We start from the raw sequence: 72,089 nt of genomic DNA, 5'->3' as shown, positions 1-72,089 counted from the left end.
TGCTTTACAATGTTGTGTTAGTTGCCACTGAATAGCGAAGTGAATCAGCTATATGTATACATACATATATATGTATGTATGTATGTGTTGCCTCTTTTTTCAATTTCCTTCCCATTTGGGTCACCACAGAGCACTGAGTAGGGTTCCCTGAACTATTCCTAGGCTCTCATTAGTTATCTATGTTATACACAGAATCAGTAGTGTATATATGTCAATCAATCTTAAGATCAAGATGACTTAATAAAGTACTTATATTGATGCTCTATTAGTTTAAGCCAGGCTGGAAGACTTAATTTCATACTAGGAAATTAATGTTAGGGGGAAGCAAGTGCCACAGAGCTAACTTAATAAAGCTCCTTTATTTGTGGGATCTTTCAGACACATCAAAATGTAATACTGAAATGGGATGGCTGTACATAGATCATTTTTTTTTAATTAATCTATTTTTATTGAAGGATAATTGCTTTACAGAATGTTGCTGTTTTCTGTCAAACCTCAACATGAATCAGCCATAGGTATACATATATCCCCTCCCTTTTGAAGCTTCCTCCCATCTCCTGCTCCATCCCACCCCTCTAGGTTAATACAGAGCCCCTGTTTGAGTTTCCTGAGCCATACAGCAAATTCCCGTTGGATCGACACCCTCTCTTCCTCACTCTGTGCTTTACAAATGATGACTGAGCACTTCCAGTCTGCCAAGTACCACCAAGCATTATTCTTACCTAATTGTATTCTCATCATAACCCTCCACACCAGTCAGGATAGTCTAGGCTATGCTGCAGTAACAGGCAACACTCAAATGTCACCGGTTATAAGAAGAGGTTTATTTCTTACTCTTGCTGTACATCTGTAATAGTCAGCTGGAGACTGCTACTCTGGAAATCAGGCAGAAGAGCAGGCACTCTCAGGAACACCACTGCTTGGCCTTGCAGAGAGAAGGGGAGTTTGGGAGCATCTCACTTTGCCAATTCAGTGCTCAAGACTAGAAATGCCACATGGGCCTTTAGCCCAAACTCACCTGCCAGAGCAGCATGAGAAAGGGAAAGAAATGAATTCTTTGCTCTAAGGCGAGTGTTAAAAACTTTCCTTTTATAAAGGAGGGAAGAGAAGCTAAGGAGCCTATCCAGGGTATATAGCTAGATAAAGTCACTCTTTCCTCTCTGATAAAGAAATGTAACAAAAAATAAGCAGAACACAGAGAACAAACTAGTGGTTACCAATAGGGAGAGGGAAGGGGGAAGGAATACTGGAGGCAGAGAAGATTAAGATATATAAACTATTAAGTATAAAATAAGCTATAAGGATCTATTGTACAACATGGGGATTATAGCCAATATTTTATAAAAACTGTAAATGGAATGTGGGGCTTCCCCAGTGGCTCAGCAGTAAAGAATCTGCCTGCCATGTAGGAACTACAGGAGACATGGGCCTGATCCCTAGGTTGGGAAGATCCCCTGGAGGAGGGTATGGCAACCCACTTCAGTATTTTTGTCTGGAAAATTCCATGGACAGAGGGGCCTGGTGGGCTACTGTCCACAGGGTCTCGAGAAGTCAGACACAACTGAAGTGACTTAACACCCACGCACGCATACATGGGATAAAACCTTCAAAAAGTGTGAATCACTATAGAGTACACTTGTGAGTTATATAATAGGGTACATCACCTATACTTCAATTTAAAAAAAGAAGTGTAAACAGATAAGTGTCATACAAAACAGATCGAGGCAACTGCAGTTTACGTGAAAAATCAAACCCAAAAGAATTGTAAGGGATGAATCATTCTAATTGGGAGGCAGACGAACTAAAAAAGAAGAGACAAAGCCTTGTGAAGGAGATGCGGCTTGAGTGGAATCTTGAGAGATGGAAACTTGCATTCCAGGTAGTACAGTCTAGAAGGAAGTAAATGCGTGGAGATGGAAGAGTAGATGATAAGGCAGGATATTTGAAGCAGTGTGGACAGAGTGTGAGGGGGGACTTTAGAGGAGACAAACAGAGAGGAAGCGGGAGATGAGGTATTTACAGGGCAAACTGGTGACAGACTATAGGTTTTGTTCTCCAAGCTGTAAGGATATGCCAACAGGGCATTATTCTAGAACAACTCATCTTCACAGATAGAAAAAAAAATCATTGACAATACAACCCACACGATAATGAGTCAAAAGCATTATCTTTTACAGAAGTATAGCATTTCTGGAGTTTTATATATGGCACATCACACTGGAGGTGTTTAATAAATATTTACTGGACATTGAATGATTTCCAGGAGAAGTCAATTTGAGGTTTAGAATCTGTCCTGAGGACAAAACAGAAAAAAACTACTAGAAATCTAGAGATAAAAAGAACACTGCAAGGCATTTTCTGGGTTGAATTTGTCGCCAAGGGACACAGAATACCACATGCTAGCAAATAGCCAAGGCAACAAGAAAGATGACACATGAGCACAAACTGTGCTGTCAAGGTTTAGCTAGCCTTGCAGTGAATGCGGCTGCCATATGGAATTGTTTTTATTTGCTGTGGGTAATTTTCTGTGGAAGAGCATCCTCCTAACCCAGCATAATAAAGTCAGTTATTCGTGCTCAGAATCACCAGCAAGGGGTGGGGGTGGGGGAAATGAGAGAAAGGCAGTCATCAAACACTTTTATCACTGAGCCACACCCTTGGTTGGATTCCATCACTGGGGATCCTCTTGGATGGGCCACCAAAAAGATGACAAAGGCTGGATTGTCAAGTACACTGACCAAGAGCTCAAAGCAATGAGGGGTTCCTTATCTCCAAATAAACACACCCTGAGTGGAGAAGGTCTCCTTGGGAGGCCTCTGTGATTGTCAGTCCTAAAGACAGATATCCAGTAGTCTTGTACGGATGTGAGAGTTGGACCGTAAAGAAGGCTGAGTAGCAAAGAATTGATGCTTTTGAACTCTGGGGCTGGAGAAGACTCTTGAGAGTCCCTGGGATGGCAAGGAGATCAAACCAGTCAGTTCTAAAGGAAATCAATACTGAATATTCATTGGAAGGACTGATGCTGAAGCTGAAGCTCCAATATTTGGCCACCTAATGCAAACAGCTGACTCGTTGGTAAGGACCCTGTTGCTGGGAAAGATTGAAGGCAGGAGGAGAAGGGGACGACAGAGGATGAGATGGTTGGATGACATCACCGACTCAATGGACATGAGTTTGAGCAAACTCGCGGAGATAGTGAAGGACAGGGAAGCCTGGAGTGCTGCAGTCCACGGGGTTGCAAAGAGTTGGACACGACTTAGCGACTGAACAACAACAACAAAAGAGATGTATTTGTTTCTGATGCTAGCTTCCTAAAGGTAACTCAATTTCCTGAGACTGCGTTCTCCTTTCCATTTCATGTCCAGGTGAATTCTGACCCCTAAGAAGAAATTCATGAGATCTAAAATTTGGACAATGCTCCCAGAAGAGAAGTAATTTTATTAATGGGGGACTCTGTTCCTGGATGTTGGGCTGACAGTCTTGGCACACATCCTGAGGATAATGGCGAGGATTCTGTACAAGGTGACACTTGAATTGTGGAAAGGTCACCATGCAGGTGAGTGAAGAATAAATGGAAGGAGACAGTGTTAGTCTTGTGGGGGGACGACCACATAAAGCTAACTGGGATAGACTAGGTGAGAAATGATGAAAAGATGGTGAACAGTTTCAGCTGTAGTTACGGGCTGTGATCTGAAACAAATAGACTGCTGATGTTTCTTCAGCAAAGATGAATTTCTTTGGGGATCAGCAGAGAATCGCAATTTTGGGTCCACGACCATGGGGAGTCACGCACAAGTCCCTACATGGCCAGAGAAGAAGAACTCTTTTATAGAGGTGAAAAGGAAGTCGGGAGGGCTGTAGTCACTGGCTGAGTCCTCACCAAGAAAGAAGTCTGTCTTCTTCCCATGGGTTGTGCTACTATATCGTGGCAGGGTGTGAGAGCGCCCCCTTCTGGTCTCCTAACTCTATTTAATTGAGATTTCTATTTATTAATTTTGTACAGAGCATATAGAGGAGATGACCTGTATTAGTTTTTCGGGCTGCTGCAACAAAGGACAGCAAATTGGGTTGCTTAAACTACAGGACTGTACTGTGCTACAGTTCTGGAGGCTAGAAATTCGAGATCAAGGTGTCAGATGTGAGTGTTTCCTGAAGGCTGTGAGGTCCGGAGAGTCCACTCTGTGCCTCACTCCTAGCTCATGATGGTTTGCTGGGAGCCTTTGGCATTCCCTAGTTTCTGTTACAACATCCAAATCGCTCCTTCCGTCTTCACATGCTCCTTCCCTGGGCTTGTCGTCTCTGTGTCCAAACTTTGCTTTACTCTAACGACACCAATCATAATAGGGGCCCACGATATTCCTGTATCACCTCATCTTAACTAATTACATCCGTGAAGTCTCAGTTTCCAAATAAAGTCTCATTTTGAGGTACTGATGTTAGTATTTCAACATATGGATATGGGGGGCAAGCAGACAACCCATGACAGAACACATTTCAAAGGTATTTTGGAGTTTTTGGAGTTGTAATTGATTTGATGACTAATTGAGTGTGTTTTTCTTATTTATAAATTAATATAAGTTTACAGATGAGGAAGATATTAACATATAATATACAACTTAGCAAGGGGCAAACATGAGTTGCAACATTCTTGTGTGGGGCTGAATTATTCCCCCTTCACCAAAATTCATATGTTTAAGCCCCCATAATCTCAGAATGCAACTATATTGGGGCCTTTAAAGAGATCATGAAGGTTAGATGAGGTCATTAGCACGGGCCTTTATCCAATGACTGGCATCCTTAAAAGAACAGATGATGAATATGTTAATTGGCTTGACTGTGGTAATCATTCACAATGTGTACATATATCAAAACATCATGCTGTATACCTTAAGTACATACAATTTTTACTTGTCAAGTGTACCCAGTAAGGCTGGAAAAAATAAGGAAGAAAGGAGAGAAGAAAACACACAGAAGAAACACGATGTGAAGATATTGGGAAAAGACAGCATCTGTAAGCCAAGGACAGAGGTCTCAAAAGAAATAAACCCGCAGGAGCTTTGATCTCAGACTTCCAGCATCTAGACCTGGAAGAAAATCAATTTCTGCTGTGTAAGTCATCCGGTTTGTGGTACTTTGTTATGGTAACCCTAGCAGACAGATATAGTCCTTAACAATCTAATGATGCTCCTTTAAGATGCCTGATCAGTAGAGCACATTACATGTGAAAGTGGGGAGCGCTGAGTCTTTCAGATTCTTAATCTGCCAAAGGACAAGATTAATGCTGCCTTTTTGCAAACTCCAGCAGGCCAGAAGCTTAGAGGAAGAAGCATTTATAGGACACCCACCTTAACAGAACCTGGTATCCTAGATTCCACCATGTTTTTACCTCTGGTCGCCATTACCATTGGGGTTTTTATTTAAAAAAATTTTTTTTTGGTTGTGCCCCTAGTTCCCTGACCAGGGACCAAACCCATGCCCTCCTCCATTGGAAGCATGGAGTCTTAACCATTGGACCACGAGGGCAGCCCCATCATTTGGGGTTTTAGATGAAAACTTTGTTCAGTGAGGATAAGCAGAATTTTACTTTATCTGTCATCGACTGAGGAAGGAAGTTGAACAGACCAGAGGATTAGAAAGAAAAGGGAGGAAGAAAGAATGGGAAATAAAAAACAAAATGGAAGAAGGGAGGAAAGGGAAGTAGAGGGAAGAGGAAGAGGAAATGACGATTGAGAGACAGATGCATGAACGTAGGGTTTCTCAGCTTCAGCGTGACTGACTTTGGGGGCTGGGTCACCCTCTGCTGTCCGGGGGTGTCCTGCCCGTTGTAGGATGTTCAACAGTATCATTCTACTCACTAGAAGTCACTTACATCCGCTGCCACCCCCACACCCTCAGTTGCGACAACCAAAAATTCTCTAGACATTGCCAAATGTTCCCTGGGGTAGAAATCGCCCATGGTGTGATTTCTCATAAGATACGTAAGCGGACATTTTGATTTTCTAGGATGAAGGGCAGAAGGTGGAGAAATGTATAAAGACACAAAAAGATAGGAAGACAGGGACTTGCTGAACCCCACGGTTTCAGAGTCTGAGATGGACGGGTGTGATGGGAGATCTGGCTTGTGATGTGCTGTGTTTATCAGACACGAATACCATTGTGACTTATCCCTCACTATTTAGACAGAGGAGTCCGTGTACTTGTTATGGTGACACATTGCTTCTAACAAAAACATCGTCCTCCCTACCCAGAGCACGGAGCGCCAAGTCAAGTACAGTTACAGATAGGGGCTTCACTTTGTTTTCCTAACTGGTTCCATGTGCATCCTACTTCTTGGATCTCATGCTTTTCCTCAGCTAAAAGGGAGAAAAGGGTACTGCAAGCCTTTGCCTTTGATCATTTTAATGCAATCAGCGGGAATCTAGGAGGCACAGTTATTGCTGAAAGCTAGGGCTCCGGTGGGTTACTTTGAGCAGGTTATTTTTCTAAGTCCTCACTTTCTTATTTATAAATGGGATAAAGGGACTTCCCTGGTGGTCTAGTAGTCAAGATTCCACACTTTCAGTGCAGGGGGCATGGGTTTGATCCCTGGTTGGGGAACTAAGATGTAACATGCTGAGAAGCTTGCCAGAACAACAACAACAATAGGGGCTTCCCTGGTGGTCCAGGGGCTAAGTCTCTGTGCTCCCAGTGCAGGGGGCTCAGCTTCAAACTCTGGCCAGGGAACTAGAATTCATATGCTTCAACTAAAGATCACTTATGCAGCTAAGACCTGGCACAGCCAAATAAATAAATAGGGTAAAAAGAACCTTTCAAAGGATTTGTCGTGAGGGTGGAGATAAGCCAAAAGTGCTTAGTACAGGCCCTGAAAGGGACTCAATGAACATTTAATTTTATTTTTATCAGCAAATGGTGATCAGAAAGATGAAGGAAATTGATATTAAGTTATATAAGGAGTGATTACAAGATGTTTTTCTTTATGAGGGAGAGTTACAATGGACATAAAGACTATCTTCAACTGTCTGATGGAATTCTGTAAAAAGAAGAGTTTTTCCAAAAGACAAAACCAGAGATAAGAGAAGTGTTACAGGAAGGTGTATTTAGGTTCCAGAAGTTTTCCAACAACTGCTCCCACATGGTTAACTATTAGAAAAGGAGGGAGATTCTCCTCATGAGGAATGCCTTGGGAAACCTCCTTCACTGGATAGGGGAAAACTCCTACACATCCGTCAAGATCCATCTCAGTTGTCCCTACTTGAGAAAGTCTGTGATCACCTTCATGGTCCATCCTGAATTCAGTGTCTTGAACTTGACCTCCCCAGATTTTACAGTCGTTACCTGTTAACCTGCCTCTTTCTGCGTCCATATGGAAAACTTCTTTTGTTCTCAGTTGTTTAGCTCTTTAGACACATTGCCCATCATAATACCTGGGACTGAGTAGAAACTCAGATGTCAAGGGGAAAAAGAATTGAATGGACAGAAGAGATTTCTGATTTAGGAGAGGAAACTGACATCAGTTGTGTATAAATTTTCATCCAACTGGAATATGCGATGTGTTCTTGGTTATATTTTCTAATATCCAACTTATTTTTACCAAGATCTTATCAGGCTGTATATCCAGCAACAAAACAACAGCTTGAAGCAAGAAAGGGTAAACAAACAAACCAAATGTATTTGGTTCCTCTAGCAATCCCACTTCTGGGCATATACTTGGAGAAAACCATAATTGGAAAAGATACATGTACCCCAATGTTCATTGCAGGACTATTTACAATAGCTAGAACATGGAAGCAACCTACGTGTCCATCCACAGAGGACTAGATAAAGAAGATGTGGCATATATATATATATATGTAATGGAATATTACTCAGCCATAAAAAAGAATAAAATAATGCTTTTTGCAGCACCATGGATGGACTGAGAGATTGTCATACTGGGTGAAGTAAGTCAGACAGAGAAAGACAAATATACAATGTTACTTATTTGTGGAATCTAAAAAAAAAAAAAAGGTACAGCTTTTTTGTTGCTGTTGTTTGTTTGGTTTTCCAACTCCAGGCCCATGGTCCATTTTCTAGTAAGCATGATTTCTTCCATGATCAATCTGAGAGTCAATGGACATAAACAACTGGTTTTGGACTCACTCAGCTTCCTGTGTTCCAACAGTGACTTTGTTGTCCTACCTGTTGAGGAATTCAGACTTGTAAGGACATACACACTCAATTCCAATAACAAAATTAAAATAACATGTCTTTAGGTTGTACCCAGGCTTGTAAAGTCTCATGTTATGAATTTCTTTCCCGCAGTCTCTGAAAGATGAAAAGCTGAACAACCAATTGAAGAAGCTGGTCAATCCATCCTAATTTCTCTTTTCTGTACTTCCAAGTTCAGAATATGAAGGACATCTATATTCTCTTTAAACATCTTAGAATAGATGCCATTTCCCTGTGCCAGTGGGCAGGTGACTATTTGCAAGGCTACAAAACAAACAAACAAAAACAGAAGCTGCAAATGTGGACTGGAAGGTGAGAATTATTTTCTAAGAGTCCTTATTGTAAGGGACTGAGAGAGGGGGGAAAAAAAAAACCTGGAAGCTAATGAGCTGTGAAATGATTGCAATGGAGGGTGACATTCTAAAATGCTCAAAAATTTGCATTTTTGCATTAGTCTCTAGGGTCATGATGAAATATTGATTCAAAAACTTGATAGAATTATAGTTTAAAATAGTGTATCCCTTAGTTTTTATTTGTTTTCTTTTGTTGTTTCCTTTTTAAGAAAAGCATTTCAACTCAACAAACAAATGTTGTGGACCTACTATGTGCAGAGCACAAAAGTAGGAAGACAGATGAATAAATACGAGGTGCTTTTTGTTTCACTATGTTATTAACATAGTGCTGGGAAAAGATGATTAAAATTGTGTATATTATCAGATCAGATCACATCAGATCAGTCGCTCAGTCATGTCTGACTCTTTGCGACCCCATGAATCGCAGCATGCCAGGCCTCCTTGTCCATCAGCAACTCCCAGAGTTCACTCAGACTCACGTCCATCGAGTCAGCGATGCCATCCAGCCATCTCATCCTCTGTCGTCCCCTTCTCCTCTTGCCCCCAATCCCTCCCAGCATCAGAGTCTTTTCCAATGAGTCAACTCTTCGCATGAGGTGGCCAAAGTACTGGAGTTTCAGCTTTAGCATCAGTCCTTCCAAAGAAATCCCAGGGCTGATCTCCTTCAGAATGGACTGGTTGGATCTCCTTGCAGTCCAAGGGACTCTTAGGAGTCTTCTCCAACACCACAGTTCAAAAGCATCAATTCTTCGGCACTCAGCCTTCTTCACAGTCCAACTCTCACATCCATACATGACCACAGGAAAAACCATAGCCTTGACTAGATGAACCTTTGTTGGCAAAATAATGTCTCTGCTTTTGAATATGCTATCTAGGTTGCTCATAACTTTCCTTCCAAGGAGTAAGTGTCTTTTAATTTCATGGCTGCAGTCACCAACTGTAGTGATTTTGGAGCCCAGAAAAATAAAGTCTGACACTGTTTCCCCATCTATTTCCCATGAAGTGGTGGGACCAGATGCCATGATCTTCGTTTTCTGAAGGTTGAGCTTTAAGCCAACTTTTTCACTCTCCACTTTCACTTTCATCAAGAGGCTTTTGAGTTCCTCTTCACTTTCTGCCATAAGGGTGGTGTCATCTGCCTATCTGAGGTTACTGATATTTCTCCCGGCAATCTTGATTCCAGTTTGTGTTTCTTCCAGACCAGCATTTCTCATGATGTACTCCGCATGTAAGTTAAATAAACAGGGTGACAATATACAGCCTTGATGAACTCCTCTTCCTATTTGGAACCAGTCTGTTGTTCCATGTCCAGTTCTAACTGTTGCTTCCTGACCTGCATACAAATTTCTCAAGAGACAGGTCAGGTGGTCTGGTATTCCCATCTCTTTCAGAATTTTCCACAGTTTATTGTGATCCACACAGTCAAAGGCTTTGGCATAGTCAATAAAGCAGAAATAGATGTTTTGTCAAATCACTTCAGCAGTGTCCAACTCTTTGTGACTCTATGGACTGTAGCCTGCCAGGCTCCCCTTGTCCATGGGATTCTCTAGGCAAGAATACTGGAGTGGGTTGTCATGCCCTCCTCCAAGGGATCTTCCCAACCCAGGGATCGAACTGCATGTGTCTTATGTCTCCTGTATTGGCAGGCAGGTTCTTTACCACTAGCTCCACATAGGAAGCCCATATTAATAGCTATCACTTATTAATTTTATGCCTACCATGTTTTTCTAGAAAAGTCAGTAGAATAGAGTAGTACAATCATGAAGACTAGAGGCAACATATCTCAATTCAAAACTCCATTTCACCACTTAACTCACTGTGTCACCTTGGGAGAGTTCCCTAAACCTCTCTGCATCTCAGTTTCTCATCTGAAATAACCAAAGTGCCTACTCTGTAGGGTTATTGTAAGGGATAATTGAGTTAATATACCTAAAGCACTCATAAAAATTCAGTTAGTTCTGTGTTCATTATAATTACTATTATCTCTGAGTGCATGTGGAGAAGGCAATGGCACCCCACTCCCGTACTCTTGCCTGGAAAATCCCATGGATGGAGGAGCCTGGTGGGCTGCAGTCCATGGGGTCACAGAAGCATGCTGCATTTATGATTTTTTTGGCCATACCCCATGGCTGGTGAGATCTTAGTTTCCTGACCAGGGATCAAACCCAGGCCTCCAGTGCTAGAAGCTCAGAGTCTGAACCACTGCATTTCCAGGGAATTCCCATGTGTATGATAGCTTGTAGAAATTTTTAATTATACCTATTTCACAGGTGAATAAACTGAGGTCCAGAGGGGTTGATTTCTATGCTCAAGGACACAGGGCAAGGAAAGATTAAAACTAGGATGCAAATCTCAATCTGACCATAAAATTCACATTCTGACCACCATGCTTCACAGCATCCAAGGTAACAATAATATAACACAAAAGGAAATCAGTGAAAATGAAGGTATTAGGTAAAATCTTTAGGAATGCAGGGGGTATAGATGAATGGGTTCATGAACGGAAACCATTTGAGCACAGCCTGGAGGATTTGCCCATCTAACTTAATCTCATATCCTTAGGATAGACAGATTATGTGTGCTTTGGTTCTAGATCATTTACTGTCTGCTTTTGTCAGCTTGGTGACATTTCTGTGATAGACAAGCTATGCCTGGTACACAGTATCTACTCAATGATTCTTGTTGGAATGAAGAATTAATTAAGTAAAAGGAGCTGGTGTTCCAGGTTTTTAGCAGAATTTTAGCTAAGTAATTCAGTAACATTCAATAACCTATTAACCATTCTTCCTATTACAAAGTAGTTGTATTCTGTTTTGACTGGGAAGAAATTGGTATTTTTCTGAATATACCATGAACAGAGAATGCCTTTAGGCTTCATTAATAATCCCTCTTTAAGACGAAAAATATACAAACACTGCAAATGTATTGCATGACAAGATCTCAGCCCTGTAGGTAATCTGTTCTTTTTCAAACATAATTTCTTCCCTGTTTACTTGATCCATTATGCTAATTAATGAAAACACCAGCTTCCAAGAATGTACCAAGGTTCTGTTTTTGTTTTGTGTAGTGAAACTTCTATTACTTTAACAATATGTATTGCCGGAGAGGATAGATACACACATTCTTTGAATCGTTTCTTCAGGAAATATAGGGAGATAACCCTATGTCATGAGTATTCAGAAGTACAAAGACTTCAAAGAAGTTTAGTGAGAATTCTCTCTACAGGAATCTGAAATGTGGTTGAAAAGAGAAGATAAATACACAACAATTGAATAACAAACCACTGGGCAAATGATGGTAAACTGTCTTCAGAAAAGGCAGTCAACTGCATAATTGAGCCCAGCTCAATGAAGAATGGTGTCTATTCCAAAGGGAATTCTTTTTTTTTTTTTTTTTTAACAATTTTATGTTCATTGGCATGTAACTGTGAAAAAGTAGTTTTCAATGAGCAGCTATCAATAATATACAGATTATCCAGACATTAAAAAAAATGATTTCTGGTGGACTCAACCATGATCAAAACCTGAGAGAAAAAATCAGTTCCTCCCATAGCTTCTGTTAGTTCAAGCAAAATGATTTCTTTTTAAACATTTGAATATTATCATTCCTCCTTAGGGCTGTGTGTATGAATATGGATTAAAAATAGTGAAATAAGGTGAGAGAGGTTCATTCAATGTTTTGTCCCCTGATCTGAATGTCAATTACATCTGGGTGTGCTCAGGGACAGGGGAGCCTGGTGGGCTGCCGTCTATGGGGTCGCACAGAGTCGGACACGACTGAAGCGACTTAGCAGCAGCAGCAGCAGTGCTCATGTTATAAAAGTTCATTTAAGATTCGTATCCTTGCCCATAGACATGTTATACTTCAATGCAGTAAGTCCCCTACATACAAACCCTCAAGTCTCGAACTTTCAAAGATGTGAACATGCATCTGATTCCAGCAAAGAACCAGGACCTGTGCCATCAATGTCAGACATGAGTGAAATTGCAGCCCACCCTCCGTCTCCTATTGCTGATGATCCTTCAGCTCTACCGTCTCCCACCTCCTATCCCTCCTCCAGACTGTAATTCCTCTTGCCTGTTCACTCGATGCCAGCCCTGTATGCCAGCTCTTGTACTGTACTAGATACTGTACTGTAAGATTAAAGTGTTTTCTTTATTTTGTGTGTGTTCATTTTTTTACATATTATTTCTGTGAAAAGTGTTATTAATCTACTACAGTCCAGTATGATACAGCCAATTGTGTTAGTTGGGTACCTAGGCTACCTTTGTTGGATTTATGAACAAATTTATCTTAACAAACATGTTCTTGGAACTGAACTTGTTCGTATGTAGAGGACTTACTGTACAAATTTTATATTTAAGAAAACAGAAGGGAATAAACTACTCAGGTAAGCAAGGACGCTTTAGAATTCTTTCCATTTTCTATTCCTGCTGGTTTCCACCGTCACCTTAAAACACAATGACCTTGTATTTCAGATAGACTTGAATTTTGCCTCATCCGTTTGTGTAGTTAATTGCTTTAGGACATCCTGTCTAATCCCCCATATCCTTGCTTAAAGCATTTTACAGCTCTGATGAAAATTTAGATTCCTTTTGGCCTGGAAGAATTAGATAGCTTTGGTTTTCAAAAGAGATTTTCAAGTTTTTGCTTAAGGAAAAAAAAAATGTCATGGAAACATCTACAGGGGCTGTTTGCCATGGTTACCATAAAGGCGATACAACTCCAGAAAAGATGGACATTAAAAGCTGGGACACCCTCCGGAGAAGACATTTCTAGGACAGTGATGGTCACTAATTACTCAGCACTTCATCTATTTCAGACTCAATTCTTTCCACTTTTAACATATGAATACACCCAATAGTGCAGCGAGGTCAATGCTACAAATATTTTGATTGCACAAATGGGAAAATGGAAGCAGAGAGAGGAGAAGCATTTTTCCTAAGGCTTCACAGCCGTTAAGTGGGGGAGCTGGGATGAAACCAGCTTGGTCCCAGGGGCCATGCATTCATTCTCCATTCTGTATGGCCTCCAGTACCACAAAGAACAAACAGGACATGGTGACTCCATTGGGAAGGTCCTGATGGGTTTCAATTCTCTCTCCTGTAAACTCCCCCTTGGTTTTTTCTTTTCTTTAAGAATTTTTTTTTTTCAAAATGTGGACCATTTTTAAAGTCTTTATTGAATTCATTACCGTATTGATTCTGTTTTACGTTTCAGTTTTTTGGCCACAAGGCATGTGGGAGCTTAGCTCTGGATCAGGGAGGGATCAGACCTGGACCCCTGCATTGGAAGGCAAAGTCTTAACCACTGGATCACCAGGGAAGTTCCTCTCCATTAGATTCTTGGAGATGATGTTTATCATATCACTAATAGTTACTAATATTGTTGCAGGAAGGGGGATACCTTCCAGGGCCCAAAACTGGGCTCTTGTCTAACACTCTGAAATGAATTGTCCGGGCAGACACATGTGCTGACAAAGCAAGAGATTTTATTGGGAAAGGGTGCCTGGGCGGAGAGCAGGAGGGTAAGGGAACCCAGAAGAACCACTCTGTCACATGGCTTGCAGTCTCGGGTTTTATGATGATGGGATTAGTTTCTGGGTTGTCTTTAGCCAATCATCTGACTCAGAGTCCTTCCTGGTGCTGCACGCCTTGTTCGGCCAAGATGAATGCCAGAGAGAAGGATTCTGGGAGGTGGTCGGACATGTGGTGTCTCCTTTTGACCTTTCCTGAACTCTTCCAGTTGGTGGTGGCTTATTAGGTTCATGTTCCTTACCAGGACCTCCTGTCATAAAACTCATGCAAATGGTTACTCTGGTGCCTGGACAGGGTGGGCAGTTTCAGTGTGCTTCCTCTAACAATATCAGCTTTGTGTTTTTAAGGTGATGCTTGACTTATAAGATAAGAGTGCCAAGGTCATAAATGTAAACATAGCAAAAACCACCAAGCCCTGAAAATTCCACTGATTGGCTTTCGGTCAAGACAAGTTGGAGTTTATATCACTTTTCTACCACTTAATTAGGGGTTTTCCTGGTGGCTCAGATGGTAAAGACTCTGTCCCCAGTGTGGGAGACCTAGGTTCAATCCCTGGGTCAGGAAGATCCCCTGGAGAAGGGAAACTGGAGCTATGCACTCCAGCATTCTTGCTTGGAAAAGTTCATGGACAGAGGAGCCTGGCAGGCTACAGTCCATGGGGTCACAAAGAGTCGAAAATGACTGAGCGACTAACACACACATAATACGTAGCAGGCTTCCCAGGTGGTGCTAGTGGTAAAGAACCTGCCTGCCAATGCAGGAGACTCAGGTTTGATTCCTGGGTCGGGAAGATCTCCTGGAGAAAGGAATGGCAACCCACTCCAGTATTCTGGTCTGGAGAATCCCATGGACGGAGGAGCCTGACAGGCTACAGTCCATGGGATCACAAAGAGCCAGACACGACTGAAGTGACTTAGCATGTACACGTAGTACATAGCACATGCTTTCATCGCTTGTAGGGCCTCAATAATGCATTGAAAATACTTTCAATAATCATTTTATTTTGTAGATAAAGCATTTAGCTGCAAAAAAAAAAAAAAAAAAAAAAAAAAAAAAAAAAAAAACCAGAGAGAGCCTAGCTGATGTATTTGGTAGGAACACCATTGCAGAACTGCAGCTGAAAATTAGGCATATAATTTTTGTTAAATATTTCTCAAAAATGGGAGTCAAAGAGGGAGAAAATAGTAAGCATTTCATTATGGCTATTGAAAAGCTTTGGCAAACTGTGAAGCCTGTGGCACCTCTAGATAAGGACCAGAGCTAAGCAGTGAAAATTCATTCAAAGGTCAGAAAAAAGGGCTCATGTAAAAAGGTTAAAAAATAATTGGGATTAGTTAGCCTAGATAGGAAAAGATGACACAGCCACTTAATTACTGTCTTCATCCCTTCGCTAAATGAGGTGATCGCCTCCATCTCTGCTAATAAGAAAACTCAAGAAGCTGACTTAAAAAGAATGCCAAGGATATGTAGGCACAGTGCTCAGGGTATTTTTATTTTATAAAGTACACTTAAAAGGTTGGTTTCTCAGGTGGTGCTAGTGGTAAAGAACCTGCCTGCCAATGCAGGAGACATAAGAGATGAGAGGTCGATCTCTGGGTTGGGAAGATCCCCTGGAGGAAGGCATGGCAACCCACTCCAGTATTCTTGCCTGGAGAATCCCATAGACAGAGGGGCCTGGTGGGCTATAGTACAAAGGGTCGTGAAGAGTCAGACATGGCTGAAGCAACTGAGCATGTACGCACACACACTTAAAAGGTTACCTGCAGGGATTCTAGAAATGTCTGTCCAGGAGAGCCTATCTTTCAGGTGTGACATACCTGGAATATGGAGGCCAAGAGGGAAGATTTGTTACCTCTCCATGAAGAATGGTTGAAACTGAAAGCAAGTGAAAGTTGCTCAGTTGTGTCCGACTCTTTGCAACCCCATGGACTATACGGTCCATGGAATTCTCCAGGTCAGCATACTGCAGTGGGTAGCCGTTCCCTTCTCCAGGGGATCTTCCCAAACCAGGGATTGAACCCATGTCTCCTGCATTGCAGGTGTATTCTTTACCAGCTCAGCCACCAAGGAAGCCCAAAAGCAAGAGACTGGACCACATGCCTTTTGGGTGTCCCTTGAGCTTTCAAACTTTTTATAATTTTATTTATTTATTTTTGTCTGTGCTGCATCTTTATTGCTGTGAGGGCTTTTCTCTAGTTGTGGTGGGCAGACTTCTCATTGTGGTGACTTCTCTTGTTTCAGAGCACAGGCTCTAGGGCTTGTAGGCTTCAGTAGCAGCACATGGGCTCAGTAATTACGGCTCCAGGGCCCTAGAGCACAGGCTCAATAGTTATGGTGCACGGGCTTAGTTGCTCCACAGCATGTGGGATCTTTTCGGATCAGGGATCCAACCCTTATCTCTTGCATTGGCAGGCAGATTCTTTACCACTGAGCCACCAGGGAAGCACCTTTCAAAATTTTAATTCCTTGACTTTGGGTCTGACTCTCCATCTTCCAAGTGTCTTTGCTGATGCCATTGTGTTAAACCCAATTATGGACCATCTTAGGAAACTTTATTTCTGCTACAGAGCCATGGAGGAAATAAAAGGTCAGCTCTCAAAAGCCCAGTTGGGAGCCAGCTCTGCTTCTTTTTGACCTTCCAAACTTGCTGTTAGAGTGACAGTGATCTCAGCCATTTACCAGCATGGTAAATGCTGGTAATCACAGCTGGGGCTGTGATTAGATGAAATGCTATTAGAGGGCTGGGTTAAAATTTAGGCATAAAGGAGGAGGATGTGTGTTCTTGGAGGGTCGTGATCTTTCTACACACATGGGAGGAGGAGAGACCTGGTAAATCCTCAGTTTTAATATGACACCCTCAAATGCCCCCACAGGAATTATGAATTTGCAGATGGCTTCTTTCTGTATGTATTTATTTTTAAATCTTGTTTTTACATTTTTTTAATCAAAAAAAATTTTTTTGACTGCACCATATGCAGGTGGGATTTTAGTTCCCTGACCAGGGATCGAACCTATGCCCCCTGCATTGGAAGCAGAGAATCTCAACCACTGGACTGCCAGAAAATTCCCACAGATGGTTTCTTAATAGTGACTGTGTATATGGATAGGGATTCATTTTAGATGTTTGGGGCTCCCTTTCCTTAGACAGAAACTTCTCCTCTTTTTATCTCGTGTACTTCCCATTGATGGTGTGCGTGCTCAATCATGTCCTACTCTTTGCAACCCCATGGACTGTAGCCCACCGGGCTCCTCTCTTCATGGGATTCTCCAGGCAAGAATACTGGAGTGGGTTGCCATTTCCTTCTCCAGGGGATCTTCCTGACCCAAGGAATGAACCTGCATCCCCTATGTCTCCTGCATTGGCAGGTGGTTTCTTTACCACTGAGCCATCTGGGAAGCCCAATTTGTGGCACCCTATCCCCTTAACAGGGTTTCTCAGGTGGCTCAGCAGTGTGTGTTTGATCCCCAGGTCAGGAAGACCCCCTGGAGGAGGGCAGGGCAACCCACTGCAGTTTTCTCCAGTATTCTTGCCTGGAGAATCCCGTGGACAGAGAAACCTGGCGGACTATGGTCCGCAGGGTCACAAAGAGTGAACACAACTGAAACGACTTAACACATCCTTTTAATGTGCCATCACTTCCCCAATAATTATCCTCTCCTCCTCTCTTTGGCTTCAGGGCAGAGTTGTCAGTCATTGGATTCGATCTGTCCAATTCCCTGCTGTGTTGGGAACCAGGGATGGAGTTTAAGTCACTTTATTGGAGAAGAAAAAGGAAGATTTTGCTATTGTCTGGCTGTAAAACAGAGTAAATACAAAACATCCAAATTTGGAAAAGTCAACACTGGCCATCTTTTAGCGTGTTTCCTAGTTATTCTGTTAACAGTCTCCTTTTGTTTCTGCTTCACAGTTTTCTTTCCAAATGTCTTTCTCATTAGCTTAGAGCCTGCATATGTTTTGTTTTAAGAAGGGATATGGGCATGTTCGAAGGCCCAGGATTACTCCAACTCACAACAGCAAAAATTAGATGAAGTGATGGGGATTGGGAAGGGAGTGAAGAAAAACAGTAGGTGGCAGAGGAGTCAATTTGCTTTCACAACTTGAGCCACCTGGGAACCCATGTATTTATTTACATATATATATTCATATAAATACATGCGCTCCCAGGTGGCTCAAATTTATGTATATTTATATGGGCTTCCCTTGTGGCTCAGCTGGTAAAGAATCCGCCTGCAATGCGGGAGACCCGGGTTCTATCCCTGGGTTGGGAAGATACCCTGGAGAAGGGAAAGGCTACCCGCTCCAGTATTCTGGCCTGGAGAATTCCACGGACTGCATAGTCCATAGGGTCACAAAGAGTCGGACACATCTGATAAACTTTCACATATTCATATATACCATGTCTTCTTTATCCATTCATCTGTTGATGGACATTTAAGTTACTTTCTTATCTTGGCTATTGTAAACAGTAGGAAATATAATCACTAATATTGTAACAATTTTGTATGGTGACAGATGGTAACTGGACTTACTGTCGTGATTATTTCATAGTGTATAAAAATATTGTATCACTATGTTTCACATCTGAAACTAATGCAATATTGTATGCTAATTGTAACTTAGTAATAATAATAACTCCCCTTTCCGAAGAATGCACTGAAAACTCAGCTGCCTCCAGAGGCCAGGCAGGTAATACCAGTGAAGAAAGCCTCATGGACCTGTCGAGCACTTGCCTGCGGACAAGGGACAGCATCACTAGCCACCTTTACTGCCCAGGCAGGACCACATTGCCAGATCTTCCAGGTTTTCAAAAAAGACCAGAGCTCTAACTTTCTTGTTAGATCTCCTAGCTTTGTTGCTAACATTTGCTTGCTTGTTTTTCTTTAATTGTGATAACTAATTCAGAAAAAAATTAAATGCTTTGCAATTAATATATATATATTTATATAAATATATATTTAATTTTTATGGGAGTATAATTGCTTTAAATGTGTGTTAGAATCAGTTATATATATGTCTGTGCTCAGTGGCTCAGTCATGTCCAACTCTTTGTGACCTCATGGGCTATATTCCACCAGGCTCCTCTGTCTATGGGATTTTCCAGGCAAGAGTACTGGAGTGGGTTGCCATTTCCTTCTCCAGGGGGTCTTCCCAACCGAAGGATCAAACCCACATGTCCTGTGTCTCTTGCACTGGCAATGGATTCTTTACCCACGTGGGAAGCTGATATATATGTGTGTGTGTGTATATATATGTATATATAATCAGCTGTATACATATATCCTCTCTTAGGATTTCCTTCCCATTTAGGTCACCACAGAGCATTGAGTAGAGCTTCTTGTGCTATATGTAGGTTCACATTAGTTATCTATTTTATACAGAGTGTCAATAGTGTATGCATGTCAATCCCAATCTCCCAATTCATCCCACACCCCCCCCTTTCTCTCTTGGTATCCATAGATTTGATCTTTGTGCCCATGCCTTCATTTCTGCTTTGCATAGAAGATCACCTCTACCATTTTTCTAGATTCCACATATATTTGTTAATATATGATATTTGTCTTTCTAACTTACTACAGTCTATGACAGTCTCTAGGTCCATCCATGTCTCTACAAATGACCCAATTTTGTTCCTCTTTATGACTGAGTAATATTCCATCATATATACACGCCACATCTTCTTTATCCATTCCTCTGTTGATGGACACTGAGGTTGCAAAGATATTGTACTATAGATTTATCAGATGTTACCATTGGAGGAAGCTGGGGGGTAGGTGAAGGGTAGGTACACAAGACTCTGCACTGTTCCTGTAACTTCCAGTGAATCTATAATGATTTCAAAATAAAAGTTTAAAAGTGAAAGAAAATGGCTCAAAACAAAATAATCTGCAAATAAAACTAGGTTGGACAGTTCATCCTACTCTCTCCTCCAGTTCTGAGAGGCATTCCTTCTCTAGAGTTATAACTGGAGAAGATAGTACTAAATCTGCCATGGGAGGACTTCTGATCAAATTTCTTTTCTTTTGAGAAAAAAAAAAAAAAAACATTTCAGGGGTCGGGGGAAGTTCACTGGGCTTCTCTGGTGTCTCAGCGGTAAAGAATCTGCCTGCAATGCAGGAGATGCGGGTTCCATCCCTGGGTCAGGAAGATCTCCTAGAAGAGGACCTGGCAACCCACTCCAGTACTCTTGCCTGGAGAATCCCATGGACCAAGAAGCCTGGCAGGCTACAGTGCATAGGGTCACAGAATCGGACACGACTGAAGCCACTGAGCACGCGCACGTGTACTGGAGAAAGGTAGAAAACATAGTTACTGGGCTTCCAACTACTCCAAATATACAAACTTCATCTGTGTTGGGATTTTTTTCTTTCTCATTTTATTTTTTGTTAACACCAAAAACATTTTGTATTGGACTGAGTGATTGATCTGATCTGATCTGATAGCCAATTAACAATGTTGTGATAGTTTCAGGTGGGTGTTGAGGTTTTTTTAATCAAGGCTGATTGTCAAATGTGACTTTAACACTAGGGGAACAGAAGAGTTCTCATTAACCTTCTTTAGGAAATGTTTGCTCTGAAGAAGTTTGTGAAGTGTTGCACTGCTGCTGCTGCTGCTGCTAAGTCGCTTCAGTCGTGTCTGACTCTGTGCAGCCCCATAGACGGCAGCCCACCAGGCTCCCCCGTCCCTGGGATTCTCCAGGCAAGAACACTGGAGTGGGTTGCCATTTCCTTCTCCAGTGCAAGAAAGTGAAAAGTGAAAGTGAAGTCGCTCAGTCGTGTCCGACTCTTAGTGACCCCATGGACTGCAGCGCACCAGGCTCCTCCGTCCATGGGATTTTTCCAGGCAAGAGTACTGGAGTGGGGTGCCATTGGCTTCTCCGGAAGTGTTGCACAGACCCAATGAATTAACAGACTCAGGAGAGTCAGTGCACATAAATTTGGATTCCAGTTTGATTCCTTAGTGGCTGAAAGATCTTGAGCAAGACTGATCCATCTCATTCTCCATTATCTGAAAAATGGAGATGATGTAATTTCTCCTTCCCAAGGCTGAGATAAAATCAGATGAATAATGCATGATAGGGATTTCCCTGGCAGTCCAATGGTTCAGAGCCTGTGCTGCCAGTGCAGGGGGGCATGGGTTCAGTCACTGGTCAAGGAACTGAGATCCCACATGTCCCGTGGTGGGGCCAAAAACAAAAAAACAGATGAAATAAAGCCAGAGACTCAGCATCTTTTAAAAAAATGCATTGTGAAAGTATTTGATAACCTTCCTTCAAAGAAGCAAATAAACATAAATGGTGCAGGTTGTTTTGTTGGTACATGGCAGGATATAGTCCTTATGATCGATTTTATGCCCTGGTAATCAACTCCCCATGTTCCCAAGCCCCTTATTTTTATATAGTTCATGGGCGCTCATTGTTCACACAAGAAAATAAAACTTCCACCCATTGCCTTGTTCTGTGACTTATATGACACACCTGGGAAAGTTTAACATTAACAAAATGCCACGCATCATAAACCACCCACTAATGCCCCTTCATTATTCTTCTCAGACCTGTCTTTATTCATTTTTCTCCCTCTTGACATTATTTTCTGTCGTTTATGGAATAACTTGAACATCAATCTTGTTTAAGGGCAGTTTCCTTCTCATACAAAAGTAGGAGTCCAGCCCGGAAGTCCAACTACTTATTTGAAGTATTTCTTGGCCTGGAGAAGCAAGAGTTATTCATATCATGGCTATCTGCCAAGATTTAAGTTTTATGCAACTCGTCTTAGAAAGAAGATCACCTCCTCTCTCCTCTGTGAAGACCAGTCTGTTTCCTTTTCATTTTTGTTCACTTAGGATGTAAAGAAAAAGTGTAAGGTCTCATACGTCTTATGGAAGCATTCTCTTGATTTCTCCAGTGTGTTCTGGGGGTCACGTTCCTTTGTTCTCCAGTGTTACCACCTGGCCTTCTTAGTTTCTCTAGCATATAAAAATACTTGTAGATAGCCACACAGAGAAGTATTTCTTTATCTCTGTGCTTTCACTGGAGCTAACTTTCTTTACCTGGTTGACATCTGAGGATGCCTAAAGATTCAGGGGCAGCTGTATCTTCTCCAGAAAGACTTCCAGAAAGTCCTAGAGTTGGATTCACTCCTAGAGTTGGGTTGAGTGTGGCTCAGATGGTAGAGAATCAGCCTGCAATGCAGGTGACCCAGCTTCAATCTCTGGGTCAGGAAGATCCCCTGGAGAAGAAATGGTGACGCACTCCAGTATTCTTGTCTGGAGAATCCCATGGACACAGGAGCCTGGCGGGCTACAGTCTATGACCTCACAAAGAGTCGGACACAACTGAGAGACTTTCACTTTTGTTTCATTTTTCCCTTCGTGCAGATTTCTGTTCTTTTTCACCTCCTTCCCATTTGTCTGTCTATCTATCTTTTTATCTATGTATCTTTCTCTCCATCTCTCTACGTTTACTTTGAAATTGTTTTCAGGAAGGGCATATTATTTTCTTTATTTATTTTTCTTTCCATCTTAATTATTGCCACTGTGTCTGTCCCGTTTACAAGGAAATTGGACTCTTCCTGATGCATGTTAGTGTCTCTAGGACCTAGCATGATCTCGGCACAAAGGAGGTTCTCAGGAGATGTTTGTTGAGAGAGAGTTCTGTGGAGATTAAAGGCTGCTGTCCTTTCCCCTTCGTTACTGAAAGCCAATTCTATAGCAGTCTCTGGATCACGGTAGTCAGTAAATACTTGTAGAAGGAGCAAGGGAAGGAAGAAAGGAATGCATGCAAATTGGCTTATGTATTGGTGATGGTGGAAAGGGAGTATTAGTTTCAAGTCAATTTGAAATCATTTTATCCTCTACCCCTTTCCTATAATGAACTCTGGGTCTTCATTATCATTCAGGGCATAATATAAAATAATGAAGCCAGGTGACTTGGATGCAAATTCTGACTCCACCATGTATCAGCTGTGTGACTTTGGGCTAGTTGCGGAACCTCTTTGGGCTACATAATATATATAGGATATATAGGATATTATACAGGATAATATTGTATATCCTAGATGATATACAATATTATGCAGAAGGATAAAGGGGCTTCCCTGGTAGCTTAGCTGGTAAAGAATTCACCTGCAATGTAAGAGACTCCAGTTCCATTCCTGGGTCAAAAAGATCCCATGGAGAAGGGATAGGCTACCCACTCCAGTATTCTTGGGCTTCCCTGGCAGCTCAGCTGGTAAAGAATCTGCCTGCAATGTGGGAGACATGGGTTCGATCCCTGGGTTGGGAAGATATGAAGGATAACAATATTACCTCCTGAACAAGTAATGATTTAGTGAGTACAAAAAAAACATATAGAATATTGCCTGGCACATAGCAAGTACTCATTGTAAGCATTATTATTGCCTATATAAACTAGAGTGCAGCTGCTGGTTTACTCATATATTAACAACATTTTCTGGGCACCTACTATGTGCTTGACACTGAGTTAAACCCTATGGAGGCAAATATGGAAGAACTAATTTGATTTTTGTCTGCAAGTCACTCATAGTCTATAAAAACCAAAAATCTAATTTGGTGTTACAAGTTCAGTGAGACACATAAAACCACAATGAAATATTACCTTCCACCTGAAAGGATAGCTATCATCAAAAAGACAAGTGATAAATGCTAGTGTGAGTGTGGAGAAAAAGGAAAACTTGTGCACTCTTGGTGGGACTGTAAATTGGCACAGCTACTGTGGAAAATGGTATGGAAGACCCTCAGAAAATTAAACAGCCATGAGACTTTCCTGGCAGTCCAGTGGTTACGACTCTGTGCTTCAAGAAGCACAGGCTCAAGGCTTTCTACCCTCCTTTTTTTCTCTTCCAGTTTTATTGGGATGTTAATGACATGCAGCACTGTATAAGTTTAAGCTGTACAGAATAATGATTTGACTCACATACATCAGGAAATGATGACCACAATAGGTTCAGTGAACATCCATCATCTCACACAGATGCAGTATTTAAAAAACATGAAAAAATTTCCCATGTGATGAGAACTCTTAGGATTTACTCTCATAACGATTATATATATATCATAGAGCAGTGTTAGTTATATTTATCATGTTGTACATTACATCCCTAATACTTATTTATCTTACAACTAGAAGTCTGTACCTTGACTACCTTCATCCAGTTCCCCTTCCTCTCACCTCCTGCCTCTGAAAACCTTATCTGATCACTTTTTCTATGAATTCATTTGTTTTATTTTGAAGCATAACTGACCTACAACATTATATTAGTTCCTGGGAGGGTAATGAACCTTAAACGGGGAAGCAGTGCTTCCAAGGTGGGTTTGGAAGGAGACCACCTGTTCACAGGAGCCTCTGGCTCCCAAAAATAACCATCATTGCCTTTACTCTTTGAGGTCTTTTGAAAGTCAGTGAGAAGTGAGTTTCCCTGCTCATGGTGGAGAATTTTCTTTGGAGTGGGTTTCCTGGAAGCAAGTTTGGAAGTATCCTATTGAGAACTTTGCACACATACTCTGGCCTTTGATTTTGGTGCAAAAGGCCAGATTTCCTGGAGATGGGAGGGTAATTTTAAACAGCCTTCAAAAGGCCATTATGGAGTCTGTCCTAAATGTTAGGTTGGCCCCCATCATTATGCCTCTCGACTGTGCGCTCCACTGTAATTATCAGCCCTCTCGCAGCTCCCAACCTCACAAAGGGCCCCTTTGAAGCTGCCCAAGGCACAGACTGGGTCTGTCAACTTCTTGCTTCTCCACGCCCACGAAGAAATGAGAGGTGGACAGAGTGGACTCTTCAGAAGGAGGTTAGATAACCAGAGGCCATCTGTGACCCTGCTCCAAGGCAGCCCACAAATGTCCCTTGTCTGTCTTCCCTGCTTATGACTCCTTGATGGCTCCAGCTGTTGAACCAAAGTCACTTCTGAGGTTACCTACTGAGACTATCTCAGCATCACAGAATAGGAAAAGAGAAAGAAACCAGCATCATCCTTCAGCGTGGTCACTGAAGCTTCTAGTAGGAGAGCCTTTCGGAGCTTTTCCAGATGGTACTTCACGTTTAACAAACTGGTGGTTAAGTCGGTAAAGAATCTGCCTGCAGTGCAGGAGACCAGCTACAGCGTAGGAGACCTGGGTTCAAGCCCTGGGTTGGGAAGGTCCCCTGGAGAAGGAATTGGCAAACCACTCCATACTGGAGTGGAAATCCCTTGGACAGAGGAGCCTGGAGGGCTGCAGTCCATGGGAGTCGCAAGAATCGGACATGATTTAGCAACTAAACACCACTACCTCATGGTGCTTAAGGCTGATGAGTGAAACTCTTTGGCACCCATCATGGACCCAGATGATAGGAATGTAAGTCTATCTGTTATGGAAAGCTGTTTGATGCCTATGTATCAAGGGTTTGAAGAATATGTATGGTTTGGGGGAATTCCTCATGGTCCAGTGGTTAGGACTCTGAGCTTTCACTGCTGAGGGTCTGGGTTCAATCCTGGGTCAGGGAACTGAGATCACATAAGAGCCATGCAGTGCAGCCAAAAAAAAAAAAAAAGGATATGTACTATTTCAACCAGTACTTCCACTTCCATTCTAATCAGTCTGAAATCCAGACAACTTTATAAAAAAAGGCATTTATTACTATGAAACATTGGAAGCAAACTCAAACAGTCAATATGTAGAATTGGTAGGTGTTTTTGCTGAATTCCTCAATGGAATATTGAAGTCATGTAAAATTAAGTTTACAAAGAATTTATAATTCACCTGGGAAAATGCTTCTGTCCTAATGATTCATTAAAAAAAGAACCAGCATATAAAATTGAATATATAGTATGATCTCAAATTAAAATTTAAAAAATGTAAAGAGAGCAAGGAATTAACCACAATGTTCAAGGTGGTTACTTCTGAGCTATAGGATGATGGGTGATTTTGATTATTCTTTTTGAATTTTTTGTCATTGTGTGAATTTCCTGCAAGCATGTATTTCTTTTATGCATTAAAAATATGTACTTTAAAAATCTAATCTTTCAATTCAGTTCAGTTCAGTTCAGTCACTCAGTCGTGTCCGACTCTTTGCGACCCCATGAGTCACAGCACGCCAGGCCTCGCTGTCCATCACCAACTCCCAGAGTTCACCCAGACTCACGTCCATTGAGTCAGTGATGCCATCCAGCCATCTCATCTTCTGTCATCCCCTTCTCCTCCTGCCCCCAATCCCTCCCAGCATCAGAGTCTTTTCCAATGAGTCAACTCTTTGCATGAGGTGGCCAAAGTACTGGAGGTTCAGCTTTAGCATCATTCCTTTCAAAGAAATCCCAGGGCTGATCTTCAGAATGGACTGGTTGGATCTCCTTGCAGTCCAAGGGACTCTCAAGAGTCTTCTCCAACACCACAGTTCAAAAGCATCAATTCTTTGGCGCTCAGCCTTCTTCACAGTCCAACTCTCACATCCATACATGACCACAGGAAAAACCATAGCCTTGACAAGACGGACCTTTGTTGGCAAAGTAATGTCTCTGCTTTTTAATATGCTATCTAGGTTGCTCATAACTTTCCTTCCAAGGAGTAAGCATCTTTTAATTTCATGGCTGCAGTCACCATCTGCAGTGATTTTGGAGCCCAGAAAAATAAAGTCTGACACTGTTTCCACTGTTTCCCCATCTATTTCCCATGAAGTGATGGGACCGGATGCCATGATCTTCGTTTTCTGAATGTTGAGCTTTAAGCCAACTTTTTCACCCTCCACTTTCACTTTCATCAAGAGGCTTTTGAGTTCCTCTTCACTTTCTGCCATAAGGGTGGTGTCATCTGCCTATCTGAGGTTATTGATATTTCTCCTGGCAATCTTGATTCCAGCTTGTGTTTCTTCAAGTCCAGCGTTTCTCATGATGTACTCTGCATAGAAGTTAAATAAGCAGGGTGACAATATACAGCCTTGACGTCCTCCTTTTCCTATTTGGAACCAGTCTGTTGTTCCATGTCTAGTTCTAACTGTTGCTTCCTGACCTGCATACAAATTTCTCAAGAGGCAGATCAGGTGGTCTGGTACTCCCATCTCTTTCAGAATTTTCCACAGTTTATTGTGATCCGCACATTCAAAGGTTTGGCATAGTCAATAAAGCAGAAATCTTTGGTGATTAACAAAAAGGCAGAACAGTGATTTCCTGAGGGTGGAGTAGGCAGAGAGGGAGCTATTGGTTGGAAAGGGACATGAGGGAAATTTCTAGAGTGATGGAAATGTTCCATATCTTGATCTGGTGGTTATATGGGTGTATAGGCTTGTGTTTGCTTTGTCACTCAGTCGTGTCTGACTCTTTTTGACCCCATAGACTTTTGCCCGCTAGGTGTATACAGAGGTACAAATTCATTGGGCTGTACCATAAATGGGGTACAGTAAGAGAAGACTTTTGAGAATCCCTTAGACTACAAGGAGATCAAACCAGTCAATTCTAAAGGAAATAAACATTGAATATTCATTGGAAGTACTGATGCTGAAGCTGAAGCTCCAATACTTTGGCCACCTGATGTGAAGAACCGACTTATTGGAAAATACCTGAAGCTGGGAAAGATTGAGGGCAGAAGAAGAGGGTGACAGAGGATGAGATGGTTGGATGGCATCACTGACTCAACGGACATGAGTTTGAGCAAGCCCCGGGAGATGGTGAAGGACGGGGAAGCCTGGTGTGCTGCAGTCCATGGGGTTGTGAAGAGTCGGACATGACTTAGCAACTGAACAACAACAAATCAATGTGTGTGTTCTCTGCTGTATGGAATTTTCACCTCAATTTGAAAACACTGCATATTGACCCTTGCATCCCCTTATGTGCAGTCCCCACAGGTTTTTCTCCCATGATATTTTTGGCCAGCTCTGATTTCCATGTTCCCATCACTCCCATTGAGTTGCTCCCAACCCCATGTCCTACTCCCACATTCTTGGAAGACTACATTATACTCTTTCCTAACAAAGCTAGTTCTCCAAAGACAATTACTTTTAACCCATATTCTACCCCTCACTTGCTGAGTGGCCTCAGGTAAGTAATTTATCCTTTAGTTTTTTCATCTTCAGGGTTGAGGGCAGGGAGGTAGTACCTCATGGAGTTATATTGTGTAGATTAGGAAATACATATACAGGGACTTCCCTGGCCATCCAATGGTTAAGACTCCATGCTTCCACTGCAGGGGGCACAGGTTCAATACCGGGTTGTGGAACTAATAATCCACATGCCATGTGGTATGGCCAAAAAAAAAAAAAAAGTAAATACACATACAAAGTGCTTTCCCACATGGTCTAAGACAAGTAAGTAAGAATTAGAAGTGAATAATATTCTTCATCTTGAATCTGGCCCAGATCTGCCCTAACCCTGCCCATTCTTCAAAACATATCTACCTTTCTAGAAGCTACTCATGAACACTCCAGCTTTCATGAATCTCCTAATTTTTATTGTTCATCTTAGCCCTTAAACACATACTGCCCTAGAGAACACACTTCCCTTTCATGGCAAAGAGAGATGAGATTTATTGGTCACCTACTATATGCCAGACACAGTTGTGAACTTCGTTTACACTATCTCTACTGCTACTGCTACTGCTAAGTCGCTTCAGTTGTGTCTGACTCTGTTCGACCCCATAGATGGCAGCCCACTAGGCTCTGCCGTCCTGGGACACTATCTCTAGTCATTTTAAAATACTTTTCTGAGGTGGGAGTTATTATCACCATTTTACAGGTGGATAAACTGAGACCCAGAGGGACTATGTAATTTGTTTAAAGTCACCCAGCTGGATTTGAACCCAGCTCAGCCTGAGACGAAAATCTGTGCTGTTTCTTCTTTAATGTGTACTAGTTGTTGAACATTTCTTGAAGGTCTGATATTAGCTGCAGCAAAAGACATAGAATTCATTAATTAATTCATGCATGCATGCATTCTTGTATTCAGTCAACAAATGTCTGTGAAGCATCTAACAGATGCTATCAGGATCCCCTCTTAGGTCTTATCAATATGGTATACACAGCACAACTCTTGGTGCTGTCATCTACAAGTCTTTACTTAAATATTTCCTCTGGCCACCAGAGCCCGCTCTGCCCAGGAACTTGGCAGGATGACAGAGCTGAAGACTTCCCATTCCCTGGAAAGAGCCCTCAGTGACTGATGGGAGCTAATATGTAATTACCCCAGCTCCACCACCCCTGAGGTGTGACAACTCTGACTGTGTGTCTACAGTGGCTCCTAGAGTCCCAAGGAGCATACTCCAGTTACCCCAGTGGTAACTCACTCTGACACACACACTATAGACTGAAAGTTTGTATCCCCCCAAATTCATATGTTAAAACTTAATATCCAGTGTGATGGTGTTTAGGACTTTAGGAAGGGATTAGGTCATGTGGGTGGAGCCTTTACGAATGGGATGAGTGTTCTTATACCAGAGACCCCCAGAGAACTCACTTCCCCTGCTTCCACGAAAAGACGCAAGGAGTATTTGGCCATCTGCAACATGGAAGAGAGCTCCTGCTCAACCCTGACCCTGCTGGCACCCTGATCTCAGACCTCCAGCCTCCAGAACATTCAGAAATAAATTTCTGATGTATATAATCCACTCAGAATGGTACCTTGTATCACAGACTTTTACTGACTGTCTTCCTTTCCTTGTCTCACTCTCATCCCCTGACTGCACTTTCTTCACCTCCCAAATAAACCATTTGCAAGACTTCCCCAGTGGTCTAGAGGCTAAGAATCCACCTGCCAATGCAGGGGACATGGACTCGATCCCTTATCCTGGAAGATTCCACATACTAAGCTACTAAGCTCATCTGTCACAACCACTGAAGCCTGTGTGTCTAGAGCCCAAGCTCCACAACAAGAGAAGCCACTGCAATGAGAAACCCACACACTGGCAACTAAAGAGGAGCCCCCACTTGCTACAGTTAGAGAAAGCCTGTGTGCAGCAACAAAGACCCAGCATAACCAAAACTAAATAAATAAAACCATTTGCACTTGACTCCTCGCCTCAGCATCTGCTGTGGGAGGAAACCGAGCAAAGATGAGCAGAAACATCTATCAGGTACCTGGCTTTATGTAGATTGCACCCTAGATGGGGAAACCAGCCATAAAAACAAACAGTAAATAAAAGATAATTAGAGATGGTGAAAATTACTGAGTAAGAATGAAGATGATATGATGGAGAATAACTGGGATGGAGGTACCCTTTCAGAGGTAATCATGCTCAGACAGGCAGGCTTCCCTGGTGGCTCAGATGGTAAAGAATCTGTCTGCAATGCAGGAAACCCAGGTTCGATCCCTGGGTCAAAAAGATCCCCTGGAGAAGGGAATGGCAACCCACTCCAGTATTCTTGCCTGGGAAATCCCAAGGACAGAGGAGACTGGTGGGCTACAGTCTATGGGGTCACAAAGAGTCAGATATGACTGAGCAATTAACACACACACACATGCTCAGACAGGATCTCCAGGGAAAGCAACCTTCACATGAGACCTGGAGAACAAAAAAACCAGCCACACAGAGGCAAGAGTGAGAGAAGTTAGCAAGGTGGGGCCACCAGGGACAAAGATCCCCTAGGTGGGAATGTGTTGCATATTTATGAACTCAAAGGACAACAGCTGGGCTGTAATAAGAGTGACTAAAGAACATGGAGATGCTGGCAGGTGACAGAGACTTTTCGGGACTTGGGGTCACATCAAGAAGTTTGGAACCAGGCTTTCCTGGAGGCTCAGTGGTAAAGAATCCACCTGCCAATGCAAGAGACTCGGCTTCGATCCCTTATCTGGGAGGATCCCACATGCCATGGAGCAACTCAGCTCATGCGCTGCAACTATTGAGCCTGTGCTTCAGAGCCAGGGAACTGAAACTACTGAAGCCCAGATGCCCTAGAGCCCATGCTCTGAAACAAGAGAAGCCACCTCAACGAGAAGCCTGTGGACTGCAACTAGAGAGTAGCCCCTGCTTGTCACCACTAGAAAAAAGCCTGTTCAACAATGAAGACCCAGAGCCAAAATATACGTAATAAATAAAAGTATATATATATATATATATATGAAAGGAACTCTGGAACCATGGGAAGCCACTGACGTTGTTTAAAGAAGGCCTTTGAAATTGACCTCAACGTGGTGGAGGTTACTGTCTCCATCTTTGGATGTAAATTCATTCACCTGGCTTCAGGCAGGTGGGGGAGAAGGAGGAGGGTGCCAGGAGGTGGCTTCTGCAAAGAAGTATGTCAGGAGAAGCTGAAGGGACCTTTTGTTTCATCAGGCTAGCTCTCCCTTGATCCCCCAACACCTCTAATTCTGCACGTCACCGGGAAATAGGTATACTGCAGCTCTGTGACAGCCTTCTCCAGTGTCTATGGCAACCTGGGGCTGGGGCCATTTTTCCTTCCTCAGAAGAATGGGCTGGCTTCCTGAAGATAAGTAGAGCCCCACTGTTGCTTTAAACCTTACAGAGGTAGCGCGCACAGGAGTAGTAAAGCTCCGGCCGAATCCTGCTAACGATCTTACGTGAAATAGCATGAATTAGAGAAAGTCTTTCTCTCAAATTTAATTATAGATGCTTCAGAAGGAGAAAGCAAGAAAGAGCCTCAAACTGGGGCCTTACTTCACATCCCAGCCATTATTTCTGGTGTTCCTGTGTGTGTGTGGCCGGAATCTATTGTCTAACAACTACAAAAAGAGCTGGCTTTCAGGTCTGTGAATTAGAAGCACTGAACTGTGTTCCGGAGAGGAACAAAAGGGCTAAACAAAGCAGGTGGGTGGAGAAAGGAGTATTATTTGACAACAAAATTCTCTTAACTTACAGATCAGGTGGGCGTGCAGTTCTTTCTCCTCTTCCTAACCGAGGGACAAGGTTATCTTTCCAAAAGAAGGCAGATCACATTCAACAATATAAAAACCTTCAGTGGCTTCCGGTAGATGGGTACAATAGAAACCCTCTGCACTTCAGCACAACCTTTCAACCTCAGCATTCACGATTCATCTTTTACTTTGCCTGATGATTACTGCCAGTTCCTCCAAAGTGCCAAGCCCTAATCAAGCCTCTGAGCTTTCTGGTAGAATGCATGCTCCAATAAAAAATTTTTAAAATGCATAATAGACATTTTTAATGGATCCAAGATTAATACATGTATTCACAGAATAATTTCTGATTTTCTTGGGCAAGAAGAAAGCCTGTGCTTGAAAGATTTCAATAAATTATCAGATTCATTTTTGCAATCCCATAAAAAAAAAAGTTTGGCTCAGGAATCTCCTCCATCACAAAGCTGTCCAAGCCTTCCCAAGTGAGATGGTTTTTCTCGCCCTTGCAAGCTGTGTACACCCCAACTCCCACATAGCAGAGTTTGGGACTGGGGTAGATGGATTGTAATAATGACCCCAGTAAATGACCTGCCTATATCCACACCCTTTGCTTGTCATTCTGTAGTTCCCTGGCCCAGATGTGTGATTTGTTTTGGAAGATGAGATTTAGAAATGGAGTATTTCCTGCTATATCAATAAATAAGGATGTCACTTAGAGTCATCAGTGATTTCAGCCTCTGGGGCACTCAGGAAGGAAAATACCTTCAGAGATCCTGCAGCCATTCCCTCCCTGAGAAACTCAGGATGTAAAAAAAAGAACAAAAACAGACCTCAGGATACTAGCCCCAGGATAGCTGAGGTGCATATGAAAGGAATCTTTTCAGTGAACCCAGACTCTTGCATCTTTCCATACACCTAAAAAGAGATAAATTCTTAACTTGGGATATCTAGTTTTCTTTAATTTACAATAATCTCTTGATGTTCAGGCTACCTGGCCTTTGTTGTAAAATTTCTGAATAACCTGGCTCATCCTCTTGCCTCTCAGGGCTACTTGAAATGCTGTCTCCTGGGCTTGAAGCCCTAAGAATTTCTGCTGAATAAAACATAACTTTCAGGTTGTGAATGTTTTTTAAGTCGACAAGATCACAGCAAAGTTCATGCCACCAGAGGCTTGGAAGAACGTGTGTGTCGGACTCTTGCAACCCCATGGACAGTAGCCTGCCAGGCTCCTCTGTCCATGGGATTCTCCAGGCAAGAATACTGGAATTTACTCACTCTCAGATCCTTGCTGTCACCATGAGAATAAGCCTGGGCTACCCTGTTGGAGGATGAGAGGCACAAGGAGCAAAGCAAAGACATCCTAGACCAGCCAGCCCCTGGCCAACTCTCCAGTTGCCTGAAGATGCATTAAAGGTCCTGCCTACTCCCCACCCCAAAACTGGCAAAACTAACTAGATTCCCCATAGATTTGTAAACAGTAATATCACATTGGCCAAAAAGTTCATTCCAATTTTTCCATGCCATCTTATGGAAAAACGCAAATAAACTTCTTGGTCAACCCAATAAATGGTTGTGTTCGTGCTTATAAGTCATGTCTGACTCTTTGCATGGAGCATAGCCTACCAGGCTCCTCTGTCCATGGGATTTTCCAGGCAAGAATACTGGAGTGGGTTGTAATGCCCTCCTCTGGGGATCTTCCTGACCCAGGGATTGAACTTGAGTTTCCTCCATCTCCTGCATTGGCAGGCAGATTCTTTACAGTTGAGCCACCAGGAAAACCCCAACAAATGGTTAAGCCACTGCATTTCATGCCAGTTGCTACATAATACAAGGGCCCACGAAGGGGAAGATTTTGGTCTGGTTGGTTGTCCAGCTTTGTGAAAAACCAAAGCTTATCTCACTTTCATCAAGAGAAAAGAGGCAAGAAAAAGAGGAGTCCACTGCCTTTAGCATAATAACTCTTTCCAACAGAGAAGGTTTGCCCAGTTTATGTTATAATCCCCTCATCTCATAAATGAAATAAAGATCTCCACTCTTCAAGGGGTACTAGTGAGGTAATGAGATGATGTCCATACCATTTGATCCTTTTGAGAGGATCAAAAGTCTTCTTTTGTCTTCTTTGGACTTGTTGTAAAAAACTAAGAGGGAAAGGGAACGGCTCCCCCTGCAGGGCATACTTGACCAACCATGCACAGCTGTAAAAGGTTGAAGTTTTCAGAAACTCTTTCTGTGTTTGCTTGCTTGCTTTTGGAATTGAAGGAGAAACTATGTCAATTAAACCTCTAAGGAGAGAATGGAGGGGAGAGATTCAGGCAGAAGGAAAAAAAGACTTGGAGAGGCTGGCAGAATCTGAAAGGGGTAACTGAACAGCACCCTATGGGGTCTTCCCAGGCCAAACCATCTCCCATGTCTTCTGCTCCTCTCTGAAGTACCTACGTAACAGTATTGAATGCATATTTCCTGAGTTGTTTTGCAGTTTTACAATTCCTCCCCCTCTTAAACAAATGAAATATGTTTAACTGTTTGACAACCATGAGCACAGAGCTCCAGGCCTCCTGGAGCCCAGGGATTGATAATGTTAACCCTGTGACATCACCCTGCTACCTCACCATCAGCCAATCAGAGGCTTGTGCACAAGCTGATCACAGACCTGCCCTCCTCACCTGGCTTTTAAAAATGCTTTGCTGAAATCCTTCTGGGAACTCAGGGATTTTTTAGGGCATGAGCAACCTGTCTTTTGGCATGGCCCTGCAATAAGCTGTTCTATGTTTCAAATTCCATCATTTCAGTCCGTTTGGCCTCACTGGGCATTGAGTACCTGAACTTGCATTAATCAAGGTATCTTTGGAAGGGATTTTGTCTTCACTGACACCGTTTCATTTTCCCACCCAGACTCACACTCATGCATCCTCTAAATCAAAATATGCCTAGAAACGAATGAAAATGAAAACACAACAACCCGAAAACAATGGGACACTGTAAAAGCAGTGCTAAGGGGAAGGTTCATAGCAATACAGGCTTACCTCAAGAAAAAAGTCAAACAAATAACCTAACTCTACACCTAAAGCACTTTGAAAAGGAATAAATGACGAAACCCAGGGTTAGCACAAGGAAAGAAATCTTAAAAATTAGGGCAGAAATAAATGCAAATGAAACAAAAGAGACCATAGCAAAAATCAACAAAGCCAAAAGCTGGTTCTTTGAGAAGATAAATAAAATTGACAAACCATTAGCCAGACTCATCAAGAAAAAAAGGGAGAAAAATCAAATAAACAAAATTAGAAATGAAAATGGAGAGATCCCAACAGACGACACAGAAATACAAAGGATCATAAGAGACTATTATCAGCAACTATATGCAAATAAAATGGACAACTTGGAAGAAATGGACAAATTCTTAGAAAAGTACAACTTTCCAAAACTGAACCAGGAAGAAATAGAAAATCTTAACAGACCCATCACAAGCACGGAAATTAAAACTGTAATCAGTAACCTTCCAGAAAACAAAAGCCCAGGTCCAGACAGCTTCACAGCTGAATTCTACCAAAAATTTAGAGAAGAGCGAACACCTATCCTACTCAAACTCTTCCAGAAAATTGCAGAGGAAGGTAAGCTTCCAAACTCATTCTATGAGGCCACCATAACCCTAATATCAAAACCTGACAAAGATGCCATAAAAAAAGAAAACTATAGGCTAATATCACTGATGAACACATATGCAAAAATCCTTAACAAAATTCTAGCAAACAGAATCCAACGACATAGTAAAAAGATCATACATCATGACCAAGTGGGCTTTATCCCAGGGATGCAAGGATTCTTCAATAGCCACAAAATCAATCAATGTAATACACCAAATTAACAAATTGAAAGATAAAAACCATATGATTGTCTCAATAGATGCAGAGAAAGCCTTTGACAAAATTCAACATCCATTTATGATAAAAACCCTCCAGAAAGCAGGAATAGAAGGAACATACCTCAACATAATAAAAGCTATATATGACAAACCCACAGCAAACATTATCCTCAATGGTGAAAAATTGAAATCATTTCCCCTAAAGTCAAGAACAAGACAAGGGTGCCCACTCTCACCACAACTATTAAACATAGTTTTGGAAGTTTTGGCCACAGCAATCAGAGCAGAAAAAGAAATAAAAGGAATCCAGATTGAAAAAGAAGAAGTAAAACTCTCACTGTTTGCAGATGACATGATCCTCTACATAGAAAACCCTAAAGACTCCATCAGAAAATTACTAGAGCTAATCAATGAATATAGTAAAGTTGCAGGATATAAAATCAACACACAGAAATCCCTTGCATTCCTATACACTAACAATGAGAAAACAGAAAGAGAAATTAAGGAAACAATTCCATTCACCATTGCAATGAAAAAAATAAAATACTTAGGAATATATACACCTAAAGAAACAAAAGACCTATATATAGAAAACTATAAAACACTGGTGAAAGAAATCAAAGAGGACACTAATAGATGGAGAAATATACCGTGTTCATGGATCGGAAGAATCAATATAGTGAAAATGAGTATACTACCCAAAGCAATCTATAGATTCAGTGCAATCCCTATCAAGCTACCAATGGTATTTTTCAGAGAACTAGAACAAATAATTTCACAATTTGTATGGAAATACAAAAAAAAAAAAAAAAAAAAAAAAAAAACCTCGAATAGCCAAAGCAATCTTGAGAAAGAAGAATGGAACTGGAGGAATCAACCTGACTGACTTCAGGCTCTACTACAAAGCCACAGTCATCAAGACAGTATGGTACTGGCACAAAGACAGAAATATAGATCAATGGAACAAAATAGAAAGCCCAGAGATAAATCCATGCACCTATGGACACCTTATCTTTGACAAAGGAGGCAGGAATATACAATGGAGAAAAGACAATCTTTTTAACAAGTGCTGCTGGGAAAACTGGTCAACCACTTGTAAAAGAATGAAACTAGAACACTTTCTAACACCATACACAAAAATAAACTCAAAATGGATTAAAGATCTAAATGTAAGACCAGAAATTATTAAACTCCTAGAGGAAAGCATAGGCAAAACACTCTCCGACATAAACCACAGCAGGATCCTCTATGACCGACCTCCCAGAATATTGGAAATAAAAGCAAAAATAAACAAATGGGACCTAATTAAAATTAAACGCTTCTGCGCAACAAAGGAAACTATAAGCAAGGTGAAAAGATAGCCTTCAGAATGGGAGAAAATAATAGCAAACGTAGCAACAAAGAATTAATCTCAAAAATATACAAGCAACTCCTGCAGCTCAATTCCAGAAAAATAAACGACCCAATCAAAAAGTGGGCCAAAGAACAAAACAGACATTTCTCCAAAGAAGACATACAGATGGCTAACAAACACATGAAAAGATGCTCAACATCACTCATTATCAGAGAAATGCAAATCAAAACCACTATGAGGTACCATTTCACGCCAGTCAGAATGGCTGCGATCCAAAAGTCTACAAGCAATAAATGCTGGAGAGGGTGTGGAGAAAAGGGAACCCTCTTACACTGTTGGTAGGAATGCAAACTAGTACAGCCACTATGGAGAACAGTGTGGAGATCCCTTAAAAAACTGGAAACAGAACTGCCATACAACCCGGCAATTCCACTGCTGGGCATACACACTGAGGAAACCAGAATTGAAAGAGACCCGTGTACCCCAATGTTCATCACAGCACTGTTTATAATAGCCAGGACATGGACGCAACCTAGATATCCATCAGCAGATGAATTGCTAAGAAAGCTGTGGTACATATACACAATGGAATATTACTCAGCCATTAAAAAGAATACATTTGAATCAGTTCTAATGAGGTGGATGAAACTGGAGCCTATTATACAGAGTGAAGTAAGCCAGAAAGAAAAACACCAACACAGTATATTAATGTATATATACGGAATTTAGAAAGATGGTAATGATAACCCTGTATGCGAGACAGCAAAAGAGACACAGATGTATAGAACAGTCTCTTGTACTCTGTAGGAGAGGGCGAGGGTGGGATAATATGGGAGAATGGCATTGAAACATGTAAATTATCATATGTGAAACGAATTGCCAGTCCAGGTTCGATGCATGATACAGGGTGCTTGGGGCTGGTGCACTGGGATGACCCAGAGGGATGGTATGGGGAGGGAGGAGGGAGGAGGGTTCAGGATGGGGAACACATGTACACCCGTGGCGGATTCATGTCAAGTATGGCAAAACCAATACACTATTGTAAAGTAAAATAAATAAATAAAATTAAAAATAAATAAATAGGGCTTTGTATTAAACCTTGACTATTTTGGTCTTCCGAGAAAATATTTTTTTTTAATAAAAATTTAGTGATCTGAAAAATAATCAAGTATTAAATATCATCATAGAAAGTGTTTGATGATTGATCCCTGCATGCCAGGCATTTTACAAACTCAGTTAACTCTCATAGTAGCTCTCGATGTGGATTGTCATCCTCGTTTTACAGAGGAGGAAGTAAAGAATCAGATTTACCCAAAGTCACACAGGTGGTAAGGATGGAATTGGGATTCAAATCCAGGCAGATTTGCTCCGGTGCCTGTGTGTATGCACAGTCTTGAGGAAAGAAGCCACACTGCACCTTGTAACCCAAGATGTGGCATTAGACCTTGGATGTGGATCAGTAGGGATGATCAGAAAGAAGAAGTGCTTCTGTATCCTATTTTGGACCTTCTTCCAATTTGGGGCTGCTACACCCATGGATATTTTGCTTGTTAAATTTATCTTATTGATGTATAGTTGATTTACAACATTGTGTTAATTTCTCCTGTACAGAAAAGTGATTCAGTTATACATTTACATATTCTTTTCCATTATGATGTATCACTGGATACTGAATATAGTTCCCTGTGCGATACAGTGGGACCTTGTTGTTTATCCATTTTATATACAATGGTTTCCATCTGCTAACCCCTAACTTGCAGTCCATTCATCTCCCATCGTCCCAACCCCTTGGCAACCAGTCTGTTCTCTATGTCTGTTTCCGTTTTGTAGTTAAGTTCATTTGTGTCGTATTTTAGATTCCACATATAAGTGATATCATATGGTGTTTGTCTTTCTCTTTCTGACTTACTTCACTTAGTATAATAATCTCTAGGTTCATCCATGTTGCTGCAAATGGGAATATTTCATTCTTTTCTTATGGCTGAGTAGTTTTCCATTGTGTACATGTACCACATCTTCTTTATCCGTTCATCTGACAGTGGGCATTTAGATTGTTTCCATGTGTTGGCTATTGTGAACAGTGCTGCTATGAACATAGGACTGCGTGTATCTTTTTGAATTACAGTTATGTCTGTATAATGCCTAGGAGTGAGGTTGCTGGATCATGCTGCAACTCTATTTTTAGTTTTTTGAGGAACCTCAATGCTGTTTTCTATAGTGACTGCACAAATTAACATTCCCATCAACAGCATTTGTTATTTGTGGATGTTTTAGTGATGGCCATTCTGACTGGTGTGAGGTGATACCTCATTGTATCTGTATTTCTGATCTGCATTTCTCCAGCAATTAGGGATGCTAAGTATCTTTTCATGTGCCTGTTATCATCTGTATTAGTCCCATGTTGTTCTGTCCCTGGTTACTATAATATATACTTGCAGGCACATGATTCTCTTTATTACAAAGGCATTTGCATGAAGGAAAGGAGTCTAAGAACCAGGCAATTTGGAATTTTTCCTATTTTTTTTTCACCCTAAGTAGGACACTCCCCTCCACTTGGTTGAATTCCAGGTATGTTCTTGGCCCACATCACTATTGCTATCAGAGATATAAACAACCGCCTTTTTTTTATCTTATTGCCCAAGTTGTATTCTAACTCTACTATTTTAATCCATTCAGTTTCTGTACAGAATATCTCCAAATGCATATAACCACATAATTATAGCTTTATAAACCATTTATTTAAGTTCATTTTATATACATAATTTAGTACATGATCCTCTTCAAAACAAAAGTTTCCCCTTCTAGTCATCCTTCTCCACCCCTATCTGTCTGAATTTCTTATCTGCCAGTAAATATGAGAAGTCCATCTCTGCACTGACCCCAAGTCATTCTCTGCCAATTTATACACCCCCCCATAAGGATGGATCTCTCATTTCCTACACAGAGAGCAAAGTCAAAGTCCATTTTGTCCCCCGTTGGACTGATTTCAAGAGCAGCTTCAGTGTTTTGCGTTCACCACAGATTTATGTGAAAATCAATAAAACAGAGTCAAAAGAAAGTGACACAAACTTGCACCTGGTGGATGAGAACAGTGAGGAGCGGTGCTCATTGTCATTGTCAACAGCCTGTGTTTAGGAAGCATTTGCCTAATCGCAGGGGAGTCATAATAAACGTGTGGAAATTGATAATTATGTTCATTCAACCCTTGGAAAAATGCCTTCATGTGTTAAGACATGAAAACATATAGCTAAGTGCCCAATTCTTTATTAACTCAGAGTGGAGTTTTTCCAGTTAAAGGCAGCAGTGTTGCATCTACAATTACCCCCTCAGCTTTTAAGTGGATCTAAATGGACAAATGAAACACAGCCTCCTATTCCCACAACACAACGCTTCACTCTCCTGCTGGGAAAAAAAAAAGAAGAAGAACAAGAGTTGACTTCGAGCTAGACAATCTATGTGTTGGAGGCTATGTGTTTCTCTGGTTTAAGCTGGAGAAACCTAAGCCCTGTAGATGGAAAGTTCAGAGATCCTTCTTAAGGCTTGGGATTGGAAAAAATTCATATAATTAATGAATAATGAGTGTCCACCTTGTGCTAGGCACTATTCTGGGAACTGGGAATAGACTGGTAAGAAAGGCAAGCATCATTCATTATCCTATTGGCAGAGCTAGACAGTAAAGAAGTGAATAAGAAAACCAGTAATTTCAGACATGTTAAGTTCTAAAAAGAAAATAAAATGGGATAAAGATCTGGCTGGTGACTTCTCTTCATCTGTTTCCTATGGATCTTAATGACTTATGGTTGGCCTTTCTCATTCTCTCTTCTGGAAGATGACCTTGGAGTCCCAGTTCCCCTTAGGTTGTGCCCTTGAACTTTCCTGTTTTCATCTTTAGTGCTATCCCCACTAGCTAGTTAGATCACTTTTCCATCCTCCACCTTCTCCATGTCTCCAATTAATTGCTGATATCTGAGTCAGCTCCAGAATCACGTCTTCTTCACCGCTGTTTCCCCCACAGTGCCCAGCGCATTATTTGCACAGAGAAATGAATAAATGAATGATTCACTGGGAAAATTCTGAAATGCCAAGGTCTATTCTTTTTTGTGATTGAAGTATAGTTGATGTACAATATTATATAACTCGCTGCTGCTGCTGCTAAGTTACAGGTGTATAATAGAGTGACTCACAGTTTTAAAGGTGATACTCCATTTAGTTATTAAAAATATTGGCTATATCCCCCATGTTCTACAATATATCTTTATGGTTTATTTTGTATCTAATAGTTTGTACCTCTTACTTCCATACCCCTAAAATGGCCTTCCCCCTTCCTTTGCACCACTGGTAATCACTAGCTTGTTCTCTATATATGCGAGTCTGCTTCTTTTTTGTTATATTCACTAGCTTGTTATATTTCACATATAAGGGGTATTATACAATATTTGTCTCTTTCCACCTGATGCTTCACTTAACAATAATATTCTCCAAGTGCATCCATATTGCTGCAAATGGCAAATTTTCATTCTTTTTAATGGCTAAGTAGTATTCCATTGTGTGTGTGTGTGTGTGTGTGTGTGTGTGTGTGTGTGTACATACATATATATACATACAGAGACCCCATCTTCCTTAGCCATTCATCTGTTGAGGGACACTTAGATTGCTTCCATATCTTGTCAACTGTAATTGATGCTGCATTGAACCTTAAGGTACATCCATCCTTTCCAATTATCGTTTTTGTTTTTTCAATCCAAGAGTGGAATTGCTGGGTTATATGGTAATTCTAGTTTTAGTTTTTTGAGAAACCGTATACCATTTTCCACAGTGGCTGTACCAGTTTATATTCCCATGATCAATGTACAAGTGTTCCCTGTTTCCCACATCCTGGCCAAACTTTGTTATTTTTGCTGATAGCCATTCATCAAAGGTGATAGCCCACTGTGGTTTTGATTGGCCTTTCTCTGATGATTAGTGATGTTGAGCATATTTTCAAGTGCCTGTTGGCCATGTGCATTTCCTTTTAAGGGCACTGTGCAAGTGAAGAATTAACCCTACCCAAACAGGGGTCTGAATTTTGCTTTTGGCTAACGGTGTGCAATCCCTTGACCTTTGGAATGTCATGCCTGATAAGAGTGTCCTTGTTTGCCTGTATCCCTGACCATAAGACAGTCTAGCAATGTGATTTATAATATCAGTTCTACCTGTGAAGGAGCTGAAGACTAACAGTTAGCATTATGTTATCAGTTCTAACACCAGATGGGTTCTCGCCAAAGCAGTATATAATCGAGTCACAATAAAAGCCCTAGAATTTCAGGTGAGTTTCCCTGGTTGGTGACACTTTGTACATACAGTCACCCATTTATGCTGGGAAAGTCACAGTATCCAGAACTTCATGGAGAAAGGATAATTCAAGCTCCAAATTTGCAACCTCTCCTGGACTCTGCCCATGAACTCCCTTTTACCTAAATGTTTTTTTTTTTTTTAAGGTTTTTTTTTTTATTTTTTTTTTATTTTTAAGCTTTACAATATTGTATTAGTTTTGCCAAACATCGAATTAAATCCGCCACAGGTATACCTGTGCTCCCCATCCTGAACCCTCTTCCCTCCTCCCTCCCCATACCCTCCCTCTGGGTCGTCCCAGTGCACCAGCCCAAAGCATCCAGTATCGTGCATCAAACCTGGACTGGTGACTCGTTTCATACATGATATTATACATGTTTCAATGCCATTCTCCCAAATCTCCCCACCCTCTCCCTCTACCACAGAGTCCATAAGACTGTTCTATACATCAGTGTCTCTTTTGCTGTCTCGTACACAGGGTTATTGTTACCATCTTTCTAAATTCCATATATATGTGTTAGTATACTGTATTAGTGTTTTTCTTTCTGGCTTACTTCACTCTGTGTAATAGGTTCCAGTTTCATCCACCTCATTAGAACTGATTCAAATGTATTCTTTTTAATGGCTGAGTAATACTCCATTGTGTATATGTACCACAGCTTTCTTATCCATTCATCTGCTGATGGGCATCTAGGTTGCTTCCATGTCCTGGCTATTATAAACAGTGCTGCGATGAACATTGGGGTACACGTGTCTCTTTCCCTTCTGGTTTCCTCAGTGTGTATGCCCAGCAGTGGGATTGCTGGATCATAAAGCAGTTCTATTTCCAGTTTTTTAAGGAATCTCCACACTGTTCTCCATAGTGGCTGTACTAGTTTGCATTCCCACCAACAGTGTAAGAGGGTTCCCTTTTCTCCATACCTTCTCCAGCATTTATTGCTTGTAGACTTTTGGATCGCAGCCATTCTGACTGGCGTGAAATGGTACCTCATAGTGGTTTTGATTTGCATTTCTCTGATAATGAGTGATGTTGAGCATCTTTTCATGTGTTTGTTAGCCATCTGTATGTCTTCTTTGGAGAAATGTCTATTTAGTTCTTTGGCCCATTTTTTGATTGGGTCATTTATTTTTCTGGAGTTGAGCTGTAGGAGTTGCTTGTATATTTTTGAGATTAGTTGTTTGTCAGTTGCTTCATTTGCTATTATTTTCTCCCATTCTGAAGGCTGCCTTTTCACCTTGCTAATAGTTTCCTTTGTTGTGCAGAAGCTTTTAAGTTTAATTAGGTCCCATTTGTTTATTTTTGCTTTTATTTACAATATTCTGGGAGGTGGGTCATAGAGGATCCTGCTGTGATGTATGTCGGAGAGTGTTTTGCCTATGTTCTCCTCTAGGAGTTTTATAGTTTCTGGTCTGACGTTGAGATCTTTAATCCATTTTGAGTTTATTTTTGTGTATGGTGTTAGAAAGTGTTCTAGTTTCATTCTTTTACAAGTGGTTGACCACTTTTCCCAGCACCACTTGTTAAAGAGATTGTCTTTAATCCATTGTATATCCTTGCCTCCTTTGTCAAAGATAAGGTGTCCATATGTGCGTGGATTTATCTGGGCTTTCTATTTTGTTCTATTGATCAATATTTCTGCCTTTGTGCCAGTACCATACTGTCTTGATAACTGTGGCTTTGTAATAGAGCCTGAAGTCAGGTAGGTTGATTCCTCCAGTTCCCTTCTTTCTCAAGATAGCTTTGGCTATTCGAGGTTTTTTGTATTTCCATACAAATTGTGAAATTATTAGTTCTAGCTCTGTGAAGAATACCGTTGGTAGCTTGATGGGGATTGCATTGAATCTATAAATTGCTTTGGGGAGTATACTCATTTTCACTATATTGATTCTTCCAATCCATGAACATGGTATATTTCTCCATCTATTAGTGTCCTCTTTGATTTCTTTCACCAGTGTTTTATAGTTGTCTATATATAGGTCTTTAGTTTCTTTAGGTAGATATATTCCTAAGTATTTTATTCTTTCTGTTGCAATGGTGAATGGAATTGTTTCCTTAATTTCTCTTTCTATTTTCTCATTATTAGTGTATAGGAATGCAAGGGATTTCTGTGTGTTGATTTTATATCCTGCAACTTTACTATAGTCACTGATTAGTTCTAGTAATTTTCTGGTGGAGTCTTTAGGGTTTTCTATGTAGAGGATCATGTCATCTGCAAATAGTGAGAGTTTTACTTCTTCTTTTCCAATTTGGATTCCTTTTATTTCTTTTTCTGCTCTGATTGCTGTGGCCAAAACTTCCAAAACTATGTTGAATAGTAATGGTGAAAGTGGGCACCCTTGTCTTGTTCCTGACTTTAGAGGAAATGCTTTCAATTTTTCACCATTGAGGATAATGTTTGCTGTGGGTTTGTCATATATAGCTTTTATTATGTTGAGGTATGTCCTTCTATTCCTGCTTTCTGGAGAGTTTTTATCATAAATGGATGTTGAATTTTGTCAAAGGCTTTTCTTTGCATCTATTGAGATAATCATATGGTTTTTATTTTTAAATTTGTTAATGTGGTGTATTACATTGATTGATTTGTGGATATTGAAGAATCCTTGCATCCCTGGGATAAAGCCCACTTGGTCATGGTGTATGATCTTTATAATGTGTTGTTGGATTCTGATTGCTAGAATTTTGTTAAGGATTTTTGCATCTATGTTCATCAGTGGTATTGGCCTGTAGTTTTCTTTTTTTGTGGCATCTTTGTCAGGTTTTGGTATTAGGGTGATGGTGGCCTCATAGAAGGAGTTTGGAAGTTTACCTTCCTCTGCAATTTTCTGGAAGAGTTTGAGCAGGATAGGTGTTAGCTCTTCTCTAAATTTTTGGTAGAATTCAGCTGTGAAGCCGTCTGGACCTGGGCTTTTGTTTGCTGGGAGATTTTTGATTACAGTTTTAATTTCTGTGCTTGTGATGGGTCTGTTAAGATTTTCTATTTCTTCCTGGTCGAGTTTTGGAAAGTTGTACTTTTCTAAGAATTTGTCCATTTCTTCCACATTGTCCATTTTATTGGCATATAATTGTTGATAGTAGTCTCATGATCCTTTGTATTTCTGTGTCGTCTGTTGTGATCTCTCCATTTTCATTTCTAATTTTATTGATTTGATTTTTCTCCCTTTGTTTCTTGATGAGTCTGGCTGATGGTTTGTCAATTTTATTTATCCTTTCAAAGAACCAGCTTTTGACTTTGTTGATTTTTGCTATGGTCTCATTTGTTTCTTTTGCATTTAATTCTGCCCTAATTTTTAAGATTTCTTTCCTTCTACTAACCCTCGGGTTCTTTATTTCTTCCTTTTCTAGTTGCTTTAGGTGTAGGGTTAGGTTATTTATTTGACTTTTTTCTTGTTTCTTGAGGTATGCCTGTATTGCTATGAACTTTCCCCTTAGGACTGCTTTTAAAGTGTCCCATAGGTTTTTGGTTGTTGTGTTTTCATTTTCATTAGTTTCTATGCAAATTTTGATTTCTTTTTTGATTTCTTCTGTGATTTGTTGGTTATTCAGCAGTGTGTTGTTCAGCCTCCATATATTGGAATTTTTAATAGTTTTTCTCCTGTAATTGAGATCTAATCTTACTGTATTGTGGTCAGAAAAGATGCTTGGAGTGATTTCTATTTTTTTGAATTTACCAAGGCTAGATTTATGGCCCAGGATGTGATCTATCCTGGAGAAGGTTCCATGTGCGCTTGAGAAAAAGGTGAATTTCATTGTTTAGGGATGAAATGTCCTATAGATATCAATTAGGTCTAACTGGTCTATTGTATCATTTAAAGTTTGTGTTTCCTTGTTAATTTTCTGTTTAGTTGATCTATCCATAGGTTTGAGTGGGGGATTGAAGTCTCCCACTATTATTGTGTTATTGTTAATTTCTCCTTTCATACTTGTTAGCATTTGTCTTACATATTGCGGCACTCCCGTGTTGGGTGCATATATATTTATAATTGTTATATCTTCTTCTTGGATTGATCCTTTGATCATTATGTAGTGACCATCTTTGTCTCTTTTCACAGCCTTTGTTTTAAAGTCTATTTTATCTGATATGAGTATTGCTACTCCTGCTTTCTTTTGGTCCCTATTTGCATGGAAAATCTTTTTCCAGCCCTTCACTTTCAGTCTGTATGTGTCCCCTGTTTTGAAGTGGGTCTCTTGTAGACAACATATGTAGGGGTCTTGTTTTTGTATCCATTCAGCCAGTCTTTGTCTTTTGGTTGGGGCATTCAACCCATTTATGTTTAAGGTAAATACTGATAAGTATGATCCCATTGCCATTTACTTAATTATTTTGGGTTTGATTTTATACACCGTTTTTGTGTTTTCTGTCTAGAGAATATCCTTTAGTATTTGTTGGAGAACTGGTTTGATGGTGCTGAATTCTCTCAGCTTTTGCTTGTCTGAAAAGCTTTTGATTTCTCCTTCATATTTGAATGAGATCCTTGCTGGGTACAATAATCTGGGCTGTAGGTTATTTTCTTTCATCACTTTAAGTATGTCTTGCCATTCCCTCCTGGCTTGAAGAGTTTCTATTGAAAGATCAGCTGTTATCCTTATGGGAATTCCCTTGTGTGTTATTTGTTGTTTTTCCCTTGCTGCTTTTAATATTTGTTCTTTGTGTTTGATCTTTGTTAATTTGATTAATATGTGTCTTGGGATGTTTCGCCTTGGGTTTATCCTGTTTGGGACTCTCTGGGTTTCTTGGACTTGGGTGATTATTTCCTTCCCCATTTTAGGGAAGTTTTCAACAATTATCTCCTCAAGTATTTTCTCATGGTCTTTCTTTTTGTCTTCTTCTTCTGGGACCCCTATGATTCGAATGTTGTAGCATTTAATATTGTCCTGGAGGTCTCTGAGATTGTCCTCATTTCTTTTAATTCGTTTTTCTTTTATCCTCTGTGATTCATTTATTTCTACCATTCTATCTTCTAATTCATTAATCCTATCTTCTGCCTCTGTTATTCTACTATTTGTTGCCTCCAGAGTGTTTTTAATTTCATTTATTTCATTATTCATTATATATTGACTCTCTTTTATTTCTTCTAGGTCCTTGTTAAACCTTTCTTGCATCTTCTCAATCTTTGTCTCCAGGCTATTTATCTGTGATTCCATTTTGATTTCAAGATTTTGGATCAATTTCACTATCATTATTCGGAATTCTTTATCAGGTAGATTCCCTATCTCTTCCTCTTTTGTTTGGTTTGGTGGGCATTTATCCTGTTCCTTTATCTGCTGGGTATTCCTCTGTCTCTTCATCTTGTTTAAATTGCTGAGTTTGGGGTGTCCTTTCTGTATTCTGGCAGTTTGTGGAGCTCTCTTTATTGTGGCATTTCCTCACTCTGTGTGGGTTTGTACAGGTGGCTTGTCAAGGTTTCTTGGTTAGGGAAGCTTGTGTCGGTGTTCTGGTGGGTGGAGCTGTATTTCTTCTCTCTGGAGTGCAATGAAATGTCCGGTAATGAGTTATGGGATGTCTATGGTTTTGGGGTGACTTTGGGCTGCCTGTATCTTGGAGCTCAGGGCTGTGTTCCTTGTTGCTGGAGAATTTGTTTGGTATGTCTTGCCCTGAAACTTGTTGGCCCTTGTGTGGTGCTTGGTTTCAGTGCAGGTATGGAGGCATTTGATGAGCTCCTGTCAATTAATGTTGCTTGGAGTCAGGAGCTCCCTGGAGTCAGGGTTTGGACTTAAGCCTCCTGCTTCCAGTTATCGGTCTTATTTTTACAGTAGTTTCATAGCTTCTCCTTCTATACAGCACCATTGATAAAATATCTACGTTAAAGATGAAAAGTTTCTCTACCGTGAGGGTCACCCAGAGAGGTTCACAGCATTATATGGAGAAGAGAAGAGGGAGGAGGGAGTTAGAGGTGACCAGAATGAGATGAGGTTCAATCAATAGAGGAGAGAGTGGGCTATCCAGTAATCTCTTCCTTATGTGCACTCCACAACTGGACCGCTCAGAGTTGTTCATGGAGTTATACAGAGAAGAGAAGAAGGAGGAAGGTGACAGAGGTGGTCAGGAGGATAAAAGGGGGGAATGAAAAGGAGGGAGACAGATCCAGCCAGTAATTAGTTCCCTAAGTGTTCTCCACCGTCTGGAACACACAGAAATTCACAGAGTTGGGTAGAGTGGAGAGGGGTTAGGGAGGAGACACAGGCGACCTGGTGGAGAAAAAGGAGAGTCCAAAGGGAGAGAGAGCAGTTAAGCCAGTAATCTCGCTCCCTAGTGATAAATGGGTACTGAAGATTGGGTTCTTAAAGGTACAAAATTGGTAACAAATACATAAAAGCAAAAATTAAAAATCTAGAGTAGAGTTTGGAATTTCAAAAATACGATGTTAAAGAAAAGAAGAAGGAAAAGAAAGAGAGAAAAAACGAACAAACAAAAACAAACAAGGTCACGAAAATTATAAAGAAAATATAGGTACAAAATTGATAACAAATACCAAAAAGCAAAAGTTAAAAATCTAGAGTAGAGTTTGGGATTTCAAAAATACAATGTTAAAAAAAGAAGAAGAAAAAGAAAGAGAGAGAGAGAGAGAAAAAAAAAACAAACAAACAAGAACAAACAAAGTTGCATAAATTATAAAGAAAATACAGGTACAAAATTGATAACAAATACCAAAAAGCATAAATTAAAAATCTAGAGTAGAGTTTGGAATTTCAGATATACAATGTTATTTAAAAGAAGAAGAGAAAGAAACAGAGAAAAAGAAAAAAGAAAAAAGGGTCACAGAAATTATTAAAAAAAAAAAAAACTATAGGTACAAAATTGATAACAAATACCAAAAAGCTAAAATTAAAAATCTAGAGTAGAGTTTGGAATTTCAAAAATACAATGTTAAAGAGAAGAAGGGAAAAAGAAAAAAAAAAAAAAAACAAGGTCAAAAAAATTATAAAATATATATATATTAAGTTTGCTTTAAAAAAATGGGGTCTTTTTTTTTTTTGCAAAGTAATCGGTTATAAAAGTGAAAATTAAAGGAATAATAGAGGACTTAAAAAAATTTTTTTAATTAAAAAGAATAAAAGAAAGAAAGAATGATCGTAAAAATAGTAAGAATATATCTAGGACTTTCTCTGGTTTTGTTGTGTGTATTGCGGGTTCAGTTCATTTTTGGCTAGTTCCTTGGTCCGACTTATATTTCTCAAGATCTATAGGCCCCTTCCTATGTAGTTGGTACTAACCACAGGGTTTTCATCTATTGCCTGTCGCTTCCAAGGCGGTTCCTTCTGTTATAGCTTCTTCTGTTTGCTGGTCTCTTCAGTGTCTGGTTTCCGCCCTGACACAAAGGGGACGGTGGAGGACACTTTTTTTTTTTTTTTTTTTTTAGGCTCACTAGTTCAGTCGTGCTGAGGGGAGGTAGGGAGGGATGCTGCAAACAAATAACACTGGCGTGTGCTCGCAGTGCCTCAGCCACTCTGGGTCTGCCCCCCGTTCACGGCGTGTGTAGCCTCCCTGCCCACGCTGCTCAGGCTCTAGGTTGCTCCGCCGGGAACCATCCGTGGCCAGCCCTGGGCTGCCTGCACTTCCAGGTCCAAGCCGTTCAGGTTCAGGCACTCGGGTAGTCCTCAGAGGCGCAGACTCTCGGTTGGGCCTGGGTTTTGTGCCCTTCCCAAATCCCAGCAGCTCAGGTGATGAGGTGTTTGGCGCATGCGATTGCTGTGACTTATCGCCTCCCCGACGCTCAGTTATCTAGGTGTGCACCAGTGCACCTTCTCAGGCAGATGTTGACCGTCCAGACCCCCAAGTTTTAGTTAGCAAAGAAGCCTGCTTACAGTTTTATAGATCGTGTCTCTCTGGGGCTGCGATTGTCCCCTTCCGGCTCTGGCTGCCTATCACCGGAGGGGGATGGTCTGCCGCCGGCTATCTCTGTTCAGTCCTTTGTTCCGTGCACGGGCCTGGCAGTGTCTTAGGTTAGGGCTGGCTTTTTGCGTGGTAGATATCCCACAGTCTGGTTTGCTAGCCCACATTATTTCGCTCAGATAGTGCTCGGGGTATTCAGGCCAGATCCTTGCGATGCAGCCCGCGCCGCACCTCCCTGCCCAGCCCCCGCTTGCTAATGGCAGATGCAGGCGTCTGTGCTGCTTCTCTGCTGGGGGAGTTACCGTAGGGCTCGTAATCTGTGGGTTTTAATTGTTTATTTATTTTTCCTCCCTGTTATGTTGCCCTCTGTGCTTCCAAGGCTCGGCACAGATTTGGCAGTGAGAAGGTTTCCTGGTGTTTGGAAACTTCTCTCTTTTTAAGACTCCCTTCCCGGGACGGAACTCCGTCCCTCCCTCTTTTGTCTCTTTCTTTGTCTTTTATATTTTTTCCTACCTCCTTTCGAGGAGTTGGGCTGCTTTTCTGGGTGCCTGATGTCCTCTGCCGGCATTCAGAAGTTGTTTTGTGGAATTTACTCGGCGTTTAAATGTTCTTTTGATGAATTTGTGGGGGAGAAAGTGTTCTCCCCATCCTACTCCTCTGCCATCTTAGCTCCTCCCATGAACTCCCTTTTAATCTGTGTCCTTTTCCTGCAATAAACTGTAACCACAAGTATAACAGCTTTCTGTGAGTTCCACGAATCCTTCCAGCAAATTACCAGAACTAAAAGTGCTTTGGAGGGTCCTCTGAATCTACGATTGGAGTCAGAAGTGAGGGTGTCTTTTGGTGGATTTTGTTTATATAGTTGTCTCACACTGTATGTTGCCACATAAAAAGAAAGATCCTGTACATACTTACAGTTCATAGCCTAAGTTCTGAATGCCTGTGTTTGGCTGGTTCTCTATACAAGTACCAGCTCTGTATGTCTTTCATCATTCCACTCCCCTTGTTCATTTTGTCCTTTGTATTTGACCTAGGACCATTTACCATCTATAATATTAAAGCCTCTTGAACAAGATTCTTTGTATTGGCTACTCACTGTGTTAACCATGCTGTGTGTGCTCAGTCATGTCCCACTCTTTGCAACCCCATGGACTGTAGTCCCACCGGGCTTCTCTATCCATGGAATTTTCTTGGCAAGAATACTGTAGTGAGTTGCCATTTCCTACTCCAGGGACTCTTCCTGACCCAGGGATTAAACCTGTGTGTCTTGCGTTTCCTGCATCGGCAGGCAGATTCTTTACCACTGCACTACGTGGGCTACTCAGCTACCAATAAACACAGACCCCTAAACATTGTCACCCTTTATGCTGAGGACAGTCCCCAAACAGGAACTGAAGACCCAGGAAATCTAACTGAGAAATAAAAAGAAAATTGAAAGAAGTGATAGTTTATTGTTAAGAAATATGAGTAGGGCCTCTCTAGGCAAGACTTAGGAAGAATTCCTCACTTGTCACCTTTCTTCCTTCCTTTATGTCAAGGACAGTGTCTGACATGTCACTGGAAGCACAACCAATATTTGTAATATTTGTTCAATGCATGGATGAACTAACCTATTCGGAGTACGTCCCATATTCATACACTATGCTAGGCACTGGGGATACTGTGATGGAGGGTATAGATGTGTTCCAACATTTCTGGGGGGAGTGTTCAAGTGCTAGATACTTTTCATGTATCATCTCTAAAGCTCAAAACTAGTTTATAGCATATATATGTTGTAATTTCACTATTACTGTCTGACTGTGGGTTTGGATAAGGTACAAATCATTGACCCTCTGTCTCTTCTATAAACTGGGGATAATATTAATATTGCTAGCAATCACTTCATAAAATTTAAATTGCTACTCAAGTTTTAGATATTATTAATATTTGTGAAGTTTGGGGTAATATTTAAAGATTTGGGTAATGCTCTTTTAACTTTAAAAGAACCAAGTGATGATTGTTTCTGTTTGCCTTGAGGTTATAATGTATCTTTTAAAAATCCCATATATTAGAATCATCTCAAGAGGGAAACAAAAAAACTGTCCATTTCTAGGGGACTAAAAATATATTAAATTTAGGGACAGATCAGAAGTGTTCCAACTTTGATGTACTTATTCTACCAGTCAACTCATTGAACAGGGGGACTCTGAAGGAAACTCAGAGAATAATAAGAATAACCTCATGGGGACACTTATTTTGTTATGGTTCATCTTCTCCTTCCACCAACTATGGCTGCTTGGGGATCATGAGATATCATAAAAATGATGGAGTCTCTTTGACTGGAAGGATCTTAGACATTCTTAGCATGTGCCCATGCTTTATCAGTCAAGCACAGTCCTGGTCTTGGCATGCTTCAGGGAGAAATGATTTTACAGACTTTATACAGCAAATGTTACTCTCCCTCCCTCATTTCCCCTCCTCTTCTCCCATGTTACCACACAGATGACAAGGGGAGCAGGGTACAAAGAGAGCATAATCTAGGGAAACCAGATGAATTATTTTATAACCTTTACCTATACCTGGAGATGTTCTAGCCTATTGTTTTTTTATTCTGTGTTTTTTGTTTTGTTTTTTTTTTTTTTTTTTCAGGGCTTCCCTGGTGGCTCAGCTGATAAAGAATCCGCCTGCAATGCAGGAGACCTGGCTTTGATCCCTGGGTTGGGAAGATCCCCTGGAGAAGGGAAAGGCTACCCACTCCAGTATTCTGGCCTGGAGAATTCCATGGACTGTATAGTCCATGGGGTCTCTAAAAGTCGGACATGACTGAATGATTTTCACTTCACTTATCTCCTTGGTTTTTGCAAATAAATCATAACCAGATTATTCAGTGTCTCAGATCATACATCAAAATTTGAAACCACTGGAGTTCATATAACAGATGACGAAAGTTTACATTTCAGAGGAGAAGGAAGTGTGTCTTCTTCTTCATCTTTTCCAGCCTGGCATTTGCTAATATTAGGCTGTTATTGACCCCCACATATCATGTCTGAAGACCTTAATGAAGATGTTCTAACATAATTTAATCAGGAAAAAAGGGCAAAATAAAGACATTGTGCAGATACACAGCCATTAGAAGCTACTCTATCTTAAAATAATGGGTATGGAGAAAGAAACAAGTTTGCATGAATCCTGAAGTCCACGGGGTCACAAAGAGTTGGACGCGACTGAGCGACTGAACTGAACTTAGATATCCTTATGTGTGTGTGCTAAGTTGCTTCAGTCATGTCCAACCCTCTGTGACCATATGGATCACAGCACACCAGGCTCCTCTGTCCATAGGATTTTCCAGGCAAGAATAGGAGTGGGTTGCCATGCCCTCCTCCAGGAGATCTTCCTGACCCAGGTATTGAACTTCTTTTATGTTTCCTGCATTGGCAGGCATGATCTTTACCACGAAGGCCACCTGGGAAGTCCAGATAACCTTATAGTCACTATCAATCTCTGTGTGTATTAATATGACCCCTAAAATACACATTTGAATAGTCATTGCAGTAATTGAGTGTCCACTGCATACTCGGCAAAACTTGATTAATAGAAAATGCCAAGGGAGCGACATAGCCCTGCCCTCTTGGAGGTGGAGTCTATTGGTCCATAAACATAACACACATAAACAGCCTCAAAATGAGTCAGCTCTATGTGTGCCTCGAGGAAAGGAATGGAATCATTGCTGCTGCTGCTGCTAAGTCTCCTCAGTCGTGTCCAACTCTGTGCGACCCCATAGATGGCAGCCCACCAGGCTCTGCTGTCCCTGGGATTTTCCAGGCAAGAACACTGGAGTGGGTTGCCATTTCCTTCTCCAATGCATGAAAGTGAAAAGTGAGAGTGAAGTCGCTCAGTTGTGTCCGACTCTTAGCGACCTCATGGACTGCAGCCTACCAGGCTCCTCCACCCATGGGATTTTCCAGGCAAGAGTACTGGAGTGGGTTGCCATTGCCTTCTCTGATGGAATCATTAGGGTCACAATAATAATAATACAAAGACTTAGCATGTGTTGATGGTTTATGTGTGTTTGTAAACCTCACAACAAGTCTCCCTAATTCTATCACGTGCTGTATACTTAGTTGCTAAGTCTTGTCCAACTCTTTGTGACCCCATGGACTGTAGCCCACCAGGCTCCTCTGTCCATGGGGATCCTCCAGGCAAGAATACTGGAGTAGGTTGACATGCCCTCCTCCAGGGAATCTTCCCAACCCAGGCATTGAACCAAGGTCTCCCTCACTGCAGGCAGATTCTTTACCATCTGAGCCACCAGAGAAGCACAAGAATACTGGAATGGGTAGCCTATCCCTTCTGCAGGGGATCTTCCCAACCAAGGAATTGAACCAGGGTCTCCTGCATTGCAGGTGGATTCTTTGCCAGCTGAGCTACCAGGGAAGCCCAGTTCATGTATGTCCCATAATACAGATGAGAAAACTCAAGTTTAAAAGTTATGTAAGTAAATTTATCATTTATCTAACAAATTTTTATAAAATACATATTCCATGCCAGAAACCAAGCTAAGGACTTTACATTCGCTACCTTATTTACAATAAGATACAATAACTAGACTGGATTTTCCTGTTCCACTTATCCTATAAAAGCTTGCCACTCCTATTAAGAAATGAAGTCAGTGTCTCTTCCCCTTGCAGCTGAGTGGCTTTTATGACTGTCAGAGCAATGGAGTCTATGTGACCTCCAAGGCTGCACAATGAGAGAAACAGCTCTCTCTGGCTATATCTATTGAGTCACTCTTGAACCCAACCACCATGCTGTGAAGAAACCCAGGACACATGAAGATGCCTCCACAGGGACAGACTGAGGTCCCCAGAGTCCTCAGGTGACCTTCCTGCCAGAAGCCAGCCCTGACTGGAAAACTGTGATGGTGACCCATCTTGGAGGCAGATTCTCAGCTCACAGGGGAGTAGCCACAGCTCAGGCTGAGTAGAGCAGAGAGATTTCCCTACTGAGCTTGGCCCAGACTGTAAACACACAGCAAAATGCGTTTTTGTTTTAAGCCTCTTATGATTGGTTAATTGTATGTGTCAACTTGACTGGGCTAAGGGATTTCCAAATAGCTGGTAAAACATGTCTGGGCATGTCTGTGTTTCTGGAAGAGATTAACACTGAATTGACAGACTGAATAAACACGATCACTCTCATCTGTGAAAGTGGGTATCATTCAATTTGTCGAGGGCGCAAATAGAATGAAAAGACAGACAAAAGATGAATTTGTTCTTTCTGCTTGAGCTGTGACATCCATCTTCTCCCACCCTTGGACTCTGGTGTTCCTGGTTCCCGGGCCTATGGACTCAGACTGAATTATACCATTAGCTTTCCTGGGCTCCAGCTCCCAGGACTTCTTGGCTTCTGTAACTGCATGAGTCAGTCCCTCACAAGATACCTCTCTGTCTCCATGTATGTATATCCGATTGGTTCTGTTTATCTGGAGAAAGCTGAAGGACACCCCTCTGTATTGGCATAGTCTGTCATGCAGCAATTGATAACCAGAACAAATGCTGAGATGACTGTTAACTTTAATCCCCATTTTCCAGATGAGAAACACCTGATCGGCTATAGTTCATGGGGTCACGCGTAGCCCTGACTGCAAGGAGATCAAACCAGTCAACCATAAAGGAAATCAACCCTGAATATATTTATCTGAAGGACTGATGCTGAAGCTGAAGCTCCAATACTTTGGCAACTGGATATGAAGAGCTGACTCTTGGAAAAGCCCCTGTTACTGGGAAATATTGAGGGCAGGTGGAGAAGAGGGCAACAGAGGAGGAGATGGTTGGATGGCATCAGCGAATACAGGGGGCTCAGGTTCGATCCCTGGTTGGGTAACTAAAATCCCACATGCTATGTCACAAGGTCAAAAAAAAAAAAAAAATTAAAGAAATGAAGTAACTAGTTGAAACTCATAGAGTTAATTAGGGACAGTGCCAGGATTGAACCCAGACAGTTGGGCTCTGGAGGTTTATTAGTTGTCTACTGAGGTATGATGAATGACCCCAAAGTTTGGTGACTTAAACCCACAATGTTTTGGACTTCCCTGGTGGCTGATTCCTGGTTTGGGAGAACCCCACATGTCACAGAGCAACTAAGCCTATGCACAACTACTGAGCCTGTGCTCTAGAGCCCAGGAGCTGCAACTGCTAAGGTCTGTGCACCCTAGAGCTCTTGCTACACAACAAGAGATGCCACTGCAATGAGAAACCTGTGCACCACAATAAAGAATAGCCCCTATACTCTCCAAAACTAGAGAAAAGCCCATGCAGCAACAAAGACTCAGCACAGCCAAAAATAAAGAAACAAATAAAAAATTTTTTAAAAGAAGGAAAGAAAACCCCCACAATGTTTTATACTTATAAATTCTGTGAGTCAGAGATTCAGGTGTGGTAAGCTCAGGGTCTCTGATGTGCATGTAGTCAAGATGTTGGTTGGGACTGCAACTGTCTGAAAACTTGACTGGCACTGCAGTATCCAATTATAAGATAGATCTTGCTCTTGTTGGCTGTCATCCTCGGGCTGCTTGAGTATCCTCACAAGATGGCAGCTGGCTTCCTCCAGAGTGGGTGAGTCAAGAAGGAAGCAAGGCAGTTGGGGGCAGCAAAGATCTAGCCTCATGAGTCATATTCCATTAGTCTTGCGGCATGCTATTTGCTGGAAGCAAGTCACCAAATTTGGTCTGCATTCAAGGTGTAGGGAATTAGACAGCACATTCTGAAGAGGAGGTGTATCAAAGAATCTGTGAACATAGCTCTAAGCCACCACAAGAGGTAAGAAGACAAAGGCCACAGAAATGCAGAGAGACAAGTGCCTGACTCAATTCAGAGGGTTTTTAACCCTTAATTTCAGTCTTCAAAAAATGAATAAAATTAAACCTCTTGTTTAATCCAATTAAACATGAAGAAGGATGGAAAAGTAATTCAGATAAAGAAATAGCATCTGTAAAAGTAAAGCTTCTGGAACTGAATATCATTCAATATGATAGGGACTAGAGGAATCGGGGGTGAGAGATGAGGCTAGATTTCAGAGGATATTATCTCATTATCTCAAGCTTCTGGAACTGAATATCATTCAATATGATAGGGACTAGAGGGAGTGGGGTGAGAGATGAGGCTAGATTTCAGAGGATATTATCTCATGCTGGAAGTTTAGTTTTATCCTATCGTATTGGGACCATCTAAATAGAGTGATGGCATAATCAAACCTGCAGTGTAGAAAGTTCACTGTGGAGTTCATGTATAAATAGTATAAGTAGATTGGAAGGAATGAGTGTGAGGTTGTGTGACCAGTTAGGAAGCTGCTGCAGTAGTTCTAGGAAATTGTGGATGGGTGTTTATGCTGTTGGCAAGGGGAGGGAAAGGGCTGGCTAGGCAGGGGAGGGAATGCAGAGGTAATGCCATCAGTACTTGAGACAGACCGCCTAAAGGTCGTGGAACAGAGAGAAGAGTCTAGGAAGATTCTTAGACTGGAGGGTTAGACCTGCTCTCTGAAAAACTGCCCTTGAGCTTCATTACCTTCTCCAGTTGCAGAAGTGAGGGAATCCAGTGTCAACTCTGTTGATGTTGATGATTCTGTTCTTGGCTTGGTGCTTTGGGTAGCTAAGGTTAAGAAGTAGGAAAAACACCCTTTGCAAACTGCGTGTCTGTGTAGGACAGGGAGCTCTACTTCCTAAAAGAAAGAGCTTCCTTAGCAGATTCTGTATTTAACTGGTTACTGTCGGCAGCATCTTTCTGGTTCTGGATAGGATGGGACTATGGGCTACTCGGGAAACAGTCAGCTATTAATCAGCTGGCAAAGAATTGATTCCTGTGTCACATCCCTTCCCTTTAGGTCACAAGTCTACAAGATTGCTAAGTGGCAGAGGTTTCTGAATCCTTGTCTTTGGGCCCCTGGAATTGCTGAATCTTGTTAATATTGACTTCCATCTAATTGGTTCACTATTTAGTTGACAGGGTTGTTCTTTTTTATTTTTATTTCCCTGGTTACCTTATGCCCTAAGGGAATGCTAATTAATAAAAAGGTCCAGGATATCCCAGGCTCAAAGTCTATCTTCCTTTCTCCTTACCTCATGATTTGTGTGTTGTGAGAATTACATAGCAGTTTCATCAGGTAAATGTTCCATGCCTCAGTTATTTTATCTCTAAAATGGGCATAATTCTATGAAGTCTGCTGCTTCCTTTATAGAGTAATTGTGAGGAATAGGGGAAGATTTTCAGCTGAGTGTACTGCCTGGTACTTCATGAGGGTTCAATAATGGGTAGTTAAAAATAATAATCACCCCATTTTGCAGGGAGATGCTTCCAAAGTGTACATGCTCAGTCACTCAGTAGTGTCTGACTCTTTGCGACCCTATGGACTATAGCCAAACAGGCTTCTCTGTCCATGGGGATTCTCCAGGCAAGAATACTGGAATGAGTTGCCATGACTTCCTTCAGGAGATCTTCCTAGTCCAGAAATCAAACCCATGTTTCCCTGTGTCTCCTGCATTGCAGGCAGATTCTTTACTGCTGAGCCACTGGGGAAACCTCAAATTCCTGAGACAGTTTCCATCTTCATCCCCACTTTACAGCTGAGAAAAATAAGAACCTGAGAAATTCATTAAGTCCTACATTTAGAAAAACGTTTCCACAAATGCTCAAATAGTCTCCTTCTAACGCTGATATTTAGGGATCCAGGGTAATCAAAGATTTTGTATTAATGGATAATAGAAGCCCTATTTGAAAACATAACAATTTATCAAAGAAAATATTGCTATTAGCTGTTAACTTCAAAGTAGGGTTTCTTTGCCTTAACACTTTAAAAAATTCATTTGGCTGTGCTAGGTCTTAGTTGCAGCACACAAGATCTTTAGATGTGGTCTGTGGGATCCAGTTTCCTGACCAGGGATCAAGAGTGCAGAATCTTAGCCACTGGACCACCAGGGAAATCCTCTACCTTAGCACTCTTAACACTTGGGGACAGGTAATTAATTATCTGTTGTGAAGGGCTTCTAGTGCATCAGGGGGTGTTTAACAGCCTCTCTGGCCTTCACCCACCCATGCCAGGAGCACGTCCTCCTTCCCCCCAAGATGTGACAAACAAAAATGTCACCAGATGTTGTCAAATGTCTTCTGGGGGGTGAGGATCACAATCACCTACTCCTCAGACAGCTGCTCTAAAGACAGAGAGTCCCAGGAATCATCTCTCAAATAGAGTTGGCCATGGGGCAGGTTTGACTTTGGAAGGTCTGGAGGTCATAGGAAAAGTCCAGAGCAGAAGATTTTGTCCAGCAAGGATAGGATCTCTGGTAGAACATGGTGAAAAGCCACCAACTTCGGTCCTCATCACAAGAACCGTCTAGGTTGTGAGTGCTGAAGAGGTAAGACGCCCTCCCCTCAGATAAAACCCCCTCAAATCCATCATCTTGTTCTCTCAAGAAGTAGGATGCAAGGCAACAAATGCCCGCCACAGAGCTTCAAAAAGATAGAGTCATTTATCTCAAGGTCATGAGCCTGTAAAGACAGAGTCAGTTTCAAGCCCACACATCTGGACTCCACAGCCCTTTATTTATTTATATTTGGCTGCACTGGGTCTTCAGTGCTGCTTGGGGTTTTCTCTAGTCCCCCCAAGGGAGGGCTACTCTCTAGTTGCTGCGCATGGGTTTTTCACTGTAGTGGCTTCTCTCGTGGCGGAGCCCAGGCTCTAGGATATGCAGGCTCTAGTTGTGACTTGGGGCTCCAGAGTGTGGAACATGAGCTTAGTTGCCCTGCGGCGTGTGGGATCTTATTTCCCGGACCAGAGATTGAGCCCATGTCCCCTGCATTGGCAGGCAGATTCTTAACCGCTGGACCACCAGGGAAGTGCCCCCCTCCTTTGCCTACTACAGCCCACGAGTCAAATGTGCTCACTGCCTCTTTTCAAAAGTACAGACATACCCATTCACATACATGGTATCCACAACTGCTTTCCTGCTACAACCAAAGAGCTGACTAATAGAAACAGTCTGCATGACCTGAAAAGCCCAAATGATTTACAATTTGATCCCTTACTGAAAAACTTCATCACCCCTTTATTCAGAGAATAATATCTATATTGATGTTCTCCAGTGGGCGCCCTGCAGGATGGAGCCAAGGGGACAGCCAGATGTTGGGTTTGGTCACTGACCTTCTTCCTCTGCCACGTGGAGTCTTGGGCCACCAGCCATGTTTCTTGCTTTCTCCTCTACTCGTCTCACACTGGGTTCATTTGTCTCCACTAGAAAAATTCCTCAACTGAAAAGTGAAAACAATTCAGGGAGGAAAGACTTGCAACACAAATTGCATGTGTGAATGCTCCTGAAATTTGCCAGTTCAACACATTGTTATTCTTGAGGATGTTTTATCTCCCTTCAGAAGAACTGAGAAACTTAACAGCCAACAAAAAATCACAACAAAATTCAGCTCAGTCTCGTTGTTAGACTGAGTGGGTTTTACTCTCCTGTTCCTCAGTTAGATTTTAAATGGATGTGGTTTTATTCCCTTTCTCATCTCATATCGGAACAGATCAATCTACTGCAGGATCTCATTTCTAAATGATGTTCTTGTATTTCAAGAGACCTTTTAGAAGGGAGAAAAATAGCTCCACTCTAGAGAAAGCTAAGGCCAGAAAGCAAGTATATTTATCTCCAATGATTCAATAAATACTTACTGAGTGTTGGGCCCAAATTCTTAGTGGTTAGAGGAGGAGCTGAGGTTCAGGATGGGGATGTGACTTGCTCAGAGTTACGAAGCATCTTCTTCCTTCCTATCACTATTGGATCCTTTCTATTCCCTTGAGTGGAGGTACAGAGCCTGGTTGGAATAAGAATTCCTATCCTGTGCTCTGCTGAGGTGTAGCACCCTAGAGACTGAAGATGAACCAGCTCTTGCTATTCTCTGGGGTAAATCTCTCAATAGTCACTCATTTCTTTCAGAATAAAGTCACTCACTGGACCACGGTGGTAAGCTCCCATGTGGTGTAAGCATTCACAAATTTTTGCTTTATCGTTTCAACAAATTTCTTTTCTGTAGATGCACACACCCTCTGCCAGTTGCTTGGACTCTTTGCAGAACCTACCAGCACAGGGTTTACACATGTGTGCATTCTCCATCCCACCAGTCACTTCATGAATTTTGTTTTTTCTTTTTTTCAAGACATTTTTTTTTAATGTGGACCATTTTTTTAAAGTCTTTCTTGAATTTGTTATAGTACTGCTTCTGTTTTGTGTTTGGGGTTTTTGGCCCCGAGAGGCAGGCTCTTATCTCCCTGCTTGCTTTAGTCACTATGTCGTGCCCGACTCTTGTGACCCCATGGACGGTAGCCTGCCAGGCTCCTCTGTCCATGGGATTCTCCAGGCAAGCATACTGAAGTGGGTTGCCCTTTCCTTCTCCAGGGGATCTTTCCAAACCAGGAATCGAACCCAGGTCTCCTACACTGCAGGCAGATTCTTTACCAACTGAGCTATGAGGGAAGCCCTGACCAGGGATCAAACCTGCACCCCTTGAAGTAGAAGATGAAGTCTTAACCACTGGGCCACCAGGGATGTCCCTAACCTTGTTCTTTAGGTCTCAGTTTAAATGTCATGTCCTCAGAGCGCCCTTCTCCACCTCAGCCACTGCCTTCTCAGACTAGGTGAGGTTCCCAAAGAAATTCTCCCTTTCTTGGATTAATTATTCATCACACTGATTAGAATTGTAGTTATGTACTTAATGAAAGTCACTTTCATTTCTCTGTAAACTTCAAGAAGGTGGGAATTGAGTTAGTTGTTCTGTTCACTGAAAGTGAAAGTCGCTCAGTCGTATCCGACTCTCTGCGACCCCATGGACTGTACAGCCCATGGAATTCTCCAGGCCAGAATACTGGAGTGGATAGCCTTTCCCTTCTCCAGGGGATCCTCCCAACCCAGGGATTGAACCCAGGTCTTCCGCATTACAGTCAGATTCTTTACCAGCTGAGCCACAAGGGAAGCCCAAGAATACTGGCGTGGGTAAGAATACTGGAGTGGGTAGCCTATCCCTTCTCCAGTGGATCTTCCCAATCCAGGAATCGAACCAGGGTCTTCTGCATTGCAAGCAGATCCTTTATCAACTGAGCTATTAGGGAAGCCCCTCTGTTCACTGCCATATAACAAATACCTAGCATCCAGCCTGACACACATGCTCAGTATTTATATACTAACTAGCTAATATGGCCTTCAGGCTCCGGGTCAGAGGAGAAAAGCAGATGCTTTCCTTATAATGGACAATGGGACTGATGGGAATTTACCTTCATCCCGCCTTTATAATCTGCCATTCAAAAGGCTTGTTTAATTCCACTGGACTCCTGGATTTTGCAGGTAGCATCAAATAAGAGCAGGTTTTTCCAATGGCATCAATGTGTTCAAAAACTGATTCCAGAACCTCTTCTTCTGGACCCTCCAGATTAGCTTCTGACCACTCAGGTTCTCCTCTGATTTAATTTCTCCAACATATAAGCCTGTCTTCAGTTAATTTTGTTTTCCCTCATTCCCAAACGAATGATTGGGACTCCATCTTTCTTAGCTGAAGATGTACCTTACTCAATTGCCCAGACCATACTCTGGTTCCTAAGAAATGCAGCTTGAAGGATTCAGCCTAATTCACATCCTCTCCATTTTTCAAGCCCTCTGCTCCCTAGCCCCCTCCCAAAGTTTTATGCAAGCTTTTCTCACTGTCTGGGGTGTGCTTCTTTCTACCCTATTCATTTGGTTAACTCAGACTCCTACTTAAGACACCAACTCAAATAGAAGTCCTTCCCTGATCCTCAAGGCCAGGTCAGGGCCCCTGTTAAATCTTTTCTTAACACCATAAACACTATATTTGGGGAAAAAATATTTGGAGCAATTTATAAGGTTGTATTTATGCAATGATTTTCATTTATATCTATTTACTCTAGACTGTAAACTCCAAAAAGGCCTTTTTGTTCATTATTACAATCTCAATATCTGGCACAGAGTACATGCTTAAGATATTGGTTTAATGAATGAATGAAGGAAGGATTCAAATTTGATATATCCTTCCTTGTGCTTCTTACTCTGTTTATGCTTTAAAGAAAAGATAACCAAGGATCTCTTTCATAATCTTTGCTACCTGTCTCCTACAGTAGAAAGGGCAAATAGGAGGTCTATTTATCCTCCATTACTCTCTGTGGGAGCTTGCACAAGTTTCTCACTTGCTCTGCCCCTCAGTCTCTGCCTTTCTGAAATTGATCACTAAAATAACTGCCTCAAAGGACACATTCATTCATTCATTTGTTCATTAGAGGAAGAGCATTTCTCAAAGTGAGGTCCTAGGCCTAACCACATGGGGATCTCCTAGACCACTAATGGATGCAGATTCCTAGATCGTATTTAAGATTATAGGACTAAAATCTCTCTAGGGGCAACTCGTTAATATGCATTTTAACAAAGTTTATTGGTGATAGTTAGGCATCTTTAAGTTGAGAACCAATGTGTGCAGTGGGCTGTTGTGATAATTTAAAAAGATACCTTACAGAGATCAGTATGGGAGCTGCTTTATTGCATAATCCTGGTGCATGGTCAGCGCTTCACAACAGTCTATCTTTCCATCTACTTAGTATCCATCTAGCTAACCACTTACCTCCCTCTATCTCTCCTAACATAGTATTTTCATTTCTTTCTCTAATTCCACCTATTCTTTTGTTCTCCCCATCTTATCCCAAATATCTTACTCTATCCAAAGTTAATAAGAGGCCCATCCCTGTACCAAGTGATGAAAGAACTCTGGAAAATGTAGAAGACAAAACCCTGGTCCTCAGGGAGCTCTCAGAAGACAAAGGAGACCTGGAATTCTACACCTGTATAAAGATAGGTGGGCACATCCCAGACCGTGGGCTTGACCTGTACAAATTGCTTCTCCTCTCCTCTTTTCTCCTATCCCACAAAGCCCTGCGTTCCCCAGTGGCTCAGCAGTTAAGAATCCACCTGCAATGCAAGAGATGCTGGAGACACAGCTTCGATCCCTGGGTCAGGAAGAGCCTCTAGAGAAGGAATCAGCAACCCACTCGAGTATTCTTGCCTGAAAAATCCTATGGACAGAGGAGCCTAGTGGGCTACAGTCCGAAGGGTCACAAAGAGTCAGACATGACTGAACGACGGAGCACGCGCATGTGCGTGAAGCCCTGCACCGCGTTCATGTAAATGACTCTGGCTGTGGTCCTCCAACCTTCTCCAGCCCATGTTTCTTTGTCCCCGGGAGACAGGCACAGCCGCTCATTCACCAGATCCCACCTGTGCATTCAGAACTTCTTCCTCCTCAGGGTAATCACAGGGTAAGATTAATTATGCTAATTAGCCTCTGCAGGCAGATACAATTACCCAGCGCATGCGGTAGCTTCAGAAATCTGTACAGGAGTTGTTACCTGCTGAGTTTAACTTCACCATCCCGCACAGTAATTAAAAGATGAGGGGAGAGGAAGAGAGGGCTTATTTGGCGCTAGTGGTAAAGAACCCGCCTGCCAATGCAGGAGAGGGAAGAGATCCTCTGGGTTGGGAGGATCCCCTGGAGAAAGGAATGGCAACCAGTCCAGTATTCTGGCCTGGAGAATTCCATGGACAAAGGAGTCCTGGCAGGCTAGAGGCCATGGGGTCGCAAAGAGTTGGACACAACAAAGCAACTTAGCATGGAGAGGAAGAATTTGCTCTTTTCCATTAAAGACCACATGGCTCCATTCTCCAGTGGAAGTTGCAAGAAGCTTTCCAGAGAATACCTGGCTACCTAATGCCCACCCTTGGGACCTGCCACAGGACTCCTTCTTCATGGGGCTAGGTACCAGCCTGGTAGTCAATTTTGTTCTTGTCAGTGGTAGAAAAATAAGGTACTCATGTTTTGATATGTTTGAAAATCCTTTTTCTTCCCCTCTTACTCTTCTACACCATTTAAATTTTTAAATATTTTTCTTTATTCAAAATAGAAAAAACTGTAGAAACTTTAAATCAAGCATCCCTGATATGTGTTTCATGGAGTGTTAATTCTCCAGGTTGCCTTGGGGATAAAAGCTTATAATCCAACTTTGGGAAGCTTAAAGTTCTGAATTCCCCTCATGAAGAGTCAGAATAAACATTAGCATATTAAAGCTCTAGAACTTCTATAAAAGAAGACATGTTTAACTACAAGTAACTCAATATTTTCTAAATTTATTTTCCCATATATTTTAGTTTTGTTTTTCCCCCAAAGATGACCCTAAGATAAGGACTTGAGTACAGTTCATTTACTGAGAGGAGATTTCGGAAAACAGAAGAGAAGGGATGAGAAAAATGAGGCTAGGTAGGGAAAAAAGCCAATCAAGAGTGCATTAAAAAATTAACTAGAGCTATAGACAGTTTAGTCTTGCTGAGGAACACCCTAAAGACTCATGGAGAATTCATCACAGAATTTTCCTACGGGAGAACTTCCTTGGCGGTCCAGTGGTTAAGACTTTGCATTTCTACTGCCGGGAGCATGGTTTCAATCCCTAATCAGGGGGCTAAGATCCCACTTGCTGCAAGGTGCAGCTTAAAAAATAAAAATAAATAAATGAAAGAAACAACAAACAAATTTTAATTAAAAAAAAATAGAATTGTCCTGGAGGATAGGAAAGCCTAGGCATTTATACACTGACTCATGGCTCTCATTATTTGGGAGTTACCCCAAAGGACTTTAACCTTCCTGTACTTCTGAGTTGATCAATTGATAATCCTTTTCCAACTTTATGAAAAGCTGACTGTAGATACCCTATGGCTCTTAACATGGGACACTGACAACGTGCTTGGAACTGTCCACCACTGCAGTGCTGAATTCAGGAGGGTTAAAAGTGTGCGGCTTGGTCATCACGAGCACTTGTTATATTAATACCATATAATATTTAAAATTTTAGAATTTGAGGTTATTAACATTCAACACACTTGTGTTCTACGTATATGACAATGCTCTATTTTCTCTACTCCTGTCCAATTCTCCATCCCTCTCGTATTCCTGCAATGGCAACTCTGAATGCACCTTTGTGATGGCCACAGAAGGAAGCAGACCAGATCCCTGAGTGACCTTGGAAGGGATTAAGTTGAGTGACCTGAGTGGATTTTGAGTGAACAACAAATCAGCTTTTATGTGTGAATCCTTTGGAATTTAAAACTTTGTTTTATCACAGAAGAGCCTAGCCTACCCCAAAAATGCCACAGTCTTAGAGAGTACAGCCACAGAGAAGCAAAAGTTCATTGTAATTTCTAGAATATTCCTTACACAGATATCTGATGTGGGTCAGCTGATGGTGTAGCAAAACAAAGAAACCTTCCGTCTTAAAAAACAAGGAAAGGATGAGACTGAACTGCTGTTTGTGCTTCCTAGTCTTACTAACAGAGAACCATAAAGACAGTAAACAAAGGATCAGAGGAGTGGCCCAAGCACTGCAAGGAAATGTTCTGTTTCTGCAGGATGATTTGCTCAAGAAGGACATGTTCGATTTGCTGGGAGCAGATATGGATCAAACTCTTGCTGAGAATTGAGAGGAATCTGAGCGCTGTGCTTCTGTGCCCTGCTCTTGACTCTTAAAATAGGTTCACTCGTCTAAAAACCACACACTTGCTGGCCTATAGATATGAATGATGGAATCAATATCTCCTACTCTTGCTTATACCAAGTTTCTGTTCCCATATTTTACTATTAAATATTTTAAATTAGTTCTGAAATCTAGGCTCTGTAACCCCTGTTGTTGTTGCTGTTGTTCAATCACTAAGTCATATCCGACTCTTTGCGACCCCATGGACTGCAGCATGCCATGCTCCGCTGTCCTTCACCATCTCCTAGAGTTTGCTCAAATTCCTGTCCATTGAGTCAGTGATGCTATCTAACTATCTCATCCTCTGCCACCCTCTTTTCCTTTTTGAAGAGCCAACTCACTGGAAAAGACCCTGACGCTGTAACCCCTACTCAAGTATTCCCCTCCTTTGGGGAATCTAATTATATGTATATTTGACTGTTTGAATCCATCTCACAGCTTATTGATGCTCTGTTAATATTTTTAAATTCTCTTTTTTTGTCTTTAACTTTTGATAGTTTCTATGGCTATGTCTTCAAGTCCACTATTATTTTCTTCCACTACATCTAATCTCCCGTTAATACCATCCAGTATTTTTAATCTCACACATTGTAGTTTTCATCTCAACAATGTCAAGGTGAGTTTTTAAAAAAATTTTCCATGAAAAAAGGTGAAAACTTTGGATAGTTTCTATAGTTACATCTTCAAGTCCACTATTATCTTCTTCTGCTACATCTGCTGCTGCTGCTGCTGCTAAGTCACTTCAGTCGTGTTTGACTCTGTGCGACCCCACAGACAGCAGCCCACCAGGCTCCCCCGTCCCTGGGATTCTCCAGGCAAGAACACTGGAATGGGTTGCCATTTCCTTCTCCAATGCATGAAAGTGAAAAGTGAAAGTGAAGTTGCTCAGGCGTGTCCGACTCTTTGCGACGCCATGGACTGCAGCCTACCAGGCTCCTCCGTCCATGGAATTTTCCAGGCAAGGGTACTGGAGTGGGGTACCATCGCCTTCTCCTGTTAATACCAGCTAGTATTTCTAACCTCATACATTGTAGTTTTTATCTCAACAATGTCAATGTGAGTTTTTTTTAATCTTCCATACATCTACTTTTATTCTGAATATTTTAAATACAGCTATTATAACTATTTTAATGTTCTTGCATGCTAATTCTAATATCTGTGTCAGTTCTGGAATAATTTTGATTAATTAGTCCCTTCATTATGGGTCCTCTTTGATGACAGATGTGAACTGTGCCTCTTTGGGTGCTGAATATCTTTGTGTGTGTGTGTGTGAGTGTCTGTGTGTGTCTCTGTGTGTGTTTAATTGTGTCTGACTCTTTTCGATCCCATGGACTGTAGCCCACCAGACTTTGTCCATGGGATTTCCCAGGCAAGAATACTGGAGTGGATTGCCATTTCCTTCTCCAGGGGATCTTCCAGACCCAGGGATTGAATCCACTTCTCTTGCATCTCCTGCACTGGCAGATGGATTCTTTACTACTGAGTCACCTTGGAAATCATTTGTATTCCTCTAACTATTCTTGCCCTTGGTAATGGGAAACAGTTAAATTCCCTGGAAGACTCCTTCAGATCTTGCTTTTAATGTTTTCTAGGCAGGACCAGAGAAGAAATTGGTCTGGGACTAATCATTCCCCATTATAAGGCAAGATTCTTCTGTGTCCTCACTCCATTGCCTCTAAAATCAGAGGCTTTCTAGTTTAGCTGGTAGAAGAGGTACGATTCCCAGCCCTGTGTGAGCACTAAGCACTGAGTCCTCTAATCTCATTGGGTGCTTCTTTCTTTCACATTAGGGAGTTTTCTCGCATGTATGTGCTAATCAGAATTCAGCTAAATATTCAAGAGGTGCTTTTCAGATATTACTACATGAGAGGGAAAACCCTTGATCTGCTTAAATCAATGGCTTTAAATTTCTTGTTATTACTTGCAGCCAAGTATAATCTTTTTTAAAAAAATTATTTATTGTTTAATTGAAAGATAATTGCTTTACAGAATTTTCTTGTCTTCTATCAAACATCAACATGAATCAGCCATAGTTGTACATATGTCCCCTCCATCTTGAACCTCCCTATACTCTCTGTTCCTTTCCTCTATAAGTAACATCTGGTCGGTATCATCACCCAGACCTGGTAAACAGAAACAAGTCAGTTCTGTTTGGACGACCTCCTGCACTCCAGTTCCCAAAGGATTGGATAGAATTGATGCAGAAACAGAAACTTAGAAGTGGGATTTGTTGTTGTTGTTGTTTGTTTAAAGCAATGTAACAAATGACTAGAACAACTACATTTACTGCATGTTATTTATCTGTCAAACACAGAGCTAAGTGCTTTATGTAAATTATCTCATTTAACCTTCAAAACTACACTAAGATGTAGGGGTTTATATATTTATTTCACAAATATTTCTGAGTTACTAGCATTATTCTAGGTACTGTGCATATTTCCATGAATTCAACGTACTTCCCATCCATGGAGTTACCTTCTGGTAAGGGAGACCTGCATGCATGTGTGCTGAGTCACTTCAGTCGTGTCTGACTCTTTGTGACCCTATGGACTCATCCCCCAGACTCCTCTGTCCATGGGATTCTCCAGGCAAGAATAATGAAGAGGACTGCCATGCCCTTCTCCAGGGGATCTTCCCCACCCAGGGATCGAACCCCCATCTCTAAGGTCTCCTGCATTGACAGATGGATTCTTTACCACTAGCGCCACCTAGGAAGCCCTAAGGGAGACAGACAACATCAAATAAATAAATCAAATAAAACTACAAGCCTGCAGAGATCTCTGAAGATCATTAAAACACAAGATAAATATAGAACATACATTAGTTAGATCAGGTCATTGTGAAAGACATCTCTGAGTTGCCAGTGAAGGTGAAATCTGAATGACAAAGAGTGAGACAACTAACTATGTGAAAATCAAGCCATTTCCAGGCACAGATTACAGCCAGTGCAAAAGTCTTCAGTTGAGAATGAGCATGATGGATTCAAAGAATAACAAACAAAAACAGTGTAGCTGGAGAGTTAGAAGAGATAGGACATGACAGTCTTGAAAGATTTAGAAAACCAAGGTCAGGAGTTTTGATGCCATTCCAAGCAAAATGGTAGATCACTGGGGGATTTTAAGCAAGGTAGTGTTGCGATTTGATTTGTATTTTATAAAATCAATCTGGCTGCTCTTCAGTGAATAGATTATGAGAGGCTGGGATGGAAGAAAGAAATGAATTAGGAAGCTTTGCAGCTGTCAGCTTGGATATGGTTATAGTCAAGTTGGAGGAATGGAGATGAAATTATATTTCTGAGTAGAATTTTCAGAGCTTACTCATGGATTGACTGAGAGCTATGAGACGAGAGTCAGGAAGCATTCTTAGGAGTTTGGCTAAGAAGTTTTCACCCTGATTTTATATATGAGGATATCTGTTTATCTATTGATATGCCATCTGTCTCTATACCTTTCTATTATCTATCTACCTACCTATCTATCTACCTATGTACCATCTACCTATCTATCTTTGCTTCCTCAGTGGCTCAGTGGTAAAGAATCTGCCTGCAATGCAGAAAGTGTGGGTTTGAACCCTGGGTTGGGAAGATCCTCTGGAGGAGGAAATGGGCAACCCACTCCAGTATCCTTGTCTGGGAAAATCCTAGGGACAGAGGAGCCTGGTGGGTTAGAACCCACGGGGTTGCAAAAGAGCCAGACACAACTCAGCAAATAAACAACAACACAATCTATATAGCTACTATCTATATGCCATCTGTCTATCTACTATACTACCTATCTATATGCCATGGCTGTCTACCAATCATCTATTTAACTACTATCTATATGCCATTTATCTATTGAGAGATTTTATATGAGATTATGTAACTTGTCAAAAGTTACACAGCTAGGTCATGACATTCATTTATAATACCTTTATTCATTCAACAAATATGTGTGAAGTACAGCAGAAATATGGGTAATCAAGACAGTCATGGTCCCCCACGGAATTCACAGTTGTAGGGGAGAAGAGAAGATATAAGTAATTACATACATACCCAGATGCACAGAGAATATTTAACCGTACTATTAAAGTCCTTAAACAAAGCTGACATTCAAACTCAGTCTTTATAACCAAAAGCTCATGCTATATAACTCATGTTATGATGGATTGAATTTTCCAGGGTTTGAGGGGGGCAAGTCAGGGCAACTGGACTGTATAGACCCTTTCTGCCATCCCACATAACCCACTTCATTCTTTGTTTGTGTTTGTGTCACGCAGCCACCAGTATTCTTTCACTCTTTCTCCACACATGCTCCACAAGTGATTACCACAGGAGTGTTGACAAAGATTTACTGAATACACACTGTGTGGCAGGCACTGGGCTGCTCGCTGTGGAGTCCCATACCAACATTGCAGGAGGGGGGACCCCTTCCAGGGCCCAAAACTGGGCTCTTGTCTAACTGGCCCCTCTTGTCTAACACTCGGAAATGAATTGTCCGAGGAGACACATATGCAGACAAAGCAAGAGATTTTATTGGGAAAGGGTGCCCGGGCGAAGAGCAGAAGGGTAAGGGAACTCAGGAGAACTGCTCTGCCACGTGGCTTCAGTCTCCGGTTTTATGGTGATGGGATTAGTTTCCGGGTTGTCTTTAGCCAATCATTCTGACTCAGATACCTTCCCGGTGGTGCACACCTTGTTCAGCCAAGATGGATGCCAGAGAGAAGGATTCTGGGAGGTGGTCGGACATGTGGTGTCTCCTTTTGACCTTTCCTGAACTCTTCCTTACCAGGACCTCCTGTCGTAAAACAGCTCATGCAAATGGTTACTATGGTGCCTGGCCAGGGTGGGCGGTTTCAGTCAGTGTGCTTCCCCTAACACCAAGGTCATGGGTGCAAGCCTTTCATCAAGGCTATACATGCAGAGCACAGGACCAAAATCATCGCCAGAACTGACTGAGCCCTATGGTAACCATTGACAACCTCCCCATCTCAATCCTTCCTGGCAAAGTCCCTGAACCCATATTAACAAAAATACCCACCCCAGTACACACGCTATTGTGCCTTAATCAATCACCTAATGCCACACTTCTAGCAGGAATTTTCTTTGTCTTGAGGCTATAAAAATTGGTTACTAATGCATGAATATGGTTGACTCTCCTTGGCCTGTCAGGAGGCTGGCTGTGGTGCTTGAAGCACCCACACTATCTCTGTTCTTTGTTCTTAATAAACTAGCTCCTTTCTGCAACACCACAT

The sequence above is a fragment of the Bubalus bubalis genome, chromosome 24 (genome assembly GCF_019923935.1).
Source record: "Bubalus bubalis isolate 160015118507 breed Murrah chromosome 24, NDDB_SH_1, whole genome shotgun sequence".
In the NCBI taxonomy this organism is placed as follows: Eukaryota; Metazoa; Chordata; class Mammalia; order Artiodactyla; family Bovidae; genus Bubalus; species Bubalus bubalis.
This window is presented reverse-complemented; position numbering follows the sequence as displayed.